The sequence below is a fragment of the Zingiber officinale genome, chromosome 9B (assembly GCF_018446385.1).
Source record: "Zingiber officinale cultivar Zhangliang chromosome 9B, Zo_v1.1, whole genome shotgun sequence".
In the NCBI taxonomy this organism is placed as follows: domain Eukaryota; kingdom Viridiplantae; phylum Streptophyta; class Magnoliopsida; order Zingiberales; family Zingiberaceae; genus Zingiber; species Zingiber officinale.
Window position 1 is genome coordinate 33,844,696 of NC_056003.1, and position 65,420 is coordinate 33,910,115.

Sequence of the window (65,420 nt, forward strand, 5' to 3'; positions counted from 1 at the left end):
CAAATGTCTACATTTATGATAAATGTAATTGTTCAATTAATTTATATTGTAGATAACATGGTGTGTGGTGTCACACACAGAAGATCATGTTATCGGTTCCTTATAAATTATAAACAGTAGCTCACGACCAAGATGGAAAGGAACAAACCATTGGAAGGTCGTAGTGTAATTAGGTATTAGTTTATCTTAACTATATAATTACACTAGTACACTTAGAGTGTATTGAGTAGGACCATTTGAGGTCGTTTCTTTTATACTGACTTTATAAAGGAACAAAGATCTCAGTTATTATGGAAGTGTGTGCTCTTAACCCTAATATAATAACAAGCACATATATTTGATATTTATTTCTTTAATTTATCAATGGGTGAGATTTAGTTCGATAAATCAATAAGCCCGATAAGTTGGGAAATGATATCACTTATAGTGTGTGTTGTTGATTATAGAAGGAAACTGTGTCCTAGTAATCTAGGTTGAGAATGTCCCCAAGAGCAGCTCATAAGGATTGTCATGTTAAACCCTGCAGGTGGACTTAGTCCGACATGACGATGAAGTTGAGTGGTACTACTCTTGGAGCTAGATATTAATTAAGTGAGTTGTCAGTAACTTACTTAATTAGTGGACATTCGACATCTTAAACACAGGGAGACTAACACACTCATAATAAGAAGGAGCCCAAAATGTAATTTGGGATTGGTGCGGTAGTTCAATAATAGTTCTCTAGTGGAATGAATTATTATTGATAAAATTAAGTTGTGTGTTCGGGGCGAACACGGGATGCTTAATTTTATCGGGAGACCAAAACCAATTCCTCCTCTCGGTCCCTATCATAGTCTCTTAATTATAGAGTACTATACCCACCTATACCCACCTTCTTACCCATCCCATAGGGGTCGGCTAAGCTAGCTTGGAGACCAAGCTAGGGCCGGCCAAAGTTTGGTTCATGGGTACTTCAAGGTGGTCGGCCCTAGCTTGGGTTAAAGCTTGGTGTGGCCAACCCATATTAAAATAAAAGGATTTTTATTTTTTAAAATTTTTCTTATGTGGATAACATGATTTAAAAGAGAGTTTAAAAATTTAAATCTTTCCTTTTATAAGATTCTACAAAAGATTAAGAGAAGAGCTAAATCTCTTTCCTTATTTGTAAATTAAAATGTTGATTTTAATTTTGGTAAAAACTTTCCTTTTAATTATGTTCATGATTTAAAAGAAAGTTTAAAAATTAAAAATTCTCTTTTATTAGTTTCTACAAAAGATTAAGAAAAGATTTAATATCTTTCCTTATTTGTAGATTGAAAGGAGATTTTAATTTTTAGAGATAACTTTCCTTTTTGGAAATTATCCACATGAAAGATTTTAATTTATAAAATTTCTTTTTATTAACCAATCATGAAGGGATTAAAATTATTAGAGAAATTTTTATAAATTTCTAGAAACAAATTAGGAAGTTTTAATTTTTGTTTTAATTAAAACTCACCTTGTTTTGGGGAAAGAGGTGGCCGGCCAAATAAATTGGAGACGAGAAAATTATTTTTAATTAAATAAATTTTCCTTATCATGACAAAAGAATTAAGGAAGTTTTTATTTAAATTTTCTTATTTGCCAAGACCAAGGATTATAAAAGATGGGGTAGAGGAGGCTTCATTGCGAACGACTCTATTCTTTTTCTTCCTCTCTTTTCTTCCTTGGTGTGGCCGGCCCCTAGAGGTTCCCCTTCTCCTTCTCTCTTCTCCTTCTTGTGGCCGAGACTTCATCATCTCTTGGAGGCATAGAAGTGGCCGGATCTAGCTTGGAGAAAAGGAGAGAAAGGAGTCTTGTTTCATGCATCCCTTGGAGCTTGGTTGGTGGAAAAAGATCTTCATCTTTTGGAAGCATTGTGCTTGGACGAAACTTGAAGAAAGGAGAAGAGGGTGCTTTGGTGGTTTCTCATCTCGGAAGATCGTTGCCCACACAACGTCCGAGGTTAGAAGAGGAATACGGTAGAAGATCAAGAGGTTTTTCTAAAAGGTATAACTAGTATTTTTCCTTTCCGCATCATACTAGTTATTTTTGGAAATAATACCAAATACAAGAGGCATGCGATTCTAGTATTTCGAATTTGTTTTCGATGTTGTGTTCTTTTGTTTTTTACTTTTCCTTGTGATTTGATTGTTCTTTTCGGTTGACCTAAAGTTATTTAAGGAAATTAAATATTAACTTTCCTTAAAAGGCTTTGTTTAGTCGGTGGTGGTTGTTCCCATATCCAAGAAGGTCATGTGCCTCGCCACGTCAGTACTGGAAGCCAATTTTGGAAATTAATATTGAATGAAATTAATAACATAGGTGATTTGGATCGAACGTGTTAAGTTCCACAGGAGATCCAAGTCTAAACCTAAAAGAACAAATAGATTAAGCTTTGGATCAAACGTGTTAAGTTCCGCAGGCGATCCAAGTTTAATTTAAAAGAACACATGGTAGCTAGGAAAAAGTTCAGACCTTTGTACAAAAGTTTTGTACAGTGGAACCATTAGGTTTTCCGAGTAGCAACCAGCAGTGGCTGAGGAGGAGGCTGATGGATCCAAACTCGACTCAGAACAAGTGTTCAAACCCGAACCCAAGCCCGACCAAATGTTCGAGCCTGAATCCGAAGTGGCAATAGTCAAGGGGGAGAATCCTAATAAGGATTCAGAGGGTAATATTGTAAATTCAAAATTTAAAGAATACATAACATGTTTCAAGTGCAGAGAAAAAGGACACTACAAAAATAAATGCCCGATGAGTCGGTCTGCACAACTAGAGGCAAAGGAGGAACAGATGCCTAGAGTCTGGAAAAGGAAGGATCACATCGAATGTTTCAAGTGCAAAAAGATGGGACACTACAAATATCAATGTCCGGAGAAAAGACCAAGGATTCAGGGGGAGCAAATATGGTAAATAAATTTAATTTATACGAAAATTTGCATGCCTTAGATCCTTCTTGCTTGAATGGTAATATGAAATTAAAAATGCATGAAAAATCAAATCTAACTAATAAAAACTTAATTAATTCAAATATAATTAAAATTGATCAAATCAACTCAAATCTTAATCAAGATCCCGATTCAGTTAATCAAAGTTTATTTATTCAAGATAATTTGAATTTAAATTAAAATAATAATTATCTAGAATTAGATAAACATAGTTTAACAAAAAATTTAAATAAAAATAAGAAACTAAACTATAAATCAAAGTTTAGAAAATTAGAAAAACAAAATAATGTTTTGCAAAATAAACTTGTTAAGTTAGAAAACATTATTAATAATTTTATCAACTCACAAAATCTAGATTTAAGTTATAAATCAAAATCAAATCTAAAACAAAACTTCCACAAACCTAATTATAATCATGTACCTTTTAATTATGAAACTAAATAATAATAATAATAATAATATTAATATTAATATTAATAATAATAATAATAAACAATAATAACAAAAATAACAATAGTGATAATAATAATAATAATAATAACAATAATATTAAAACTAATTCATAAAACAATAGCAATAAATCAATAAAACAACAATAACACAATAAATAAACAACTAAAAAAATTATTTATGACTTGTTTGAATTGTATGACTTGCCATGTAAATGCATACTTATCTATTATTTAACATGTCATGCATCTTTTCTTTATGCTACTAGTTTAGAACGGTTAGTTAAAAAAGGTTTACCAAAACCCTAACAACATAGCACCGGAATGGATTGGGATGATAGTACGTCAAGGAAACTTTGTCGAAGGCAAGGCTGAATATGGAATTCTACCTGGTGCACTAGACTTAGTGGATCTGACCGAAGCTACCCCAGTCAAACATGGGCTAGTTAGACCAAAATTTAGTATTAAGTTTTTTGGGTGGGAACAGTTTGGAAAGTCTTCAGCAAGTGGTCTAATGATATTCAAGTAGGTCATATGCCTCGCCACTGAACTGAAACTTATCCTTAGGACGCCTGCTTGATTAACCCAAAGGTAAGTTTGAATCTAACATGAGTTCAATAACCTTTTTCAATAAATTCTAATTTGATTTAAACTTAATTCAAATCTAACTAAATTAAGTTTAAACTTAATTCAAATCTAATTCAAACTAAATTAATCCAAACCTAACTTAATTATTTTAAAACTTTATTAAATTTATTTTATAAAACTTAATTAAAACTTAAATTATTTTAAAACTTAATTAGAAAACTAAATTAATTAATTAACCCTAATTATTGACTATTAACTTAAATTAAGTTAATACACTTAATTAATTCTTAATAAATTTCAACTTGAAATCTTATCTTTAATCAACAAATAAAGTACTTTAACTTTAAACAAAATTAAATTTTTACAACTAATCATAAAATCTTTACTTAATTAATTCTTAAGAAATTAATAATAATTCATAATCAATTAATTCATAACTATTAATTATAAAACTTTAATCAACAATTAAAATTAATTCTTAACCTAATTAATAATAATACTAAACTCAATTAAAACTAACTTTTAAATTATGTTTAAATCAATCAATAATCTAGCAATCAACCTATAACCATAGCTATTAAAAACAATTCTTAACCTAATCCACTTAATAACTTTACAATTCCTAAACTGAACATTACTTCACAAAATAAATGTTACCATCTATTTAACTTACAATAATCAAAGTTTAACTAAAATTTAATTTAAATTTCAATAACCTCAAAATCAATAAAGTCATCTCACACAATTATAGGATTACCATACTTGAAAATTTTAGAATGGGTGAGATGCTAAGAAAATTAAATTTTAAAATATTTTCTTAAAAATTATTTTGAAAACTTATAAATCTATTTTCTTAAGAAATAATTTTTAAATCTTGATTAATGATTGATTGGGTATATTATATAAGTCTTTAGGCCTTTAAGTCAACCATGACCCTTAGACACATGTAGGAATATCTTCTTTGTGGGTAACAAGAAAATCTAAAAAGAGTGTCTGGTTAAGGGGGAGCGACTTACTAAAGGACATAATTTTTAAATAAAAAATTATTATTTCATGGATTATTCAAAATCTTACTTTTTGAAAACATATTTTGCAAAATGTTTCAAAATACTCTTTGAAAAATGCTTGATAAAACTTCTTTACAAATCTTTTTGAAAAATATCTTAAATTCTCTTAATCAAATACTTTTTGAAAGTTTCTTTTACAAAATTATTTTTTCAAGCATTATCTTTTCAAAATCATATTCTTCAAATTCACATTTTTGAACAATCTTTTGGAAACTCAAAGTTTCAAAAATACTTTGTGAAATTCCTTGCAAATAAAATTTTACTTAAAGGATTTCTTGAAAATTACTTGAAAATAATTTTTGAACTCAACTTTGAAATACTTTTTGAAAAGGATGCTTAATCAAAACCATTTACAAAACTTCAAGTCTCGAAATATTGTTTAAATATTTTTGAGAGATTTTACTTAGTACATTCTTCAAAATTGTTTTGAAAAAGATACTGTAAATTTACTCAATTTTTTAATGGAATGAGGTTTTTTCAAAATCTCTATGACTCGTTTTTGAAAACTCTATTATACATCAAATGGGTGAGGGAATACCTTAGGCATATCTTGAAAATATTTACAAGTATTCCATCATTGTTGGTGCAAAACTTAGGGATCCTTATCAATTAAAGTCATTTATGGAGTGGCTCTTTTTGTTGTATGACAAAAGGGGGAGAAGAAGGGTTTAAGTTAGAAATCTAAATCTTTTTTACCGAACTTAAACATATTTGTCAAACATCAAAAAGGGGGAGATTGTTGGTGCAATTGACCTCCAAGGTTTTAATGTTAGACAAATATGTTTAAGTATGCTTAAGTATGTTTAAGTATGGAGTTTGATCTAGAGAAGTCCTAGTTGTAGGCTAGGCAAGGGGAGAAATCTCAGTATAGCGGAAGTCAAGTGGATAGGTCTGGAGGACTTGATCCCTGGGTAGCCGAATACTGAGTCCTAGTTGTAGGCTAGGCAAGAGTAGAAATCTCGGTATAGCGGAAGCCGGGTGGATAGGTCTGGAGGACTTAATCCCTGGGTAGCCGAGTACTGAGTCGGGAAAAATCTCGGTATAGCAGAAGCCAGGTGGATAGGTCTGGAGGACTTGATCCCTGGGTAGCCGAGTACTGAGTCTGGTGAGTGAAGCCAGGTTGAGAAAATCCTAGGGGGTGGTAACCTTAGGTAATGGGAAGTCTTGGAGGAGTGAACTCCAAGCAAGGTTGATCGGATGGTTTCCGGTCGACCGCGCGCGGTCGACCGGACCAATGGATCTCGGTAAATCTAGGTTTAGGTTTACCATTATTTTCTGTATTACTATTATTACTGTTGGCTAATATGGTATTGCAGGAAAAGTCTTAGTGGATCAGGCGATCAGACACTGAGCAGACAAAAGTCCAAACAAGTCTGGAGGACTATGTTTGGCAGGTAAGTTGAGGTAAGCAACTAGAGGAGCGACAGTGAGGTCGAGTTCCTGAAGGGAACAACCTAAGGTCGCTGATCCAACTGAAGAAATCGGGAAGGTTTCCAAATTGAGATCAAGACAGTTCTATTGCTGTCTTTTATATTACTCATTATACTGTCTTTTATTCATTATTATGTTGTGTGCTAACATCTGTGTTGCAGGAAGTTTTTGTTCTAACACTGTGTTACAGGTCAGACTGCATCGGTCGACCGAACCAGCGGTTCAGTCGACCGAACATGAGCATAACAGAAAGCAAACAGTTCAGAACAGATCAAAGTCAAAGTTCGATCAAAGCTTGATCGGTCGACCGAATAGTAAGATCGATCGACCGAACTTGATGACTCAGCAAAGCCAGCTCGTCAGTACCGATCAGCAAGCAAAGGAAATAAGTTGATCGGTCGACCGAACCTAGGGATCGGTCGACCGATCCAATCAACATTAATCGCGCATTAATTCAAGATTCTGGCAGACTTCGACGAACAAGGTAAAAGCTTGTTCGGTAGACCGATAAAATGGTTCGGTTGACCGAACCATTGAAGGCCAGTTAATGCAGAATTTACGAGCCAGCGTCAGATTCCAGCTGTGGGTGATCGGAGCTGGTTCGGTCGACCGAACAGAGGGATCGGTCGACCGAACCTCAGTCCACCTATAAATTCAGACTCAAAGACAGAGACTAAAATATAACTTTCTGATCATAAGTTACTACTCTGCAAGCGACTCATCTTCAGTGCAAAGCTACGTCATTTGGAAGAACCGACCTACGCTACATCTTCGATTCATTTGTCGGTATACTTGTTTTTTTAGTTTATACTTAATTGCTAATAAGATAGTAGGTTTGTTACTATCTTATTCTATTGTACTTGTACGATCTGCTTCTTTCCGAGGAGTTTAGAGAGAAGGGTTTTAGTGTTTTGCCCATCGGTGCGGTCAAGGACCGCGGGCCTTCGAGTAGGAGTCGAGCTAGGCTCCGAACGAAGTAAAACATTTGTGTCTCTATTTACTTTCCGCTGTGCACGACTTTGATTTAAATACGAAAAGAATAGTTTTTAAAAAGAAGCGATATTCACCCCCCCCCTCTATCGCGCTACTCGATCCTATCATCAGGGACGTTTGAAATAAGCAGCTCCCGACTCAAGGTATATACAGAAGCCTTTGAGAAGTTGAAGGTAAATTTCCAAGAAGTCATTATATAGAAGATCCCTCGAGCAGATAACCAGACAGCAGACGAACTAGTTAAGTTAGCTAGTTCATTATCCCTAGTCATGATTGTTGGAGTGTATACTGAAAGTCTAAGCTTTGTAAACATTCATTATGAATAAAGAATCACATTTGGTCTAATTATCTACATTTGTTTGTAGTTGTTCATTTAATTTATATTGTAGATAACATAGTATGTGGTGTCACATACAGAAGATAATGTTATCAGTACCTTATAAATTATAAACAGTAGCTCACGACCAGAATGGAAAGGAACAAATCATTAGAAGGTCGTAGTGTAATTAGGTATTAGTTTATCTTGACTATATAATTACACTAGTACACTCAGAGTGTATTGAGTAGGACCATTTGAGGTCGTTTCTTTTATACTGACTTTATAAAGGAACAAAGACCTCGGTTATTATGGAAATGTGTGCTCTTAATCCTAATATAATAACAAGCACATATATTTGATATTTATTTCTTTAATTTATCAATGGGTGAGATTTAGTTCGATGAATCAATAAGCCCGATAAATTGGGAAATGATATCACTTATAGTGTGTGTTGTTGATTATAGAAGGAAACTGTGTCCTAGAGATACTAGGTTGATAATGTCCCCAAGAGGAGCTCATAAGGATTGTCATGTTAAACCTGCAGGTGGACTTAGTCCGACATGGCGATAAGGTTGAGTGGTACTACTCTTGGACTTAGACATTAATTAAATGAGTTGTCGATAACTCACTTAATTAGTGGACATTCGATATCTTAAACACAGGAGACTAACACACTCATAATAAGAAGGAGCCCAAAATGTAATTTGGGATTGTGCGGTAGTTCAATGATAGTTCTCTAGTGGAATGAATTATCATTGATAAAATTAAGTTGTGTGTTCGGGGCGACACGGGATGTAATTTTATCGGGAGACCAAAACCAATTCCTCCTCTCGGTCCCTATCGTAGCCTCTTATTTATAGAGTTCTATACCCACCTATACCCACCTTCATATACATCAGCCAAGCTAGCTTGGGATCAAGCTAGGGCGGCCTAGCCTTGGTTATGGGTGGCCGGCCCTAGCTTGAACCCAAGCTAGTAGGTTGACAAGAAATTTAATTTTAATTTTTTATTATGTGGAAGATATATTTTAAAGAGAATTAAAATTAAAATATCTCTCTTGTAAAAGATCTACAAAAGATTAAAGAAAGAGATTAGATCTCTTTCCTTATTTGTAGATTGGAGAGATATTTTATTTTTTCTTTAAAATTATTCACATGTTGATAAAATTAAAATTATAGAAATTTCCTTTTATCAACCATGAAGAGATTTTAAAGAGAAATTTTATTTTTTAAAATTTCCGGAAACAAATTAGGAAGTTTTAATTGTTGATTAAAACTTGTCCTCTTTTGTTATCCAATGATGGCCGACCACTTGAAATTAATTAGGGAAATTTTATTTTATTTCTCTCAATTAAATCATGTCAAGGAAATTAAGGAAAATTTATTGTAATTAAATTTCCTAATTTGCCTAGGCCAAGGAATATAAAAGAAGGGGTGAGGGTGCCTTCATAAGACACAACATCTATTATTCCTCTCCCTCTTTTGTTCCTTGGTGTGGCCGGCCATCCTCTCCCTCTCTTCCTCTTGTGGTGGCCGAACCCTTCTCTTCCATTGGAGCTCTTGTGGTGGCCGGATACTACTCGGAGAAGAAGAAGAAGAAGGAGAGAAAGCTAGCATCTCTTGGAGCTTGGTTAGTATTTTGTTTTTCTTCCTTGGTGAAGCTTCCTCTTTGTTGGCCGAACCTAGCTAGGAGGAGAAGAAGGTGATTGGTGGTTTCTCGTCTCGGAAGATCGTTGCCCACACAACGTCCGAGGTTAGAAGAGGAATACGGTAGAAGATCAAGAGGTTTTTCTACAAGGTATAACTAGTAAATTTTATTTCCGCATCATGCTAGTTATTTATGGAAATAATACCAAATACAAGAGGCTTACGTTCTAGAATTTCGAATATGTTTTTCGAAGTTGTGTTCTTTTGTTTTTTCTTTTCCTTGTGATTTGATTGTTCTCTTTGGTTAACCTAAAGTTATTTTAGGAAATTAAATATTAGCTTTCTATTAAAGGTTTTGTCTAGTCGGTGGTGGTTGCTCTCATATCCAAGAAGGCCATGTGCCTCGCCACGTCAGTACTGGGAACCTTTTATGGAAATTAATATTTAATGGAATTAATAACTTAAGGAGACTTGGGTCGAACGTGTTAAGTTCCACAGGAGATCCAAGTCAAAACCTAAAAGAACAAATAGATTAAGTTTTGGATCAAACGTGTTAAGTTCCGCAGGCGATCCAAAATTTAATTTAAAAAGAACACATGGTAGCTAGGAAAAGGTTCAGACCTTTGTACAAAATTTTTGTACAGTGGAACCTATAGGTTTTCCGAGTAGCAACCAACAATGATAAGCTAGCCGATCGAGCAAGTCTCATTGGTGGCGCACATCGATCGGATGGAGGGAATCTCCTTGCTGAGTGACCGAAGGACACCGCTGATTGAATTCCTCCGATCAAGAGGCACACCGTCCGATCAAGAAGCAGCTCGTCTATTGAAAAAGAGGGTCTGACGATTTAAGCTGATCGGGGATCAGCTTTATAAGCGAGCTTTCTCGAGATCGTTGCTCAAGTGTGTTGGATTAGAAGACATAGAGTACATCCTCCAAGAAGTACATTAAGGCTCCTGTGGAAGTCATCCGGGCAGCCGATCACTAACCCGGAAGATCCTTCTGGCAGGATATTTTTGTCTCACGCTTCAAGAAAACGCTGCTCAGACAGTAGCCACTTTCTTGTCTTGCCAAAAATATCACAATATCCCTCACCGACCGACCGAGGAGATGAAGACATCCACGGTATCTTGCCGTTCGACCAATGGGATATGAACATCGTTGGACTATTTCCAATGACGACCGCTCAGGGAAGATTTCTACTCATCGCAATGGATTATTTTTTAAAATGGGTGGAGGTCGAGCCGCTAGCAAAGATAACCGAATAGATGGTCATCAAATTTGTCTGGTAGAACATCTTGTGCTAGTTTAACATCCCTTATTGACTCGTCTCATACAATGGGAGGCAGTTCGTCGGACGGAGGCTCAGGGAGTGGTGCAAAGGCTATGACATTCAACAAGCCTTCACCTTAGTGGCTTACCCCCAGGGCAACGACCAGGCAGAAGTCACCAAACGGGAGATCCTTAGAGGCTTACAGGCTCAACTCGACCACGCAGGAGGCAGTTAGGTCGATGAACTCCCCAGTACCCTGTAGGCTCTTCGCACAATACTAAAGGAGGTGACCGACGTCACACCATTCCAACTGGTGTACAGCGGCAAGGCGGTGGTCCCCGTCGAGGTCGGAGTAGAATCTGACCGGGTGCAACTCTACGATGAGAGGAACGCCAGCGGAGACTCATGGAGCTTGATTTGGTGGATAAAGCCCGAGATAAGGCCACCGTTCGGGTCACAACATACAAGCAGCGAATGAAGCAAAACAATAATCGGAGGGTGATCCCAAGGTCCTTCCAAGTTGGTGATATGGTGTGGAAAAGAATAAAGCCGATCGATGATGTCACCAAGCTTGAAACCCCGTGGGTGGAACCTTACAAGGTCGTGTAGAAGTTCAGCTCGAGAGCCTACTACCTGCAGGATGAGGAAGGAAGAAAGCTCAAACAACATTGGAGCACGAACCATCTCCAACCCTATAGGGTCGGGTGAGAGGTGCATGAGTAAATACATATGTACTTATGTAAATGTATGTCTTGTGAATGCAGGAAGAGAATGAATAAAAATCTCAAGTGTTTCAGACTCTTGTACCGATCGGCCAAGTTAAAAGTCAAGCGACGACTATAGACTCTTATCTACGCAAACCAACCGTCGAGCGATGACGTTACACCTTTGTCTACGCAAATCAACGGTTGAGCGACGACCTTAAACCTAAGTCTTCCTCAACCGTTGAGCGACGACGTGTCTACGCAAATCAACGGTCGAGCGGTGACCTTAAACCCTGATCTTTGTCAACGGTCGAGCGGTGACCTTAAAACAAAGTCTTCGTTAACGGTCGAGCGGCGACCTTAAACTTTGGTCTTTGTTAACGGTCGAGCGGCTACCTTAAACCCAAGTCTTCGCCAACAGCCGAACAACGACTATTAACCTTAGTCTACAGCGAATAATAGTTAATCAGTCATTCTAAAACTAAGTCTATGACAAATGAAGAGGAACGATGAATATGCAAGCCAAGAATAAGGCTGACCAGGAAACATGCTGCTCAAAGAAGCAACAGTTCCACTAAAGTAAAGTCATTCGGCAGATTTGGAGTGATAGCTCGGACACCCCAACGACAGGTTGCGTCGATGATCGGATGAACATGGAACCACACTTGGAAATTTCTCGTAAAACGTAAGTGGTTCGTAGTCCCACTCAAGTCGAGTGACAATGCATGAATAGATGCGATGACCAAGAAAGCAAGGAAATGCCGAGCAGCGACGCATGGCAATACTTGAATATAAATATTCAAATAAACAAAGATACGTTGAACGGGCGATATTTCATTGCCACTTAGAAAATTTTTACAAGAAAGGGCAGCACAAAAAGAGGCAAACTTCGCAATAGGCGGGCTCATTTGAGGTAGTCCAGCACATCATCGGGCAACGACTCAGTCAGTTGGCCCTGACTGATGACCTTGTTGGTCAGTGTGGATGGAATATAGCCGCCACCCTTCAGCTGGTCGAGCGTCCCATCAATGGCGAGGTTGAAGAGGTGGAGCGCCTGATCGGTGAGCCGGTCATTGAAAGGATCCGAGCGGAGGTAGTCTCGCTTCATAAGCTTGAACCAGCTTGACTCGGTGCCTTGATAAACCTCCAAAGCCGTGCGGGAGGCCTGCAGTTCAGCTTTCATGGAAGCCAGCACAACATCCTTAGCGTCCAACCTTTCTTGCGCTGTTGCTTGTTCAGTCGATCGGCTCTCCCGCTCAGCCTGTAGTGTTGCCTTCGCCGCCTTCAGACTCTGAGCCAAGACCCGAGCTTCTTTGTTCGTGAGCTCTAAGTCCTCGATGGCTCAAAGCTTTCTGGTGTTGGCCGAATGGATCTTCGCTTCGAAGGAGCTGGCCTACCTATTGAGTTGCGCCAGTTGCGTGGCCCGCTCGGCGTTATTTCCCTTCTCTGCCTCTAGCAGCTCGGCGCTCTTTTGCAAATCGGCCTTCAGTTGAGCGGCCTCAGCAGTCAGCTGCTCCACGCACGCCTCTGAAGCTACTGATTGGCCGCTCAGAGCGTGTAGCTACTAGACTTTGTGCTCCAAAAAAGTGAGTCTTTGGCACATGACCAGACTCTCTACCCAATACTGCAATGACTAGGGAATTGTAAGGGCTAAGCAGATAAAAACAAGCAAACACAAAGGTAAGATGCATATCCCAATGGACATCTGGGTATGGCTATTCGCGAACTCCCCCGAAGAAATGATCGTTGTTCAGGCCTGCGCATCGGCCCATATTTGTGCGAGCGGCCCTTGGATCCTTATCTGGTGGCTGCGCCACTTATTTGTCAACAAATGGATGATTGTCTTTATTTGTCTTTGGTCACTCGGGCTAGAAGGTTTCAAGGTGGCTCTGCCCACTGACTCGGACATTGGACTTGGTTGAATGTGAGACACTTGGGTCGCTGCCAATGATTGTGGCGGCATGAAGGTGATCGGCGGAGCACAGATGATCCCCAGTAGTATCCCGGACAACGACGATGTCCACTCGGATGAAAGGGAGGTGTGGAGCGCTACGACTCCTTCTTCGAGAGGAGCAGGTGTGGAGGTCTCGCCTCGCTCGGAGGAGGGTCGCGAGCTGCCTTGCGCTGAAATCTGCAAGGCGAAAGTGGCGAAACTGGAGGACGCTTCCACACAACGTCTCTTACATTGTCGCAATGGCTCGTTGGAAGTGGTAGACTCAGAAGCCACCATGATTGGTAGCATAGAAGGCCGCTTGGGAGGAAGATCCACTGTAACAACTGCTACATCACTTGCTGTCGTTTGACTTCTCCCACCCTTGCTGGCCGGCACTTATGTTCCTTTGGCTTTGCCGAATGGATCCTCATGTGAGCCGACTGGTTGCAGGCCGTGACTCTCCAACTCAACCAATGTCGCAACATTAATCTCCGCTTCTGTGAGCTTGCTTTGGTCGGCTAGACACACCCTTAACATGATGCAAGCTATAAAAAAGAAAGTAAAATCAGTTAGATTCAACGATGGAGGGAAGAAAGAGCATACTTAGACTGGACAGAAGTCGTGTGTGGATCGGGCTCTAGCCGAACATATAAAGGATGTCCTTCAGCAGTAATCGGTGAATGTGGTATTTCTGACCGGCCAAACTTGAAGCTGCCTAGAGATTTTTGTATTTCCTAAGCACGAGGGGATTCCTCACCTCTAGTTGTCAGTTGGTCAGGAAGTCTGGTCGCTCAGGAAAACAAAGGAAGAAGTAGTTGTCCCTGCAATATTTGTTGGAGGACGACATTTTATCAAAAAAGACTATGCCCAATCAGGTTTGGAACAAGAAGGTCCCCGTCTCGGAAAACTTAGGATAATAAAAATAATGGAAGAGACAAGGAGTTAAAGGAATGCATGCAAGTGGACAAGACAACGACCCGCACAGCAGTCTGAAGGAGTTCGACACTAATTGATTAAGAGAAATATGGAAATATTTATAAACTGCGAAGAAGAATGGATGAACGGGGAACCGCAGATTGGCGGTAAACTGATCTTTAAAGAAACACAAAAACCTCATGGTGGTTCATGCGGTCGGTCGAAGGCAGAAGAATAGCAATTTGGTAGTCGGATGGAAATTGGTAAGCATATTTCAAACTCTTAACGTCGTCTCCGTCGAACCTGGACTCGGTGGAAGTATACCAGAGCTTAGGAATGGGGCAGGAGCTTGCGAGGAGCTGGCCATCGAAAACATAGGAGTCGAGGAAGAAGAACGAACAGGTTCAAGTAAGAAAAAGGCAAAGAAGCTTATTGAAAAGATCGTCGGAGAAGAAGAAGAAGCGTAGCGTCGCGGAGAGGGAAGAAGATGAAAGCACGAGGAAGGAAGAAGACGGCGACACAAGTGAGGTTTATAAACCTCGTGATCAATCGACCTAAGCCGTCCGATCCAGGGTTGTGAAAAACTAGGAGAAGATCCAATGGTTGAATTTAAAACAACGGTATCACGTCGACAGCGGATATCTGTCTGTCTCGTCAAACGTGCGACCGTAGAAAGTGGGGCACGTGACGTTCAGCTAGAGGAAGACATTAATGAGGTTTAATTAAGAGGTATGGTCGCATGCTCGGCCATAATTATCAGATATTTGCATGGTCTTCAAGAAATTTGGATGACGTTAAGATGCTCAGCCGAGGGATCGCAAGGAAAGGAGAAAATTCGCTAAGTGTAGTTGTCGCTCATCTTCCTGACCGGGCATAGATAATGGATTGTTACACAGTCAAACGACCGAGGCATCATCTGCTTGGGAGGCATGATTCGAGCGGTAGCTACGAACCCAACCTGACGAAAAGAAGCCGAAAGGCGGAGACGTTTGTGCCGATAAAAAACTGGGAAGCATATGTAGGGTCCGATCGGTCGTGTAAGACACCGAAGACGCTACTTGTCTAGTCATTCGGACTTGCAACCTCCTTCGACTAGACTTGAGGGGGAGGCTTGTGATGCGACGATATAGGGAGGCCCACTTGACATGGGGTCAATTGCCAAGATGAAAGTCAAAGTCAAGATGGTCAACGTTGGGGTGTCAAAAGGTTGAACGGGGGGCAATTGCAACGACTGGTCGGGACAGTTAGTGCCCGACCGACGGGAGACATGTCTGAGCAGGTCATCTGTCGAGCTCGGGATAATATGATAAGATAATCAGACACTCAATATGGAGCAACAAGACTCCAAGGAGACCGGAGAGCTTGTTTGAATGTGGAGGTCACACTACTACACAATCACCATAGGGAAGAGCAACTGAGACAAAGTGGAGGGGTCCCGGCCGAGCGACTACCCTGCTCGGCCAAGCAGCGACACTTGGCCATCAACAGAGCGGAGTCTCGGCCGAGCGGCTACCTCGTTTGACCAAGCAACAGGACTGTGGTCGTATCAATTGATATCCTTCTAGGAGATAGTGTCACTGACACGTGGCATGATCGACAGACGGATCGTATGGCGAAAACTTCTACTGTCTTATCAGGGATATGCATGCCCTGTTAAGGTATGATGTCAGAGGTATTTTCCTGACAGGTCCCTTCATAGAACATATTGGAGAATGTGTTCATGCCTCGAGGAGCATGCATGTCGCCCACCATGACTCTATATAAAAGGGGGGACATCACCGGCGAAGGTACGTATTATTCATTCACTACAAAAGAACACTAATTTAGGGACAAAATTTTGGAACAAAAACAATTCGTCCCAAAATTGGGATAAATTTAGCAACAAAAATAAATATCAACCCAAATTACCAACGAAATTTGCAACAAAAATATTTCGTTTCAAGTTGGCAACAAACAAATATTTCATTGATAAATTCGTCCCCAAATCTAGGACGAATCAAAAATTCGTCCCAAATTTAGGGACGAATCCAAGATTCGTCCCATATTTAGGGACGAATCCTGGATTCGTCCCCAAATCTGGGACGAATCCTGGATTCGTCCCCAAATTGAAAATATTTAAAACAAAAGAAAAAAAACATGGAAGGTTTATATATGGACCTAGAGACATCAGAATTTTATGAAATAAATTTCTATGGATTCGTATTATTGTCTTGATCATAAATATACCATCATCCATAATTTTTAATTAATATTTTGAGTGATTTAAATTTTTTAATCAAATTAGGTCAAATTAGGTCAAATTAGGATAAAAAATTCAAACAATCAATATATTTTGTCAAAAATATTTATAAATATATAATTACGATCAGAACAATGATACGAACGCATAGAAACTTATTTCATAAAATTCTGATGTCTCTAAGTCCATATGTAAGTCGTACGATTTTTTTTAAAAAAAAATTTTGGGACGAATCCTGGATTCGTCCCAAAATTGAAAAATATTTTTAAAAAAAAGGAAAAAAAATACGGAAGGCTTATATATAGACCTAGAGACATCGAAATTTCATGAAATAAATTTCTATGGATTTGTATTATTGTCTTCATCGTAAATATACCATCATCCATATTTTTTAATTAATATTTTGAGTGATTCAAATTTTTAAATCAAAATAGGATAAAAAATTCAAAAAATCAATATATTTGGTCAAAAATATTTATAAATATATAATTACGATTAGGACAATGATACGAACGCATAGAAACTTATTTCATAAAATTCTGATGTCTCTAGGTCCATATGTAAGCCTTACAATTTTTTTCCTTTTTTTTAAAATTTTGGGACGAATCCTGGATTCGTCCAGAATTGAAAATATTTAAAAAAAAAAAAGAAAAAAATATGGAAGACTTATATATAGACCTAGAGACATCGGAATTTCATGAAATAAATTTCTATGGATTGGTATTATTGTCGTGATCGTAAATATACCATCATCCATAATTTTTAATTAATATTTTGAGTAATTCAAATTTTTAAATCAAATTAGGATAAAAAAAATTCAAACAATCAATATATTTGGTCAAAAATATTTATAAATATATAATTACGATTAGGACAATAATACGAATGCATAGAAATTTATTTCATGAAATTCCAATGTCTCTAGGTCCATATGTAAGCCTTACGATTTGTTTTCTTTTATTTTAAAATTTTGGGACGAATCCAGGATTCGTCCCCAAATCTAGGACGAATCCTGGATTCGTCCCAGAATTGAAAATATTTAAAAAGAAAAAGGAAAAACACGGAAGGCTTATATATAGACCTAGAGACATCGGAATTTCTTAAAATAAATTTCTATGGATTGGTATTATTGTCCTGATCATAAATATACCATCATCCATAATTTTTAATTAATATTTTGAGTGATTTAAATTTTTAAATCAAATTAGGTTAAATTAGGATAAAAAAATTCAAACAATCAATATATTGGGTTAAAAATATTTATAAATATATAATTACGATCAGGACAATGATACGAACGCATATAGACTTGTTTCATGAAATTCTGATGTCTTTAGGTCCATATGTAAGTCGTACGATTTTTTTTTTTAAAAAAAAAATTTGGGACGAATCCTGGATTCGTCCCAAAATTGAAAATATTTTTTAAAAAAAGGAAAAAAATACGGAAGTCTTATATATAGACCTAGAGACATTGGAATTTTATGAAATAAATTTCTATAGATTAGTATTATTGTCCTGATCGTAAATATATCATCATCCATAATTTTTAATTAATATTTTGAGTGATTCAAATTTTTAAATCAAATTAGGATAAAAAAATTCAAACAATCAATATATTTGATCAAAAATATTTTTAAATATATAATTACGATCAAGACAATGATACGAACGCATAGAAACTCGTTTCATAAAAATCTGATGTCTCTAGGTCCATATGTAAGCCTTTCAAATTTTTTTCTTTTTTTTTTAAATTTTGGGACGAATCCAGGATTCATCTCAGAATTGAAAATATTTAAAAGAAAAAAATAAAAAACCACGGAAGGCTTATATATAGACCTAGAGATATCGAAATTTTATAAAATAAATTTCTATGGATTCGTATTATTGTCCTGATCGTAAATATACCATCATCCATAATTTTTAATTAATATTTTCAGTGATTCAAATTTTTAAATCAAATAAGGTCAAATTAGGATAAAAAAATTCAAACAATCAATATATTTGGTCAAAAATATTTATAAATATATAATTACGATCAGGAAAATGATACAAACGCATAGAAACTTGTTTCATGAAATTATGATGTCTCTAGGTCTATATGTAAGCCTTACAATTTTTTTCCTTTTTTAAAAAAATTTTGGGACAAATCCAGGATTCGCCCCCAAATCTGGGACGAATCTTGGATTCATCCCAGAATTGAAAATATTTATAAAAAAAAAACATGGAAGGCTTATATATAGACTTAGAGACATCGGAATTTCATGAAATAAATTTCTATGGATTCGTATTATTGTCCTGATCGTAAATATATCATCATCCATAATTTTTAATTAATATTTTGAGTGATTCAAATTTTTAAATCAAATTAGGTCAAATTAGGTCAAATTAGGATAAAAAAATTCAAACAATCAATATATTTGGTTAAAAATATTTATAAATATATAATTACGATCAGGACAATGATATGAATGCATAGAAACTTGTTTCATGAAATTTCGATGTCTCTAGGTCCATATGTAAGCCTTACAATTTTTCCCTTTTTTTATAAAAATTTTGGGACGAATCCTGGATTCGTCCCAGAATTGAAAATATTTTTTAAAAAAACACGGAAGGCTTATATATCGACCTAGAGACATCGAAATTTCATGAAATAAATTTCTATAGATTCGTATTATTGTCCTGATCGTAAATATACCATCATCCATAATTTTTAATTAATATTTTGAGTGATTCAAATTTTTAAATCAAATTAGGTTAAATTAGGATAAAAAAGTCAAACAATCAATATATTTGGTCAAAAATATTTATAAGTATATAATTACGATCAGGACAATGATACGAATACATAAAAACTTGTTTCATGAAATTCCGATGTCTCTAGGTAGATGTTTTTTAAAACATATATAGTTTACAACTAACTAAAAAGTTATTATGCAACGTATGTTCGTAGATAAGTGACCGAAACCTTAAATTTGGACCTAGAGACATCGAAATTTCGTGAAACTATATTCTATGAGATCATTGTCCTGATCATAAATATACAATCATCCATAATTTTGAATTTTTATTTTGAGTGATTAAAATTTTTAAATCAAATTAGGTCAAATTAGGATAAAAAAAATCCAACAATCAATATATTTGGTCAAAAATATTTATGTGGACATAATTATGATTAGGACAATGATACAAACACATAGAAACTTGTTTCATGAAATTCTGATGTCTCTAGGTAGATGTTTTTTAAAACATATATAGTTTACGACTAACTAAAAAGTTATTATGCAACGTATGTTAGTAGATAAGTGACCGAAACCTTAAATTTGGACCTAGAGACATCGAAATTTCGTGAAACTATATTCTATGAGATCATTGTCCTGATCGTAAATATACAATCATCCATAATTTTGAATTTTTATTTTGAGTGATTAAAATTTTTAAATCAAATTAGGTCAAATTAGGATAAAAAAAATCCAACAATCAATATATTTGGTCAAAAATATTTATGTGGATATAATTATGATTAGGACAATGATACAAACGGATAGAAACTTATTTCATGAAATTCTGATGTCTCTAGGTAGATGTTTTTTAAAACATATATAGTTTACGACTAACTAAAAAGTTATTATGCAACGTATGTTAGTAGATAAGTGACCGAAACCTTAAATTTGGACCTAGAGACATCGAAATTTCATGAAATAAGATTCTATGAGTTCGTATCATTGTCCTGATCGTAAATATGCCATCATCCATAATTTTGAATATTTATTTTGAGTGATTCAAATATTTAAATCAAATTAGGTCAAATTAGGATAAAAAATTCCAACAATCAATATATTTGGTCAAAAATATTTATGTGGACATAATTATGATCAGGACAATGATACGAACGCATGGAAACTTGTTTCATAAAATTCCGATGTCTCTAGGTCCATATGTAAGCTTTCCGATTTTTTTTCTTTTTAAAATTTTTTTGGGATGAATCCATATATTCGTCCCAAATTTTGGGATGAATCCTAGATTCGTCCCCAAATCTGGGACGAATCCAGGATTTGTCCCAAATTCTGGGACGAAATTGGCAACAAAACTTGTTTGATACAAAAAAAACCCTAGATCTGATAAGTTTGGCTCTAATTTCCTTTGCTTCTTTTCGTCTCTGTCCCTTACCCTTCGTCTCTGCCCCTGCGACCTTCCCAGATCTACGCTCATTTCGGTGGCAACTTTGTATTCTGGCGGCGACGTTGATCTCCAACGGCGGAACCGTGTGGCGGTATGCATCTTCTATCTCGGCCTCTCCCATCTCCCCTTTCCCCTCTCTGGCCGCGCGGACGGTGACAGCTGCGGGTGGCTGCCGGCAAGCGCGAGTGGCCGCCGGCAAGCGCGAGTGGCCGTAGGTGGCTGCGGACAGGCCCGAGTCATCGCGCCTGAGCGTGGCCTAGCCTAGTAGCCTCTCCTGGCCGAGTCGGCGCGCCTGGACGTGGCTGCCAGCAGGCGGGAGTCGACAAATCCTGGTCTGGCTGTGGCTTGGCCGCTTTTGGCTGTGGGTGGGCGAGTCACCGCATTTGGTCGGAGGTGGCCGCTTGAAAGGCCTTGGCAGTGACTGGCCAAATCTGGCCGTGACGGGGCGTGGCCGCTGCTGCACACGTAGGGTGGCAGCGACTGCCCATTGTGGCCACTGTCGGATGCAAGGGATGCGGCTGCCCATGCTGGCCGTGGATGCCCCCGTATGGCCGTCGCTGCCCCCGCTAAGCGCGACAACATGGAAATTAATATTGTATAAATTTTTATTTAAAATTTGTAAGGTGCTCTTATAATTCATTGTGTTGTTTTTGCAGGTCTCAATTTGTCGTGATCTCAGTGTACGATCAGGACAACCGTTTTTGTTCACCTCTTTTCGATATTCATAAGTACATTAATATACATTTTCTTATCTGTATATTAAGTTAACTTTAAATAATTAGGTTATAGTTGGTTGATTAATTGTGTTCCTTCATTTTGATCTGATGGTCTTTATTGCTTAGTCTTCAATGATAAGATTTATTTGTAGTAACTTTTAATAATGTTTAACTAAATAATTGCATACAGGTAAAATGCAGAATGAAAGAAGTTGGACGTATAACAAGAATTTGCCTAATCGTCAAGGGTTAACTAATGAGTTTATCACTGGCCTGAGACAATTCTTGCATTTTGCATTTAGTCAAGTTAAGTATATGGATGGCAAGAAGATAAGGTGTCCATGTAGAAAGTGTCACAATGACAAATTTTTATCCACCGATAAAGTTTAAGAACATCTTTGTAGATTTGGTTTTACCCCGAATTATTATAATTAGACATGTCATGGTGAACCGTTCATATCTAATGAGGATTATGAACGGAATTTCTAAGCCTCTGTTAGTGGGGATCAGAGTTATTATGAACAATTAAATCCATATCAGAGGATGATAATTGATGCAAGATGTCAGAATTTTATTTCCAATACGCTTGGTGTAAGTTCTAGTTTTCCCCCAATAGGTGAACAAATGTTTGTTTCTAATACATCACCGTTGGAGGAGCCCGATGTACCAGGTCTTGATGAAATATATCACAAATTTCATGAAGTGTTGAGTGCTGCAAATGAACCATTATGAGCCGGTTGTGATACTCAAACTAAATTATCTCTCACCACCAGACTATTAAATATAAAGGCAGATCATAATGTCTCCGAAGATTGTTTTAATGATACTATTCAAGCTTTTGATGATACATTGCCACGTGATCACATTTTGCCTCCTGATTTTTACAGTATGAAAAAAATGGTGAAAGATTTAGGTCTTCCGATTGAAAGAATTGATGTTTGCAGAGATGGTTGTATGTTATATTGGGGAGATGATGCATATGTAGATGTTTGTAAATTCTGTAATCAAGATAGGTATAAGACAACCAGAAGGAGTCAACAACGACGTAAATCATACAGCTAGTTGTTTTATTTACCTTTAACTCCTAGATTATAAAGACTGTATGCATCAAAGGCAACAACGGAAGACATGACTTGGTATGCAACTCATAAAACATAAGAGGGGCTCATGTGTCATCCATCAGACGCAGATGCGTGGAAAAATTAGGATGTTAATTAGGATGTGTTGATTGTATATGAATGTGTTATTTTAATTTGTTGTATATGTATATATGGATTGAATTGTAGAAATCAGTTATAACTGGAATGTAATTTTGTTATTTGGAACGAATTTGGCAACAAATAATTTTTGTTGTCATTCTATCGTCACTTCGCAACAAAATATTTTTCGTTGCAAATTTCGTCTCAGGATTCGTCCCAGAATCCCCACATATTTAGGTTATAAAGTGTGAAAGTTAGCAACGGATTTGGTAACGAAAATGTAATTCATTGCCAAATTTTGTTGTCAAAATCGTTGTCAAATTTGCAACAAATATCTTATTCGTTGCAAAATTAGGAACAAACTTAGCAACAAAAATCAATTCGTCACTGAATTCGTCCCCAAATTCGTTGCAAAGTTTCCAACAAAAAAATTTTTCGTCCCAAAATTGTATGCAATATTGCAACAAGTAGGGGTTTTTGTTGCAAATTTGGCGACGGATTTGGCAATAAAAATATAATTCGTTGCTAAATTTTGTTGCCAAATTCGTTGCCGATTTTGCAACAAAATTACAATTAGTTGGAAAATTATATGCAAAATTAGGGACAAAATTCGACAAAAAATTTCGACCCCAAATTCGTTGCTAAGTTTGCAACAAAAAAATATTCGTTGCAAAATTGTATAAAGTTTTGCAATGAAAAAATTTTTTTGTTACAAATTTGGTGACAAATTTGGGGACGAAAATTTTTTTCGTCCCTATTTTCGTCCCCAATTTCATTGTCAATTTTGCAACAAAGATAAGTTCGTTCCAAAAGTTAGCATCAACCTGTTTGGGATGAAAATTTTTTCGTCCCCAAAACTTTTGCAATGAATTTTTTTTATAAATTCGTCCTAAAATTCATCCCAAAATACAGTAATTATTGTAGTGATTATTTGTGCTAAAGTTACTGTTGCTTCGCTTTTTTCAACTATTCCAGATTGATTTGAATATCGGAGGATCAATGTCGAAGACCCCTTCTCTATCTCGACACTGACATTATTTATTTTATAGAATAGAGTAAGATATATAATCGATCAATGAAACTATCATATCTTCAACTTTTCACCTTTTCACTTTTGTACGAGATCAACACTAATATTTAGGGGATGTTTGGTTCTCTCCTAGGAATCGGAATGGGAATGGGTATCATAGTATTATGGAATGGGAATGGGTATTAGCTTGGGTATCATTCTTAAAAATGATGTTTGGTTAGTTAAATATTTTCAATCGGAATGAACCTAAATTTCCTTTTTTACCCTTATAGGAAAATAAGAGAAAAAATTAGATGGGAGAGAAAGTTGAATGTGAGAGAAACATATGATGAGAGAAAAAGTGTGATGAGAGAGAAAGTGTGTTGGGAAAAAATGAAGAGAGAAAAAGTATGATCAGAGAAAATGAGGAGAGAGTGCATGATAAGAGAGATTGAGAAGAGAAAAAGTATGATGAGAGAGAAAGTGTGATGAGAGAGAAAGAGTGATGGGGGAAAATGAAGAGAGAGAAAGTATTATGAGAGAAAATGAAAACGTGAGGAGAGAGAAAGTATGATGAGAGAGAAAAAGTGATGGAAAAAATGAAGAGAGAGAAAGTATGATGAGAGAAAATGATAGACTGAGGAGAGAGAAAATATGCTGAGAGAGAAAGAGTGATGGAAAAAATGAAGAGAGAAAATGTATTATGAGAAAATGAAAAAGTGAGGAGAGAGAAAGTATGATGAGAGAGAAAGTGGGTTGAGAGAGAAAGAACTATGGGAAAAAATGAAGAGAGAGAAAGTGTGATGAGAGAAAATGCGAGACTGGGAGAGAGAAAATATGATGAGAGAGAAAGTATGCTTAGAGAAAAAGTGTGATTAGAGAAAATAAAGAGAGAGTGTGTGATGAGAGAGAATAAAGAGAGAGAAAGTGTGATGAGAGAAAATGAGGAGAGAGAGTATGCTGAGAGAGATTGAGGAGAGAGAAAGTATGATGAGAGAGAAAGTATAATGAAAAAATAAATAGAAAATGTGTAATGGGAGAGAAAGTGTGATAGAAGAGAATGAAGAGAGAGAAAATAAGGAGAGAGAGAGTATATGATGGGAGAGAATATAGAGAGAGAAAGTATCTTGAGAGAGAAAATGTGATGATAAAATAAGGAGAGAGAAAATATGATGAGAGAGTGTGTGTGAAATTAAAAAAAATTGAACAAATATACTAAGGGTATTTTTGTCTAAAACTTAATTCACAATCTTGTTCCATCAAAACCCAAGGGAGGGGGTGAGTTTCATCCATACCCAAATTTTTGGGTTTCATTCCAAAATCTTGATTCCATTCCCATTAACCAAACACAAGGTTTGAGAATGAATCCATTCCCTCATTCCTAAACCCATAAATCAAACGCCACCTTAATGTTTGATACTCGTGCAGATCCGACTACGCTTTACCACACCATTAGAAAAAAACGAGAAGTTTTTGATGTCATCATTCTTAGTTACGAGATGGATTTCTACCACTGTAACACCGCAGTGAGATTTCTAGGTCGCAACATTATTTGATGGACCAGATAACTTAGACTCTTTTCTCCCTTTCTTTAGAATTAATGTCCTTTGTAAACAGTATATTAAACTATTTCAGTCGAGCCCCTGCACCTTTAGACTCGCCTTCGCAAGTAAACACTGGCTATCTATTTGTTGGAGCTGCGTAAAGTCACCGGAAAGCGACAACTTGAAAAGCATCAGATCAATACTCCCCGGATTCCCCATTTCGCATCACGGATTCTACCCGATTCATTCCACCGTCAAATGTTGGCCACTATTGTCCCTCATTGGTTACCGTCCATGGGGCCTACGACCTGTAATATTTCCTCACCAATTGACTTGTTGGTATATTTGTCGGTCACTAAACCTAACTATTCTTAAATTTCTCACATTTTTGTCCACGGAATACGAGGAACCGATAAAGTAAAAGGAAAGTTTATCCTCCCATTAGGACATTTTTTTATCAATCATTTAAAAATATATTTATAGATTTTATTAATGCCAAACTATATTTTAAAATGGTTGAAAATACATAATATTAAAAAACACACTAGCAATACTATTTTAAAATATTTTTGAATAAAATTATTCTAAAATGATGATCAAGATTAGTCTAAGATAATATATCAAAATTATTTTAAGTTGGTGATCATATATTATTTCAAGCGGTGTGTGAGCAATTTTCACCCAAGTTATACTAAAATAATATAGTTTTAATTGAAACTACTTTAAGATAAAACATAAAAAGTAATTTAAGTCTTTAGGGAAAAAGTAATTGAAATTTCATATTACCTAGGAATAGGAATAGGAATCGGAATGGGAATCAATGTATTGTGGAATGAGAATGGGTATGAGTATGAATATTATTCTTAAAAGCAATGTTTTGTTAATTGTATTTTTTCTATCGGAATAAATCAAGATTTCCTTTTTTGCCCTTAAAGAAAAATAAGAGAAAAAATTAGATGTGAGAGAAAGATATGAAAGAGAATGATGAGAGAGAAAGATGAATGTGAGATAAAAATATGATGAAAGAGAATGATGAGATAGAAAGTGTGATGAGAAAGAATGAAGAGAGAGAAAGTGTGATGAGAGGAAATGAGAAAAGAAAGTGTGATAGGAGAGAGCATGATGGGAGAGAAAATATGATGTGATAGAAAGTATGATGGGAGATGATGAAGAGAGAGAAAATATAATGAGAAACAATGAAGAGAGAGTGTGTGATGAGAGAGATTGAGGAGAGAGAAAGTATGATGAGAGAGAAAACATGATGAGAAAAAAAGAGAACAGTGAGTGTGATGGGAGAGATTGAGGAGAGAGAAAGTATGATCAGAGAAAAATATAATGAGAGAGAAAGTGTGTTGAGGAAAAAAAGGAGGGAGTGTGACAAGAGAGATTGAGGAGAGAGAAAGTGTGATGAGAAAAAAAAAGAGAAAAGGGAGTGTAATGGGAGAGATTGAGGAGAGAGAAAGTATGATGAGAGAGAAAGTATGATGGAAAAAAAGAAGGAAGAGAGTGCGATGGAAAAGCTTGAAGAGAGAGAAAGTATGATGAGAGAAAAAGTGTAATGAGAAAAAAAGGAAAAGAGAGTGTGATAGGAGAGATTAATGAGAGAGAAAGTGTGTGATAAAATGATGAGAGAGAAAATATGATGAGAGAGAACAAGGAGAGAGAAGTGATATAAAAGAAAAAATAAATAAATATATTTTGATATTTGATATTAAGGGAGAAAATTTTAGTTTTAGGCCAAGGGTATTTTTGGAATAAGGGAATATTTTGATTGATGAAAATAGGGTAATGACTCATTGAAGGGGAGGTACATGAGAATGAGTTATTACCCAATTTCAAGGATTCATTCCCTTATTTGTATTCCTATTCCTATAATCCAAATATTAACAATGACAATCAATGATTCTCATTCCCATTCCCCACTCCTATTCCCCTAAACTAAATGCCCCCTAAAAAGACATCCTTAATTAGCATAATTGTAAAAAAAAAAAAAAACATTTAAAAACGTTTTAAAATGGGTCCCATAATCCTTATTTCAATATTATTTATAAGTATTATATATATATAAATTAAAATTATTTAATTTTTATGGTGAAATTCACTATAAAAATTGTTAATAGCTTAAGCTGTTCAAATTAGGGAGGATAATAGATAGGATTTGAATCAAATTTCATATCATTTATTTTCATATTTATTAGGTATCGAATATCTATAATAATAATATTTTTTCCATTCAATTATTATATATATATATAATATAATCGAATATTCAAGTCATATATATATATATATATATATATATATATATAATTTAATCGAATATTCAAGTCAGATATTAAATATTGATAATTACTCTATACTTTTTTTTATTTAGATCGAATATTAGATTGGAAGAAAATTACCATCTCTAATTCTAATAATATAAATAATATAAGACTTATTATCATTTTTATTGATGAATTTGATCGTATTGAAATAATTTTAATTACTTTGGTGAAAAATATTTATATCACTTATGTAAAGGAAAATTTAATTATTATTTTTAATTATAAAAATATAATGAAGGGTTTTTTATTTTTTAAAATTTGATTTAGATAATTAAATATGAGTGAGATATTGTTTTGATAATTTATTAAAAAAAGGGTTACTTTTTTAGTTGTTATTCCTGTGTAAAATCACCTTTTAATTGTCCCAGTGTCCCTACTAATTTATCACGAAAGGGATAAATCATAAATAAATAATTACTGACCATTAGTTGCCATTCAGGTTACACTTGTTGTGCTGATTCATCTAATAAATTAAGAAACGCTCGCATCGTACACCCACCAGACAAATAAAAATCATATGGATTTTCATTTCTGTGCCTTTATTTAGTTTTGCTTCTGAATACAGTTAAATTAATTAACAAATCAGTATTTCCAAGTCGTGCTACGGTTTCTTCCTCGATTGTCGTTTCTTTTCTTTTTTTTTTTTTTTATTTGCCGTCTCCGATCTCGAGACCCAAATCTATCGCCATGGAATAGGTCGGAGCGGTTTCGTAGGCGTTGCCGTCGCAACTCAGCTACCTTTTTTTTCCCTTCAAAGTCCTCGTTTTGAAGCTTCTTATGAGGCACAGAGCTTGTTCCTCGCCTTGCGGGGCATCCTCCTTCACCCCCGGCAAAATGAAGTAATTCGTCCTTACATCTCTCGCCCTTTTTACATGTTTCAGTTTGTTTTTCTAATCTGCTTTGGATTATTACTACTCTCCTCAAGAATGTTGACGTCCTTTTGATTGGATTTGCGAAAATAGTGATTGTTCTTGAATCTTGAAGCTGATTTAAAGCCCCAAAGTTTAAATGGGAGCAACTGCGTAATGCTTCTTTCATTTTTTTAAAATGTTTCTTTGTTGGTTGAGATGGATTGGAATTAAGTTGCTGATATATGATCCAGCTAAAGTTGGAGTTTTTGACGCCAGGGAAGATTCTATGGAATTAATGAGTTGATTTTTGACTAATTATTTCATAAGAACATGAAACTATCCAGCTTGCTGTTGCATAGCATTCTTGCGGAGTGTGCTTTATGCTGTCGAGTGTATTTAAGTTAGCTGGATTGCAAATATGGTGTCAGTGGATTTATATGCATGTTCAATTACTTTGTTGGTTGATTCAGATGCATATACGTTTAAGGAATGTACCAAAAAGGATAGGGCATCACTACGGAAGTGGAGAAGGTTTTAATTCAAAAGTTAGGCTATAATTTCATCCTTCAATACCAGAAAAAGCACATAGCAGTGCCCTTTAATCTATTTTGATGTAGCTGTAAATGGATGAGTTTGTTGGCATACTGAAAATTAGGAAAGTTTGAATGCACAAAAGACAATCTATCCTTCTTAGATGATGCTTGACGTGTGAGAAAGTCATTCCAATATAATAAAGCACATTCTCATAATCTGAGGAATTTAAATGAAACCAGATGAAGTTTTGTTTCCATCTCAAAAATATTCTTAGATGGTCATTGAAATTACTCTATTTACCTTAAGGTGTTTGTAATTCTCTCATCATCATCCTATGGAAGCTAAAGAAAAGGTTCTGCTGGTTAGGTAGGGTAAATATATTTTTGGCTTCTAGCTTTTATTTAGTCGAATTGGGAACAATTTTAGATCCATAAGTACAAGTATAACTAGAGGCGAATGACCACAAACGGTCTCGGTAGTTAGATTTAAGATTCAGTTTCAGGGAGCCTTCATTCCATTGGAATGTGAAGGCACGACTAGAAGGGGGTGAATAGATAATGACAAATCATCGCAATCACAAACTCAAGACAATTGTTATATTCAAATGCATTTATAGATGATGTGTGAAATATGCAGCAGGAATTTAAATGAAAAACACAACAACTAGTACTAGCATAATTTTTTAACTTGGTTTGGACACCCTTCCTACTACATGGCTCGTGTCATGTTTGGTGTGAGCCATCCTCACAGAATATTCACTAGAAAATCAATTGAGCAAAAGTGCTCTTATACATTTTGTTGGATGAGGGAGGAACCTCGTTCGTTAAAAATATTTTCTTTATGATTAACATAAAATCGAATCAGAGTAAGAATTGCAGCGGAAATAAAAAGAAAGTAACACTAAAGACTCGGTTATTTTTACTTGGTTCGGAGCTCAGACGACTCTTACTCCAAGACCTGCGATCTTTGACCACTTTCATTAGGAAATACTAATATTAGTTCTTCTGAAGAAGCAAGATTGTGCAAGTATGATATGATGATAGTAACAATTCTACTATCTTCAAAGAATAAGTGCAAGACAATATTAAAGTTACCAACAACAATTAAGTAGAGATGTAGCATAGTTGGAGAATTCCTTGGAGCAGAGTTGTCGGAGCAGACTTGTCGAAGCTTGCACAGACAGTGACAACAAGAGAAATGTAGATCGGATGAGAGAGTTGTGTCTGGCTCGGTGTTCGAGGGCTTCTTTTATAGGCAGAGTTCGGTCGACTGATCCTTTAGGTATACTAATGTCATGTCCCGAGGAGTCCCTGCTCGACAAATGGACAACATCTCCACCCTTATAACAACATATAGAACCTGGATACAATGTCACAAGATAGTACAAGTATAGTATTTACAACCCACACGACTAGAATTAAACACAACGACGTAGTATAATATGTAGCCCACACGGTTAGAATAAAAACATATGGAAGACATAAAGTAAAATATATAAACTAAAACAACTAATTGCAAGCCGGCCCGACTTGACACAACAACAACAAAGCAAATACAAGATTCAAAGAGCTAAACTCCAAAATCGAGTCAAATTATTACAACAAGTCCACAAATTCATAATGCAAATAAAGCAGGAAGCAAAACTAGAAAATCATCCTCGGATGTGACGTGGGACTGTCAATCAGGATACTTCAAGTGACCTTGTACCATCTACTTGTTACCTGGCGAAAATAAAAGTACAAATAGGGTGGTGAGTTTAAATGACTCAGCGGTATAAGACAGATAGTGCATGCACATAATATATCTAGAGATTCAAAGGTATATAGTCTTATGGGGAAATAATAGCAAGAATAATAGTGACATCATAGTAAATATCCATACCTGAATTCATATATTAAGTAATAGAAAGTTAGGTGTAAGTGGGGATCTGCAACAATACTGCTCATAACTACAAGAGCAATATGTATGACATATACATACTGCCAATAAGTAAACCAGTGTCGATGCACATGCAACAGACATATTTCAATCATATGTAACATATTACAGACATACAGATACAATAAATCAACAGTATATGCAAACACAATATCATATGCATATGCATGACATGGTCACTCCTGCCCACCCCTCAGCTACTATGACCCTGTGTGGTCAAGAGGTCGGGACAATGACAATTGTACAACACTCTAGCTACTACTACTCTTGAATGACCGAGTGGACAATTTGCATAGTAGTTGACTAGCTACATAACAACGGGCCCCTGCTGCTCGCAATTCCAACTACCAATATCCATGAGTGGCCGAGTAGGCATGACCGGACAAACGACATATACTTCAGCTACCACTATCCCTAAGTGGTTGAGTGTGCGTCTCTGGCCAACGACTCTCTCAACTACAAGGGAGACATAGTTGTCGACATGCATACAATGATATGATGAGCAAGATGCGAATAGCCATCACCACAGATATATATAGCAATCAACTATGCTACAGTAAAATCAGTATGCTCAAAGAGTACATGTATATACAGCAATCAATGCGAGTAAACAAAGTATCTAGTATTTACTAAATATCATGGATAACAACGAGAGACTGTATAGATATCAAAACGATCATATCTAAGGTCAAGCATGTAAGTATCAAACTCAGGTAAAATATGAGTAGAGTCAAGGTAAATTCAGCAACTATCCAAATATAGCTCATGCACTAAGGTCAAAGAATTAAAGAAGTAAGGCAAGAAGTACCCGCCTTTATTTGTAGTTCGTTCCAACTGTCTTCAAGTTCATGAGATCACATCCAGCTCGAATCCTACCAATACAGAATACGACGCAAAACTAAGGATTTAAAATCAATATATCATCCTATTAATCCACTTACATTGATCAACATCTCACTAACCCCAATTCACTTAATCCATCAATTATTCATATTAATCCACAATTCTAATCACGAGACTGAAACAATCTAACATAGGAAATGCACAAGCATCAAATAAGGACCTTGATAGAGCAACCTCTGAGTGATCCCATTGAGATCCATGTTCGTCTTCTTTAGCTTAGGGTACATATCAACGTCTAAACGGTCACCAACGATCTCCCTTAATATCATACAATACTATCACTGTTGTTCATGCATTTCACTCTATCAATTGAAGCAAATAGGATTTAATCCAACGTTAATTAATCCTTTACCCGAACTCACCGATAGCGGCTTAACAGTGGCCTGAAATTGCCAGAAGAGCTGCAATCCAGATATGATGAAAGTTGTCCAAATCCGATGAAGGGCGGTGAAATTACTAGATGGAGTGGTTGTTCTCGACCGAAAATAGGAAATAGGGAGGCGATTGCCTTAAGGACAGTGGCGGCCTCAGGATAGCAACGAACGCTAGCTGGGTTCGGCATAAACGGTAAGAGCGACGACAATGGTTGTCCGAGCTTGGCATAGCCAAAGGGCATCGGCGCATATGAAATCGGCGGCTCTCACACGATCGACTACGACATTGATTTGGCCTTAAGTGAAGGGTCGGGGTCGGCGGTCAGCGATCTAGAGCAAAGATTAGGGCATAGGCGGTGAATCGGGAGGAGATAGTGATTAGGGCACGGGGAGGTGTAGCTTGCGGGTAGTCGACACGTTGGTTGACCTCTGTTCGGGACCATCGTCCAGGGAGGAGAGGTAAAGGGCGATGTCTTGCTTGTGGCTAGAGAGAGGTTGGCGACAATGGGTCGTGCGACATCGGGCGGTGGCGCGAGGAGTTGGGGAGGATGAAGGATTGGGAGAAATGAGGGGAAGGACTTAGGTTTTGATTTTATATCTAAGTTAATCAAATATAACCTTTGGTTAAATTAAGTCAATCAACTCCTACTTAAATGGGTATTCCAAACAAGGTTTCCCTAAGTCTAATAGATCAATCCCTTTAAAACGTATCATACAGACTCTATTTAAATCTAAAAAAATTTCTAAAAAATCACAGAAAATGTTATAAGGTTATTTCTCCAATTACACTTATTATTTAATTGTCGTATCTTACAACTGATACTTCTATCGGTTGACTGAACCTTGCGCCTTCTTTCTTTACGTTGATCCGAAATCTTGTGATTTTCATTGTTCAATTGACTAATAAAGCCTGTCGGTCGACTGAACACTTGAATTACCATTCCAGCGAAGATTCGATCTGATCGCCTGTAACTTCCATATTGGGTTCACTCGACTGATTCTCATTATCGGTCGACCGATCCGCTTGTTTACCAAGTTCGCTAATTATGCCATTTTGGCTTGATCGGTCGACCAATCCTATGGTTCGGTTGATCGAACCTTGGTCAACCTGGAACTCAGTTTTATCTGTAAAACAGATTTAGCACAAATACAATAATAATAGTGCTTTTGCAAAATATAGTTATCCGGATATATTAATGTATAAACAAGACAGTAAGGACTGTGCTGATCTCAACGTACAAACCTCCATCCGTTTCTTCAGTTGGATCAACATCTAAAGTTTGTCCCTTATGGGACACAACCTCACTGCACTCCCTCCAGGAGCTTACCTCACTCATCTGTCAAACATCTAGTCCTCCAAATCTGTTTAGACTTTCTCTGCTCAGTATCTGAATGCCTGATCCACTAAGACTTTTTCTGTAATTCTAAATTAGCACAATAACAAATAGTAGTGTAAAATAATATTGGTAAAACTATATTTAGGTTTACCAAAATTCACTGGTCCTATCGATCGTGGTCACACATGCTTGGAGTTTACTCCTCCAAGACTTCTCACTACCTTGGGTTACCTCCCCCTAGGTACCTAGGGTTACCTCCTCTAAGGTTCCATTGCCTGGCTCTAAAGTTCACTCCTCCAAGACTTTTCATTATCTAGGGTTACCTTCCCCTAGGATTTTACTCTTTACCTAGGGTTTTCCTCTTTACCTAGGGTTACCTCTCCTAGGTACCTAGGGTTATCTCTCCTTAGAATTTTCCTCTTACAGGCATCAGGTCAAGGTGACTTGCTTGGACTTGCTAGTCACTTGGTAGACTACTCACCACTTGCTAGTCATTTGATCAACCCTGACCTGATTAGACTTCTCAATTGACTATGTCAACCTTGACCAAGCTCCATTAAACAAATTGTCAAATAACATCAAAATGAGGTCGATTGCACCAACACATTTTTCTATATCTTGAATCTCAAATATGCTTGCATACAAGAATACCCTTAGTTTAACACTAGGGCATATTTTCTTTTGAATACAACAACAACATCAACCAAGCCTTATCCCATTAGGTGGGGTCAACATTATTTTCTTTTGAATATATATATATCTAAAACATGCATAAAAAAAAAATAAAATTTTTAATCTCACCCTAAAAACATAGATGAACCCTTAGGTGAGGAGAGGGTTATCTCCATGAGAACATGATGTACTACTGAAGTGTTGGGCGTGGGAGAAGTGGAAGGTGTGGGCAGTTACAAAAAATGCCCACATACCTCACTTGTATCTTGATAACCCGCATACCTCACTTGTTTCTAGGGAGAGGTTGCATCCAAGTGGAAGAAACGAGAAGTCGAAATATGATCCTGCTTATCGTCAAATGAGGAACATCCAAGTAGGTTATTAGGATTTGGTTTGTGACCATTGAAGAGCTCTTCATTTTGTAATTGCTCTTCCGACAGTGAGCTCGAATCTTCTGGCGACGAGCACGAATAACAGGATTCATCCTTGCAGATCACTGTAAGTTTTATGGTTTTTGTATTTTAGTATTTCATGCTTTTCAATTCCTTCATTGGTATCAGACCATTAGATTGGAATGCATGATTCCTATGCATTTGAAAATTCTTTTCTGCACTGTTAAAATCACAATATGTCACTGGGCAAAACCACGACTGAGTTATGATCTGCGACCTTCGCTAGGCCCTGAACGAAGCAGCCAACACCCACGGAAATTTCCTCCGAAATCGGTAATAGGGTAAGCCACCGAGTTGCTTGCCGGTGACAGCACTGCTACCGAGCAGCATGCTATGTCAGGCAGGGAAATCGTGGCCGGAGCCAGGCTTGTGTCACAGAGGTATGTCGACAACGACATACTAGATCCAGAGAAGGTTTCCCGTTTGGCCGGCGATGTTCCAGTGGCTGGGGTGAGCTGAAAATCGTGTTTCGAAGTTTTTTTGCGTTAACGGCCAATGGCGTCGTCGTCAGGCCAAGAGAGTCCATCGCCGGAAAGGATCGGCGATCGCCCTAGTAGGCAGGTGATTGGCCATCGTGGCAGGCGACCGTTGTTGTAGTTGTGTGGAAGCGGCGTGCGACTTGTGGCGTGGGCGTAGTGAAGAAGGTCGAACAAAATTACTATTTGAGAAAAAATTTGATATATAAAAAATTCGGTTTGGTTACGTTTTTTTTTTTTGTTTAAATGTATGTTTAAAAAACACATTTTTTTTATGCATGGCATAACACCATTATGAAAAAAAAACCTTTAATTATTTTTTTAATGTACATGGATATTAATTGTAATTGGGCTTATTAGATCACTAACTAGTTCATTGAACTAGACTAGGTTGGTTTAACAAGACCAATTTGGTTCACTTACACCCTGTTCTTGGTCAAACCATTAGTTGTTTTAACTAAACCAGTTTGGTCCAAATCAGAATTGGTCTAATTCAAAGATTAATTAATTGGGCTTGGATCAGATATGATCAAATGACCAAATTTGTTCTATTGGGTCAAATTTGATAAAATGGATTAGACTTATTCTAATGGGTCAGACTTAATCCAATAGGTATTGGTTTGATCAAACGGAGCTGAGTTTGATCAATAAGTCTTAGATTGGCTTAAATGAGTTTAGATTCAATAATAACAAAACATAGGTACAGAAGATCCTTGTCTAATTAGATTAGTTTTAACGAGGACAATGGACCAAGCTTAGGATTTGGATTCCCAATCGACCGGTCTAATGGGTTCAGTCGACTTAGACTCCTGAAAATCTAGAAGATTTATTTATTCTTGATTAATAATGTTGGTTCTATACCTGTATAAATTGAATTAAGCCAATTTTGTACTGGTTAGTCAGTTTTGTACTGACTTATTTAATTTTAATTTACATATGACACGGATGATTACCACCTTAACTCATCATGAAGTGCGACGGAATGAGCTACGAGAGCAAATTCAGGAGATCGAGTATAACCTTGTTTATGGAGTCGATGGACACATTCGATGGCTCGATAGATTATTCTAGAAACTCGAGCGGGAAGCGTTTCCCGTCCTGGACAATTACTGAATCTGGGCTTTGATACGTTCATTGTCGGTGTATCCCAAGGTGGTAGTAGACTATGTATGGGGGCACCATAAAGAATGCTTCACATATTCAGAGTTATGTGAGGAACTGCTTCACCATATGGATGAAGAGGATCCTGAAAAGTCCGAAGAGGATCTTGAAGAGTTTGAGGAAGTTCCTGAAGAGGATCCGATTGTAGATCCAATGGAGAATCCTGAAGCTGTCCTACTCGAGATTGCCCCAAATAAGTCCAGTTTGAAAGAGATAATGTTGGTTGCTATACTAGTGTCTGTCCTAGTGGAGTGGTGTTAACCTATCTAGTTTGTTAGAATTTTGTTATTGTTACTGTTGTTGCGTATAAACAGTATTAGTCCGTTTAGGTTACGTGAGTTTGTTATATGTTAACAATATGCAACATATTTATGTTAATGATATGTTCATTCATATGTATATTTATGCTTATTACTCTACATAATGCATGATAAATGATTAATGCAGATACTCTTTGATTAGTTCATTATGATTATAATTATAAATGATTAGTTCATTTAATTAAAGAAAAAGGTGAATAATGATGAAGTTCACTAGATGGGGTGTATGCAATATAATCCATCAATGTCGGTCAGATTGGAAAATACAAATAATGAGTGGAAATATAATTATCACTTGATTTTGTAAACTAATTCAAATTTATATTGAGTTGATAAAATATTACGTACATGTAATATACAATGAATATCTAAATAATTTGTTTATTTATGGTAGATTATGGCAACCCAGAACAGTATAGCTGAACTCAATATGGGAGAAAAATTTAATGGAGAAAACTATAAAATCTAGCACCTCAGGATATAGTATGTACTTGAAGAACAAGAAGTTCTTGAAGTTATAAATCAGGTTATGGTAGAACCTATAGATGATTCCACTGCACATAACAGACAAGATCTTGATGCCTATAAGGCATGGAAGAAAAAAGAGTCCACTGCAAAGGGCATATTGTTTAGTTCAATGGTTGATGACCTAACTTTTGAGTATGAGTCGTATCTTTCGGCTCATGCAGTCTGGGTAGTCCTTAAGGAGAAATATAGTGGAGTAAGTCTGAGCAAGCTTCTATAGCTGACGATCAAGTTTAACAGTTACAAGAAGTGTCTGAATGTTTCGATGGTTCAACATCTTAAGGAGACGTCGAACATGATTTAGAAGTTTAAAATTGCTGGTCATGAGTTGACCAATGTATAACAAGTTCAAACAGTTATTCGTTCCGTTTCAAATTCTTGTAGACCATGAAGCAAACCCTAACTCACAGTAAAAGTATCAAGACTTTCACTGATGTCTCACACCATGTAGAATTGGAGGTGGAGAAAGAGAATCCCCAAGGATTTTTGGACTGGCCTATGTGGCTATCGGTTTTGTTGGATCATCTGGATCTAAGGAAAAAAAATGATTCAAGAAGGGGAAGGGAAAGAAGCAAGAAGCTGATACTGTGGGGCAGGTCTAATCAAGAAGAAAGGAAAGAAGATCGGAGTGAAACCTAAAAGCAAGTTGACTTGCTTTAATTGTGGTAAGAAAGGTCACTTCGTTCGGGAGTGCACTGAGCCGAAAAAGGTAAATCTAAGTACGTCTTCTTTTCTTAAGCATTTTGTTGCTAGTTTAGTATTGTTAGCTGATTCTTATCTTTTGTGGATTATAGATTCGAGAGTAACCAACCATGTAACTCGGAAGCGAGTTACATTTGTAGAGTACCGTCGGGTACCAGCTGACAACAAATGGATCTATGTGGTAAATAATGCAAGGTTGAAGTCAAAGGAGTCAACACTTGCAAACTCAACTTCCATGGTGGTAGTGTTTTGTTTCTACATGATATCCTGTATGCTCATGAAATTTGACTGAATCTTGTTTCTGTTACATGTCTTCTTGATTTAGGGTATTGTATTAATTTTTACAGCCGATATGTTGAACTTAAGATTGATTTGGTATTAATTGAATATGATTTTTAAACAAATAGTTTTATCGTTCTTGATGTAGAACCAGATGTTAATTGTGCTATTAAGGGTTGTTTTTCGAACATTGCTCTAACTAGTGATGCAGGTATAATTAATGAGGTTTGTGTTACGCTACCGCACGAGCATGATTACGTTGTCAGTAATATAAAAGATCGTCGAACCCACAGGGCTGATTATAAGCACCAGTGATCTCTCACATAGAATTAGCTAAATAATTGGCGGTTAAAAGTTACGCGCTAAGTAAAGGGAAATAGATTGAGAAGAGGAAAGAGAGAGAGGAGGAAACTTGGCTTGGGGAAATGTTCTAGGGGTTCGGTTTCATTGTGATGTTTATTAATATATCATGGTCCACCAATTGCTATCCTCAATTAATATGTACTTGTAGGAAGTTAGATTTATTATCGGCTCTCCCATGCAGTGGTCAAGCCGGCATGCTATTTGGATCGATATCCCTTGCTATTAAACAGAAGTCATTCCTATGATGTTCGGTAACGAGTCACCCCTGTCAAGGGCCCCTCGGTCATAAATCAAAGGAACACACTCATACACAATTAACTATAGAGATAAAGATAACAATTATGTGCAATTCCCTACTTTCTTGTGGGGATTTGTTTTTCCTTTCAAGGTGCTTCCCTAAACATCCTGAAACGGTTTACCCTTGTCACTAGAACCCCTCGGTCATACAATCTAGGGCATCCCCTCTACGGGATCAGCAATTCCACACAAACATCCAATCAAACATGAGAATTAAGTTCAAGCACAACAAATTCACATAAGATCAAATAGATACAAGGCCTGATAATGTCATCTAGATAGGAAATTGGCATATCCATGAGTTCTTACATCAATCCACACCTCAATTACTCCCTTAATCATAAAATAATAGATCTATTCCATGGTAAGAAGAAAATGATCCAAAGACATAAGGATTGAAAGCATCCAAACCCAACAAGAAGAAGAAGGGAGAAGAATGCTTATCCGGTTGCATCGAGTGATCTCCATATTTAATCCTTTGCTTACGGAATCGATGTGATGTTGGAAACAGCCTCGGATCGTCGAACGGAGAGCGTGGAGAACGTAGATCGTCACCAAGATGGATCTCCCAAAGGGAGAACCTTCTTCCTCTTGAAAAGGGAAAGAGATCCCATTATATAGTGTTGGGCACGAATCTGGTATGACTTGTGCCACGGTCGTGTGGTATCCACACGGCCACCTTCTTCTTAGCTTCGGGTTAGGTGGCACGACCGTGTGAATTCACATAGCTGTGTCTTGCTTGGTCTCTGGACAGGTGGCACGGTCGTGTGAAGTCACATGGTCGTGTTCTGCTCCTCCTCTAGTAGGCCACACAGTCGTGTGAAGACACACGACCATGGCCTTTTCCTTCTCTACTTCTTTGACACGGCCGTGTGGATTCACACGGCCATAGTCTTCTGTCCTCCTTTGCTCTTCAGATCGTCTACGAGCACTGTTTTCGCCCCAAAAGTGACAATAGAAAACACACAAAGTGTAGATCTCCGACAAAAAAGAGTAATTATGTTGAAAGTATGATAAGAGGTATAGAAATGCACAAATAAAGTACATGAATGTACGTCAAAACATGCATAAAAGTGTATATGATCTATGCATATCAGTTTGGCATGATAGATTAGGACACATAGGATAAGAACGTATAAATCAATTCGCTAAAGAGGGTCTATTAGGCACTCGGGCTAAGATTCACTTGTCTATATGTGAGCATTGTCTTGCTGGAAAAGCAACTAAGAAACCTTTTGGTAAGTCTAATAGAGCCGAGTCACCATTGCAATTAATTCATTCGTGTAGTCTAATGAATGTGAAGGCTAGACATGGAGCTTCCTATTTCATTACATTTATTGTTGATTTCTTTCGTTTTGGTCATGTGTATTTGATTTCTCATAAATTTGAAGTATTGGATTGCTTCATTCGTTATATGAACTAAGTTGAGAATCAAACGAAACGTAAAGTTAAGACTTTACGCATATAGTGTGGGGGGGGGGGGGGGGGCATATTTGTTTGATATGTTCAAGGCAATATGTAATAATAGAGGGATTATTAGACATCTGACAATCCTTGGAGCTCCATAACAAAATAGGATAGCTAAAAGAAGAAATAGGATTCTTTTTGAAATGGTTAAGTCTATTATGATGCAGGCCAATTTGTCGATCTCCTATTGGGGAGATGCATTATTAGCTGCAACCTATATACTTAACAAAGTATCTTCAAAATCAGTTCCATCTACCTCATATGAACAATGGAAAGACAGAAAATCAGATTTGAGTAATCAGACCTTGGGGGTTAGCTGTCTATGTTCATGATAGTTTTCACAAGTATGGAAAACTAGGACCTAAGGGTAAGAAATGTATCTTTATTAGATATTCTGAGACCTCTAAAGGTTATGTTTTCATAGGTGAGTAAAAAGATGAAACCATCTCCGAAATAGATTCGAGAGATGCGACTTTTCTCGAAACAGAGTTCTCAACAAGAGGTAATGTTGATAAAAGTGTTCCTCTATTTGAGGAGGATGAGATATTATCAACAAGAGAGGTGTCAAAAAGGATGTCTGAGTCTAGTCAACCGAGTGGAAGTTATTTGTCAAGTCATGAGTTGACTTCTTAACAGCCCAACTAACAAAAAAGTGTTCGTAAAATTAAACCTAAAAAGAGATTTGATATTGAGAATGAGACATTGATGACACTCCTATGATGATGAACCTTAATCTATTGAGGAAGCATTGGGATGTAGAGTTAGAGAAAAGTGGAAAGCTGCAATGGTTGAAGAGATGGAGTCTATGAATCAAAATCATGTTTGGGACTTAGTCGATCTTTCTTTGGGTCGAAAGACTATTGGGAATAAGTGGATTCTCAAGATAAAGAGGAAAGCTAATGGATCGATTAACAGATACAAAGCTCGTTTGGTTGCAAAAGGATATTACTCAAATGGAGGGTATTGACTTTGAAGAGACATTTTCTCTCGTAGTGAAATTTGTGTCAATACGAGTTATTTTAGTCTTTGTGGCACATTATGACTTGGAATTATATCATATGGATGTAAAAACTGTTTTCTTTAACAATATGCTTGACGAGGAAATCTATATGATTCAGCCAAAAGGTTTCATTACTGAAGGCCAAGAGAAGAAAGTATGTAGACATAAAAAATCTATATATAGGCAAAAACAAGCATCAATACAATGAAACATAAGCTTTAGCGGAGTCATTTTATCTTATGGTTTCGAGATGATCAATAAGGATCATTGCGTTTTCCTGAAAAGGGAAAAAGGAAAGTATGTCATTTTATCATTATATGTTGATGATATGCTGATAGCTGGAAATGACATAGGATATGTGAATGAAGTTAAGAAGTGACTATCATCATAATTTGATACAACGGATATGAGAGAAGCTAAGTACATCTTAGGGGTGAAAATCATTAGAGATCATTCTAAAAAACTTTTGAATCTGTTACAAGAGTCTTATATAAATAAGATGTTATATCATTTCAGCATGTCTAATTGCAACGTAGAATATACACATATTGTGAAAGGTACTGTTTTGAGCAAGAGTATGAGTCCCAAAACTCATGAGAAAATAGCTGAGATGAACAAAAAATCATATGTCAGTGCTATTGGTAATTTGATGTGTACACGTCCCGATATCAGCTATGTTGTTGGCTTAACCAAGATACTGGAAGGAGGTGAAAAGGATATTCGGATATCTGAAGGCGATAACAGATTATTGTCTTTGTTTTCAAGGATCAAATAACAGTCTGAAAGGCTATTCAGATGTAGATGGGGTTGGGGATGATAGAAAGTTCACATCAAGCTATGCGTTCTTGTTGAATGGTAGCGTCATCTCATAGAGCAGTAAGAAACAGGCTTGTGTAGCTTTGTCAACTATGGAAGCTAAATATGTGGCATGTTTAGTGGCTGTGCAAGAAGCAGTCTGGTTAAGAAGGTTCCTGAAGCATATGAAGATTGCTGAGGACAGATTTGTGAAGCATTTGAAAATTGCTGAGGACTAGAAGTCCATTTACAATGTCCTGTGACAGTTAAGCTGCAATAACTTTCACAGCAAAGGTAAATATATAGAAATTAAGTATAATTTTGTAAAGGATATTGTGGCTAAAAGGAAGGCAATTCTTGAGTATGCCCCTACACATGTAGATCATTTTACTAAGCCAATGACTAGAGAGTCATTTAGAGAACATGTAAAGTCTTTGGGACTTTGTAGAATGTAACAATATTGACAATCAGATATTGTGATTTGATTGTGTGATTTGCCATAATTTATTTATTGTATATGTTGTTTTTATTACATTCATATAAGATCTCATGAACATATTGGCAGGTTGAGATTGGTCCACTCACATGGACAATTATCTTTGTTTGTAAGTACAAATAAAGGTAAAACTGTCACTTATGGGACATCTTACTTAGAACGGAGACATATTCATAAATTAAGGTCGTCTTGATAATTGTGTCAAGATAAGATTAGTTATGTATTAATAATGATCGAAGTAAATGAACCCACCATTTACTAAACGTGTTGGAAGTCAGATTTGAATTCATGAGTTGAATTTAGGATTAAACATTAGGTATGTCTAGATCAAAATCCGTACGATGTTAAATTTGAGGAAAACATACTCTCTTTTTTATAAAGAGGATAATTTCGTAGCATGTGATTCATACCACATGTGCTATTGCGACAATAAGGGTAGTAGGAGAATGGATCTCTGCTTCTCCACTATGTAAGACCCTTGAGATTATAAGTTAATCTCAGTTTTGCCCTAAGTGACTATTTAGTTGTTTACTTAAAGTTTTATTAGTGACTGCTACTTTAGTATGTTTCCAGCTATGGATGATTCGGTCTATGGAGCATAACTAGGAAAACGACTGCTTAGAATGAATATATTCTAGCTAAAAAGGAAGATTAAATAGTTTTACATCTTTTGATGTTATTCACTAGTCGACCCATTTTTGTTATGTATAGAAATGATTGTGAATATTGAATATGGAGCATGCTCTTGACATAATAGTCATTATGAGGGATTAAAGATGTTATTGATGTAAATAAAGATTATTTAATCTGGATAAATAGTAAGATATGAATATCTCCAAGATAATGGTTGTGCCACTGGGAGATTGGATGTTTCTTAGATAACGGATATGTACCACCAGGAGAGAGACTATTCACTCGGAGAGCAGCTATGTAAGATGCAACAATCTTTTTAACGACTATCGCTCAGTGTGCTGCCGCACGAACCATTTTCTCTAAGTATGAATTGGATGTTCTGATATAGCCTTTGTGAGTAAACTCTTATATAGTTTGACTTATTTAGTCTTTGTGACTAACTAGTCTTAGTGGTTTGACTTGGACGAGTGGGAGATGTTGGATGTGGTAGAAGTTTACAAAAACTGCCTATATACGTCACTTGTATATAGCCCACATACCTCACTTGTTTCTAGGGAGAGATTGTGTCCAAGTGAAAGAAATGAGAAGTAGAAATCTGATCCTGCTTATCGTCAAAAGAGGAACATTCAAGTAGACTATTGGGATTTGGTTTGTGACCATTGAAGAGCTCTTCATTTTGTAATTGCTCTTCCGACGGCGAACACGAAAGTTTTACGGTTTTCGTATTTTAGTATTTCATGCATTTCAATTCCTTCATGAAGCCTTGATCACACAAAAAAAAACCCTTGAAAGAGTTCTTGTTAAATTAAATTGAAAGGATAACCATAGAGGATGATGATCACTATCTCCAGACCACTTTCGAAAAGCTATATGAAGAAGATCTCCAATGAATACTTATGGACCATATTTGTCAAGATTTAGAATTTCTGTTGAGCGGAGAACCAGTGATTACAAGAGAAAGGCCGTTATGTGGCACAGGCACAGGGAAACAATGCTCATGCTGGGGCTGAGATATCAAGGAGGAAAGCTTGCTGAAAAAAATATAGTTTGAAGTGGCGTACAGGGGCAGGAAAAGTGGCATGGAGAAAGGGAGAGGTTGCACTGCTATTATTACCCAATTCACAATGCTCCTCACACTAGAAAAACCAGAACTGATGAAATGAACTGTGTGATCCAAGTGAAGAATAACGTAGTATTGTTCAATGAAAAGAATACTACTTACATTATATATAGGACCATAAACCATAACTTGGTTAAAAAACATCTCATTTAGGACTAAACTATATATTTTAACAGTTTCCACTTCCCAACAAAGAATCTAAGTTTTATTCTCTTACTAGTTTCCACTTTCCAACAAGAATCTATGTTGTTTTTTTCTTCTAATCACTATATTAATGACAATGATATTATCTGCTATTAAATTTCTTGAAATATCTTTGAAGGTTGAATTGTAATAAAATTTGCACTACTTGAGACTCTTTAAACCCCCATTAATTGAACCCTGGCTGAAAGCTAAGGATTTTCTGAAGCCATATATTTTGGTTCATCTATTCTACTTAGCAATTGAAGGGGAGCCTTGACGCAATGGTAAAGTTGTTGTCATGTGACCAAAAGGTCACGGGTTCGAATCCTGGAAACAGTCTATTGTAAAAAGTAGGGTAAGGCTGCGTACAATGAGATCCTTCCCCGGGACCCCGCATGGCGGGAGCTTCGTGCATCGAGTTGCCCTTTATGCTACTTAGCAATTAAAACTCTCTTGTATAATTTTTTTTAGAAATTTTGCTTATGGATAATATTTCTCCTTTTATTCTACACTCCTAATCAAGGTTTAAAATCTTCACCCGTGCTGAGGTTTCGGTCCCAGACCGGAACGATACGGTTTCGGTATCGTATCGTGCCGTGCCGATATGGTTTTGGTTTTTTTTTTATTTATATATAGTAATTATTAGATAAATATATTTATTGTGTATAATTTAAAAATAAGTTATATATTGATTTTATATAAGTTCACCATTATTAAACAATTTCATATTGTTAGAAAAAATAATTAAATATAGTTTTTTTTTAAAAAAATTATCTATCAATAACTAAAATTAAAATTGATACATCATAATATTATAATATGTTATATTATTAATACTAAAAGGAGTGACGTGAATCAAATTCAAGGGTTTTGTCATATTTTGCTTAAATAACCTTTATAGTTCTCCAATCTCCAGATTAAATAATTATAATTATATAAATTAATACTTTTATATATAATCAGATAAATTAACTATTTATTTATTTAATAATTTAAATAATATAAGTTTGAAATAGTAAAAAAACTTAGAATATCAATTAAACATTAAAATATTAAAAAAATACAAAATAATTAAACAATATATAAGAATATAAATTTGATTTATTAGAATTTTTATAATTTTTTTAGAATTTTAAAATAAAATTTAAAACAGTACGAATAATTTCAGAATATTATTTAATAAAATTTATTAATTTTTTAAAAAATTTAAATATATTTTTTATATTTTATTAAGATAATTTAATTAGGGTTTATGAAAGTCTCTTTAAAATATCACAGTTAGGTGGGAATTGTTTGATTTAATTAGGGTTAATTTTCTACAGTAGCACCACGCCCGTGACACGTGCGCCCGCGACTACGACGCACCAGCTACCACGACGCGCTCGCGACCTGCGGATGCCTCCGACTGAGCTGGAAGAGTCCGGCGACATCTCCGGCGGCACCGGAGGTGTCCCGCGACCCTTTCGGCGCCACTGGAAGCGTCCAACGACGCTCTCGGTGCTGCCAGAAATGTCACGTCGCGACGCCTCCGGTGCCTGCGACGATGAAATCGTCGTTGGCCTGGTGCCGGTTTCGGTGTGCATGCGGAATGGTAAGTTTCGCTCGTTCCGCCCGGCACAAAACGAAATTTTGAGCCGTGCTCCTAACAGATAATTACTCAGTTTTAGTTTACTAAACACCATATGATTGGGATTCATTTGGGCTTTATTTACCTTAGACATTTATGTGTCATTCATCAAATACCATACTATACTATTTTAGTGTGTTATATATACACAGTTCTGATACGTTGCACACCCCGAGTCTCGACTGTGCGCACCTGTGGACGACTGAGTGGGATTCCAAGCGCTCGGATCACTTCCGGCCCCGAGTGCTCGAAATTTACTCGGGGTAGCTGTTCAGTCATCTAATTGAGAGTCTTGTTGTTTATATATGACTGCTCTTTTATGAGCATTATCCCACACATGATCAAGGACTATTTTTCAAAATTTTCCATTTTCTTTCCATCAGTAAGTTTTCTTTTATGGTTATAAAGTTGTAACATTTCCTTCTGGAGGATCATTTTTGCTCTAGACAACAATAAGTCAGCTACCATGCGATTGTCTTCTTTTATGAGCTGCATATGTACTAGAATAATTTTCATGTCAGAAAACAAATACAGATTGGAAGTTTAATTGTTACCCAAAGCTTAACATTATTGTTTATTAAAACAGGTCAAGGAGGATATTTGGATTCTCTGTGTCTCTCATTCTCATCAACCTTGCTTCTATTATGGAGCGTGCCGATGAGAGTCTATTACCAGCAGTTTATAAAGAAGTTAGTCAGGCCTTCAATGCTGGTCCTATTGAGCTCGGATACCTTACTTTCATACTAAAGTTTGTTCAGTCAATAGCATGTCCTGTGGCAGGCGTGCTAGTCCTTTATCACGACCGCCCTGTTGTTTTGGCAATGGGTACTGCCTTCTGGGCTTTGTCCACAGCTGCAGTTGGTTTGAGCCAGCGTTTTGAGCAGGCTGCATTTTGGAGGGCAATAAATGGGTTTGGGTTGGCCATTGTCATACCTGCACTGCAATCATTCATCGCAGATAGTTATATGGACGGTGTGCGTGGTACTGGATTTGGCTTGTTAAGCCTTGTAGGTGCAGTAGGGGGTATCGGAGGTGGTGTTCTGGCTACAATTATGGCTGGACACGAGTATTGGGGAATACCAGGATGGCGTTTTGCTTTCATCATGATGGCATCAGTGAGCTTGCTGATTGGAGCTCTGGTATATCTGTTTGTTGTTGAACCTAGGAAAGATCCTTTGGCTGCTCATGGTGCTGATGATGACACTGAAAGGTAAGATACAATTTTGACCTATTCAGTTTCATCAGTCTGCTTTTCTAATTCTTCTTGATTCTTTCTGCATTTTCTCAGTTCCCAGTTGGCCATTGTTGCTTGATAAAATCCAAGTAATCCTTCATTTAACTTGGAACTCGTAAGGTGTTCTGCAAAGTTTCACTAATTAATTTTTGATTCTTGTTAAGATCTAGCATGGAATGATAACTTTTGAATTCAACAATATGAACTGCCTACCGTGAACTAAGCTAATTCATTTTGATCCTTTCAGTCCTAGTTTTTTATAATAAAAAACCTGACAAGTAATTTAGAAAAATGTTATTGCAAGGTGAAACCTCAGGAGGCCATTTTTATGCAAATTGACTCAGACTCTGGATCATTGAGGCACTGTCAGATTTGAGAACACACGGTTTTGCTATTACTAAAAAATCCATAGCTTGACGGGAAATCTTTTTGAGTTCTATATAAGGCTTTAAAGCTTTTTCGTACTCATCATCAAAAACCCAATTATCATTGACAATGGATCTACTTTTCGTCATAGGGTTAATTTCTATTGCAATCTTACCTTCATACTCATATCTCCGGATTCAGTTTCTGATTCCCGAAGGACATTCGGTTTAGTTCTTTTGCTTGACATCCAAATTTACAGTTATAATATTTGACTAAATATGCATCAAGACTTAGGAACGGATATAGATGGATAGATCATGCCGACAACATTTCCAACTTTTGCTTATGCTTCTATTTATGCATATTGTGTTTCAACCAAAAAATTTAAGAAATCTTCTTTGTTCTAATGCCTAATTCCTGAGACGTGCAGATGGTGCTTATTGTAGCATCGATTCTTGATTTCTGTATCGACTGAGTGATTATCTTCGATGCCGCATAAGAAAATGTCAGCTTTCTCTGCTAGTTTGCAAATTAACTTACTAAAAAATGCATATTTTCCAGGGCCATCCTGGTTCCGAAAGGTACCGTAACTGTATCTTCGATCTGGAGTAATTCCTGGTTAGCAATGAAATCTGTGATGAGAGTGCATACATTTCAGATCATTGTCCTTCAAGGCATTGTTGGTTCATTACCATGGACAGCCATGGTTTTCTTCACAATGTGGTTTGAATTGATAGGTACAATCGAGCAGAATACAGCGCACTAGAATCCTTCAGAATTCTAACAAATTATCTGATCTTCACTTATGAATTCTCTGTTCACATGATACTTTTTTTTTATCTTATCTTGAAGGATTCGACAATAACAGCTCAGCTGCGTTAAACAGCTTTTTCGCCGTCGGATGTGCTTTGGGTTCCTTCCTAGGGGGATACATAGCTGACAGCATCTCCAAGTACTACCCTGACTCGGGCCGAGTTATGTGCGCTCAATTCAGTGCCTTCATGGGCATTCCTTTTTCTTGGATTCTTCTTACTCGAATCGAGCAGTCTGTAGAAAACTGGAATGCTTTTGCCGTCACACTGTTCTTCATGGGCTTATGCATTAGCTGGTGTGCCTCTTGCGCCAACAACCCCATGTTTGCAGAGGTTGTCCCACCCAAGCACCGCACAATGATTTATGCATTTGATCGAGCATTCGAGGGATCGTTCGCCTCATTTGCAGCACCAGCAGTAGGTTACCTTACCGAGAAGATTTATGGTTATGATCCAAAATCATTCGAGACATCAGGCGGCTCCGCTCAAGGTGCATTAGCACTATCAAAGGGTCTTCTGGTGATGACTATCATTCCTTTCGGCTTGTGTAGCTTATTTTACAGCCCCCTCTATGTGATATTTAAGCTCGATCGGGATCGCGCTAAGGTGGCCTGTTCAAAGGAGCTAGAAATGATCTCGTAGAAAGACAGTAGCAACTTCGCGAGCTTAGTGTAGATGATGATTTAGTCGAATGCACTGGAAATCTTCGTTTGTAATAAGTTCGAAGTTTTGACCCCCTTTCATTTGTATTTATCTCATCTTAACCATTCTAGTTCACTTAAATGGTAAATTAGTAAAATGCATGAGTAAATTATAAGGACTAAATTGAAATTAGTAAATTACAAGGGTCAAAAAGAGACAAATGAAATTAAATAAGTATCTTCTTAAATATCAAACAAACCACTTAGCTCGAACTGGACACTATCCAAATCATGACTTAAAATATTCATAATTATGGGAATTTTTCAAGAGCTCTTATGATCTCTTAACTATAAAAAAAAAAAAAAAAATCTCGACAACTTATTTGATTCCATTTTTTTAATAAAATATTATAAAAACATTTTAATAAAAAATAAATTGAAAGAGCGGCTCCGTAAACACAGAGCTTCTCCTTGCCCAAATCAAAAGAGCTCCCTCCCCTTGGCCACGTATGTGCCCTTAGCCCGATTTAGGCATCTAAGTGAATTGTAATATATCAAATTACGAAGCTAAAATTTAAAAATAGAGAAAATTGTGGGGGTGTAAAAGTAAAACTTTTTTGGGACACTTTTATTTAATTTGTTTTGGCGCGCTTACGATTTTGGCGCGACGAAAACCCTAATCCTTTCCCATTCCTCCCGATCGAACGGGAACGCTAAATCTCAGACGCCCGTCGCTGCCTCCGCCCATCCCAACCTCATCCCTTGCTGAAGAAGAACAAAGATGTTCTACTCTCACTCGTTGCTGGCGAAGAAGAGTCCTCTTGGAATGGTGTGGATTGCTGCCCACCTACAGAAGATGAAGAAGACTCAGGTTGACGGGGTCGACATCCGGTCTTCTGCAGGTTCATCTCCATGTCATTCCATCCTCTAAGATTTTTATCGTCATCGGATCCCGTACGGCTCTGCTTCTCGATTGTTTAGGTTAGATTTGGTTGTTTAGTCTCGATGGGTTTCTTCGAATCTACATCTTTTGGATGTCTATTATGGAGTTTCCTTTCGCGGTCGCTGCCCATTCTACGCCTGTCGAGTTGAAGAAATGAATCCTTAAATAACAAGTATCTTTTGCGGTCATTATTATTTTTTTGTTCTTATATACAATGGAAAAATTATATGTTTATGTGTGTTTTGGTTGGATTTCACTGAAGCTGAGTTCTTTATTTACAATATCGTCAAAAAAAATGTCTGTATGGATAAATGACCCTGCTGCTGTCTCGAGAGCAGGTTTAAGGTGTATGATTCACATTCTATGTTTTCTTTTAATTTGACGGAATGTTTACATTGGATCAGAAATGTATGTTTGAGTTGGTTATAACGTGGTATTTGATGAAGGATTCATTGGTTTTACTTTCTTTTTACTGATTCTTTTTCTTTGTTTTTTTTTAAAAAAAAAAACATTGTTGTAAAATTTTGCTTCAGGAAAAGATTGTCATTTTCCTTCAATAGGATGGCCTGGTCTTATACTTCAGTTTTGTGATGCTTTTTAACTTGTTGTGTGCTTTGGTAGAGGAGATTATGTATCCTCGAGCTCCAATTGCTCTGAGACTGTCAGGGCATCTTCTGGTTGGCCTTGTCAGAATATACTCGTGGAAGGTGAATTATCTGTTCCAGGACTGTAACAAAATGTTGACTAATATAAGGGTGACCGTTGCTTCGATACAAGTCAATTTACCGGCAAATGCAGATAAAGCTCCATTTGAGTCTATAACATTACCTGAGACATTTGACCTTGATGCATTGGAGTTGGATGATTCAATCAATCCTACTGAGTATGTAATTTTTCACCTTAGATTGTATAGGGAATTCAAGTGGTTGTTAGCTCTTTATAATTGTTTACCTTGTTCCCATATTTTGATACAGTGGCCTAGACAATCACCAAAAAGATTATGAGCAAATAACTTTGGCAGGTCAGTAAATTTTTTTGATTTAAAAAAAAGTGATGTGTGAGATAGGAGTTTGCTAACAATGGCTTTATTGTACTAGGTGAAGCTTCAGTAGGGCAAGATCAATATGTAGCTTTCTTCATCGATAAGGTCTCAAATATCTTATGTTTTACATGTATCAATATTTTTATAATTCCAGTAATCTAAATATTTAAGCTTTTATATGGATTCCATGACTTAGGATAACAGCATAAACTCATCAATACAGCCAGAAATTAGAAATGATGCTGAGCCCATGGAAGAAGAGTAAGGCCTTATGTCAAGTTTCTTACTGAAACACTTTAGTGCACTTCTTCTAATAGTACACTTTGATGCAGTGTATTGCCGCCATTTGATGGTGGCCTGGATGCTATTGTCAGCCCAGCTCTAAATTCTGCATCTTTTGATGGCCTTGTTTCAAATAATCACGGCAATGATTCTTTTCAAACTTTTGATGTGAACAATAATATTCAAGAATTTCAAGAAATTGAGGTTATGCGTCAAAATAACTTGGAGCTTGAGAACCAGTTAGAGTTGGATAATACTAGTAATGGTGTTGAATTACATGATCATTCTACATCAGTAGCAAAGAGAAAGCATAGTCTTGATCCAATACTTGAAGATATTTTGGTTTCTGGAGAGGAACCTTTGCCTTCAACATCTCATGCCAAATCACCAATGTCTACATTTGATTCCAACATTGCTAACAGGGAGATATCTTCTGGTTAGATTTTTTTATTCTCTGATATATATTTTCCAATTATTTCAGGGTTGATCAACTTAAAAATGAGTCATTTTCATCAGTGTATGATAGTATTATCTGTGATTCATCTTATTCTTTCTGTTCGTTGGTTGTTTGGTAGGTCAAGCCTTGCCTTACTTGGAGCTGGAGCTTCAACCTTCACCTCCTGTCAGAGAACTCAAACGAAAGAGAAGAATGAAAATACATTCATATGATGAGAAAATTGTATTGGCAAATGCGTAAGTATCACTAAATTTTTTTACAGAAGAACTTTTGTGGTTTGATCGTTGTATCAACTAACTAATCTAACTTAATCACTGTCACTTGATAAACAAATTTTCCATTAGGGCAATGCTGCAAGAAAGTTAACTTTGTGGATTTTTTAATTCTACTAAAAATTATAAATTTAGATGTTTTCTTTTCTCTTTAATATGAGGATCATGTTGCATGAAATTGTGCTACAAAGATTAATTATCTTAAATTTTTCTTCCAGATTCCACTTTTTGAAGATATTTATGTTACTTGTGACAATTTGGTTTTATACATCATACAATCTGTTTTTTTAGGGACATGAAAAAACAACTTGAAGACACTACTAAATTTGTTTGCAAGAGGAGGAAGCTTCCATGTTCAGCGCTATATCTTTATAAGTACCATGGTAACCGCCTCAATGATAAAGTATTACATGAACCATTGTTATCCGGTTAGTTTTTTGGTTGTTGTCATTTTTACAATTTTGAGTTATAATATGATCCTTAGTTGAAGTCAAACATATATGCAGGGATGTGTAGTTATCTCCAGGAGGTTTTTTCTAGATCCTTTCCTCTTCACAGCAACAATTCTAGCCATATGGAAGTTTCATCAGAGCTTGCAAATGAATTATCTCATGTTACCTCAAAGGATCTGCAAAAAGAGCCTGAGCAACAAAATAATTTGGATGGGGAGATTGAGCGACATTGTGACAGAAATATGGAACCAGAACAACAGGACAAGATGAATGCAATACCTGAGAATTCTCGATTTGATATGCATACTGATATTGAACCAGAACAACAGGTTGAGTTGAATCTAATACCTGAGAATCCTCGATTTGATATGCATACTGGAGCAACTATAAATGAAACAATACAATCACCCTATGGAGGAGTAGATATGACTCCCTTTAGCACCACAATAGAAGGTTCAACTCGTGACTTTGATAAGACTTTTGATACAGAGATATTGCCCACAGTTGAAAGTTTTGCTAGGACTGAAGCAACTAGTTATGCAACTGGTGCTAGTTTATTCTCTTTGGAGGAGGAACCACTTCAAAATAGCATGCCCACAATTCCAAGTGTGTTGCTATCTGGGGAGGAAGTAAGTTCCGTAGTAGAAGGATATCAGTGACACTACTTTCCATGTTTTACTTTTCTTAAGATTGTTGCTAATAAGCACCTCTATATACCTTGTCTTGAATCTTTGATCTTGATTTGTTTAGGATTTTGATTTTCTTGATGCAAGTACCCAATCATCAGGTAAGATTAGTATGTTTTTTCCCTTTGCGTTCTTTGTTACACAGAAGTTCAAATCTTAAAATAGTTTTCCTCATGCAGGTTATAAAGAAAATGAAGCTGGAACTTTATCGGCGCGGACTAGGTAAGAGAAATTTGATTTATACTATGTTTATTTTCTTTATTAAAACAAATGGAAAAGCAATGCTTATGTTATTAAAGTTTCTTCATGGTGTAGGGCTGTGGCACAATTTCTTAAAAATCAATCACCGTCTCAGAGTCAAGATAAAGAACATGGAGTTTTAAGTTTAAATGATATCTTAGAAGGAAAAACAAGAAGACGATGCGCACAAATGTTCTTTGAAAGTTTGGTAATTATATATTCTGAGAGCATTTTTTCTTTTTGATTAACATGATTCAAGAACATTGTTAATTCTTCCATTAGAGTATAAGATATAGCCTTTTAGTGATGAAGTTACCCGGGTTAAAGGAGGCCATGATGACTAACTATTTTCAAGTTAATGTTACCTTCTAAAACATTCTCTTTCAAATATCATATTGGCAAAAACAATCTAGTATCATCTCCTGATTGACAAGGTTAGTTTTTTATGGAGAGCGCATAGGATGTAATTCCTTAAGAAGAGATCTTTGGATTAGTATACCCCTTACCAGTTTTTCTTTCAAGCTATAAGTATTCTATATCTTTGTTTTTAATGTGGTTTATGTTGGGATTGCAAGGTTGCAAACAAAATCCTACATTAAATTCTTTCGGTTCCAACAGTTTCTACTTGTTTTACTTATAAGAAGTGCTTAGCCATTTTAAGTGTTTAATCTTTGTTTCAGTAATTAATTCTTTAACTCAATTTATTAGGCGCAAGTATAAATTTCTACCTTAAGTGCATTTGATAGTTGCATATTGGTTCATTGGAAAATAAAACTAATCATTGTTGTTCAAACACAGATCCATTCTCACATACTTCAGTGGATTCATTGACCACATGACTTGATATGTTTTCATCTATTTATGTCTATTGCGTTCTATCAATGAGTGAGATGGACATCCAACAAGTTAAAAGTGTATATTAGTGATATTGTTTAGTGTGGGTTCCATATACTCTGATTCATCACAGTTCTGATTGCAATAACTAGCAGTGGTTTCATATACTGACCATACTTTATTATAGTATTCAAATTCATGACCAGAAAAAAAAAATGAACATCCTTAGATCAGTTCAGATATGATCAATGTGTTCCATATCCTTATTCTTTCATCTTTGTGCTTATTCTGAAATCTCTGTTGGTAGGTTTTAAAGACTTATGGGTTCGTAGATGTACAACAAGAAGAGGCATATGGCGATATTGTCATTTCTCCAACACCTGCACTTTTTGCTACCAAGTTTTGAGGCAATATCTTCGATGCCAACTTATCTGTATATAGAGGTTAAAACTCTACCCAGCTTGATACTAAACTATTACTTTCAACATTTGTGCTATCCATTTTTTGGTCTTGTTCTCTGCTTCTGGTCGTTCAGTGTACTGTATGTCGATGGTATTCTTGGAAGGGATGAAGGGGATACCTCTAAGAAGGATATCTATTGTGTTATAAAGGAACTACTTGTTACATGATGTGTTCTCAAATTATGGAAGGGCATGCTTGTTGATATTCTGATACTTGTATATGTAATTCAATGCCCTAATGCTCTAAGTTCGTTGTATTCATAGTTATAACCAGATGATCAAAGTAAGTTTATGGTGTATCTTTTTGTTGTTGAAACTTGTTTTAAATCATGTTCAGTTTCAATTTCTAAAATATGATGAGCTCTGGTATGCCATTGGTCATTAAAGACTGATCAAACTATAACTCATCCAATTTGCATGGCTTCCTAACTTAACTTGCTCAACTCCATAAATAAAATCTAAAATATTTTAGTTCATTAAAGGCCCTCTGAGTCATCCAACAAACAGTTTTTGTGAAATTTAAATTCTGTTTGACGTCACATTAGTTTGGGTTGGGCACACATTATTCATGCAGCACATAGTCCTATCTCATTGAATATATTCTTAATTAAATTAGGGGTCGTGATGGATGACAAAGAGTTGTGTCTCTTCCAAACTTGAGAACCTACAATTTTGATAAACCTTTTTTTCTATTGAATTTGATTATGTCACTCATACATATTCTATGAAATTTTAAGTTACTAATTCACTTAAAAATAAAATCTACCTCTCTATTCATGCACTATGCATGATTTAGTGGTTATTATAAATCAATTTTGATTAAATTTTAACCCCAACAATAACAATCAAGGTGAGATTGATTATATGGATTTTTCTATGACTTTGAATTTTATCTCTTATTATATCATCATTTATATTTAAATAAATTTTATTTTATTTTATTTTATTATTACTAATTCAGTCTTTTTTATTTGATATGAATATTTGTTATAGTTTCACATCATCTAATTAGAATATTTATTAGTCATCTAAGTATAAATTATACTATCTTAAACATATTTTCTAAAAAATTTTCTCAACATATAATTAGAAGAAGAGAACACTGACTTACAACCAATAAGGGAGGATTTATACGATGATATAGTTTGGACTCCTAAAATATGACGCTTTTGGATCAATGTATTTTGAGCAAAAGTTGATATTGCTCCCCCCAAGTAGTTCACTATCGTCAGTCTCACAGTAAAATATAGACAAATAAATCACGAGAGGTATTTATCGTATGGTGGCAAAAGGCAAATACGCTCGCCCCCAGCGTCCCCGCCAATCCGTCCCAGGGCCAACACGGAGGAGGTAAATCACGGGCGACTATTAACCTTTGCAATGATGACTAGCACATAAGGAAGACATTTATCTCGACTTTGTCAAAATTCAAACTCTCGGCGGGTGTTCATTTTTTTCATTAAAAAAAATGTACTCAATAAAAACAAACCAAAGACGTCCTCATCCAATCTCTTGGCTTCCTCTGTTTTCCTCTTCAACCACCCGCCGGTGCAATTTAACTGCCACAACTCTAACGTCCTCCCTCGATCTTTCGGAACTCATCGGCGTCCATGGATCACGGTGGCGGCGGAATGGGCGACGGCGGAATGGGCAGCGGCGGGATGACCATGAACAGCACCACGACGCATTACACGGCCATGACCTTCTTCTGGGGGAAGAACTCCGAGATCCTGTTCGCCGGCTGGCCCGGCACGCACGGCGGCATGTACGCCCTCGCGCTCATCACCGTCTTCCTCCTCGGCCTCCTCGTCGAGTGGCTCGGCACCCTCCGCCTCTTCCACCCTCCGCCGGCCGGAAAAGTCGGCGGCGGCGGCGTCACGGCGGGGCTCGGCCACACCATCCTCCACGCCCTCCGAGTCGGCACCGCCTACCTCCTCATGCTCGCCGTCATGTCCTTCAACGGCGGCGTCTTCATCGTCGCCGTCGCTGGCCGCGCCCTCGGGTTCCTGCTTTTCACCCGCTCGGCGCTTCTGAAGGAAGCAACGGATTGTTGTCCATGAAGACGGCGGGAGTCCAACGGTTTTAACTACTTCCGGTTGATATGATGCGACGCTTAATTACAAGTAAATAAGGTCTTATTGATCAATTAATGCGTGTCACTTGTTTAATCCAAAATTTTAATTATTTAAAGCTTGGCGTGTTTAATGAAAACTTTACGATCACAATGTTGTCGTGAGATTGTAAGTGTTTTTATCCTGAAATTAAGATTGCAATCTCTTTGCTCTTTTTGATTGTTTCGCCTTTTTTATCTTTCAAATAAAAGAAAGTTTTTTAAGAATTATTTCATGAATTTATAAGAAAATAATTAGTTGTCTTGAATAAATCAAGAGCGTATCATGTGAATCTAACGAAGCTGATCGTAATAGTATATCTAAACTTCATAATATATTCTAATCATATTGGAGTTTAAACCGAGTCTAATCATAATTAACAGATTTAATGGTACATTAACAGCTCTAATTAAAGTTTAAACCGAGGTGCCGCCACCACTCTAATCATATTCATAATGTTCAGAAGTGCTCTCCTTGGTTATCACTCATCAGATTGAAAACCCAGAAAGTCAACTACAATCTAAAAAAGTCAACTCTAATTTTGTATTACCCATTGATGAACATCATCAACTTCAGATCTCTTAGTTAAATCTCAAAATGACTATAAAATTATGATTTATTCTCTTAATTATCAACCGATCTTCCAGGGGAATAGATAAAGTCAACTCGCCCAAAAGCTCTAAAATCATCTTCAATAATGACGAGCATCAACATGTATGTCCTAGTTGTCTTCCTCCTTCTAGCCAGCCTGGTCTGAGTAGTTCAATAATAATAAATCCAGTTAATTTTATTGATTAGTCTTAGAGGTAATCGATCCGATTTCAAAGAATTTTTTCATCGGTCATCAGTAAATCGGAAGCATGCACGACGGATAGCACAGAAGTTTAGTATCCTTTAGTTGTACGTTCCATTTAGAGAAAAAATTTCTACAAATACGATATAGTTGGGGATCGAACTGTGAGTGTCTGTATGATAATTTAGATGTTCTACCACGACACCATAATCCTGAAACAATTGAGTAGTTCAATCATAGCCACATGGTCGGTCTTATTGCTGGAAATAATTGTCACCCTAGTAGAGTTTGTCATGTAGGTTCTCAAGTTGCGATAACAATGGATATCCAATAATTATCTACAAATGCTTAATCTATTTAAGTGAAATTTCCCTAAGATAAATTAAATTTTTAATTAAATTTTGAAAAGGAAGCAAATGGTTCTCTCTCTATATATATATTCCTATTATATTAAAATTGAAATATTTTTAGTTTCAAATACAATTTGATGACAACTTGAACTTTGATTCAATGTTGGATTTCTTTGCATAGAATTAGCCAAATTAGACCACTCTAACTAGAAGTAGCCAAAGTCGACGTGAGTGATTTAGACAGTGTAACTAGACACAATTCTCTTTGATTTGATCAAGAGGTACACAAGTTTGAATCATAAACCTATTGATCAATTTATATTGCATGAAAAAAAATCTATATAGATAAGTACATTCTTTGAAATAAAAGGAATAGATCAATCCATGTCTTCTCCCTTCACTTGAGTTTTGTTCATAGTTGTAGACTTACCTCCATGTTTATAATGCATAAAAAAAATTATATTGAGTGCACTTTGAAATAAATATGGATCAACTATTTCATCATATTTCTCCTCTCATCGATGATAAACAAAATCAAGTTCAATATGTTTTTAATGCAGTATACCTTTCTATCATGTGCTTGCCGGTCGCCACCAATTTTTCTCAAAATCGAGTATGTAGTTGGTACAACAACAATCATCTCTCTCTCTATACTGTATCAGCAACACTTTTAGGGTTTCATACATGGGCTAGATTTGATAAGGAGGAGGATGAGAGAAGGCAAGGGCAATGACTCGTGGAATAATGAGGCTTGTAGTGGTCATATATCACATGGACAAAAGAAATTTCCTACTGTGACGACTTCACATGCCATCCTCTTCCTTCGCACGTTATACGGCGAGTATAGTTGAATCCTCAAAGTTAGGTTCGATGTTAAGAAAGTCAGTTAATGTGATGGTCAAAATTAGAAAGAGGTTAACTTTCGGGTCATAACGATGTCATGCTGAAATAAGTTTAATTTCACGGTCGAGTACTTTGACCGATTGGACCAAAAGATCGATCAGATACGCTAGGCACATTGCTCGACTAGATCGAACTCTATACTCAAGTATAGCGGCTGAATGCAAGATAAACTCCTGACATAAAGTTCGATCGGACATATTGTCCGAGCGGATTCCGAATCCCGAGCGTAAACCCGATCGCTCAAAGGTCGATTGAAACTTAGGAGCTCAACTCTCCACTTCTCCAAATCCAAGGCTCTTAACTTACATACTGTCACACCCCAGAAGAGTCCATGCCAGACAAAAATCCGACAACATCTCCCCTGTACGGGTGACAATCTGAAGCATTACTACATACAAAATATACCTCAGTCACACCCGGCTGGAATATATATATACAAAATATAAACAACAGAACACAAGTTTAATATACTCAGTCTACCCGACTGGACAAAAATGAAATACAACCACGCAGTTTAATAAGCATACACGGCTGAACATAAACACTCAGCAGCGGAAGACATAAAACGATACGAACGTAAAACCAACAACGACACTAACAAAAATACCTGTCATCACAGACTTGACCCAAAATTCACATCGACTTATTGAAAAACAGAATACACAAAATCAATATACCACCCCAAACGATAACAAAACCAAAACGAAAACTATCCTCGAGTGTGACGTAGGACCTAGGACTGGCAGCCTGCATCTCTCCAAGCATCCATGACTCATCTACCTGTTACCTGGCAAAAGAAAACCATTTTTGTGGGGGTGGTGAGTATTGGAACTCAGCGGGTAAGGAAAGAGATAGTGCATGAACATAACATATAAGTAGAGAGTGCCAACAGTATACAGTCTCATAAGAGAAATAGCTGATACTACAATAGTACCAAAATAAATGCTCATACCTGAAACCATATCCTAGGCTAAGTATAGTAGGTCAGAACTGGTACTAATCTGCTACAGTACTGCTCATAACTATAGAGGTAATAAGCAAGGTATATACAAATTTTTAATGACTAAACATTTACAATGGGAATATATCTCAATACAAGTAAGCATATCAGTATATATGAACAACAACAGTAAGCAATAACAGTATATATAAACAGCAGCAGCCAAAATAAATATAATAACAGCAGCGTATGCACGGATGGTCACTCCCGCCCACCTCTCTGCACCATGACCCCTGTATGGTCGAGAGGCCGGGTCAATGACAAACTGTACACCACTCCAGCTACCACTCACACAAGTGGCCGAGGGGACAGTTGCATAGTAGCTAACTAGCTACATCTGCGACGGGGTCCCTGCTGCTCGTACTCCAGCTACCACTCACACGAGTGGCCGAGTGCGGCACGACAGGACAAGCGGCATCAACTCCAGCTACCACTCTCTCGAGTGCCCGAGGATGCGGCATGCATGCAATGACATGATGCGAACAATGCAACAGTCATCATATATATATATATATATATATATATATATATATATATATATATATATATATATATATATATATATATATAGACAGAAACAGGTATGCTACATGAAGTCAGCATGTTCAATATCGTACATAAATAAGCAACAGTCAAAGCATACAAACATGGTATCTAGTATCTGCTACTGATCATGGACAACAACAAGAGACTGTATAGATATGGAACGAATTTCTCAAAGATTGCGTGGAAGTACCAAGCACAGGAAAATAAGAGTGGAGTCAAGGTAAACAGTCCTTATCCAAAATAATTCATGCACTAAAGTCAAAGTATTAAAAGAAAACAAAGCAAGAAATACCCGCCTTTATACGTAGATCATGTCCTTTGGTGTCTTCAAATCAAAGAGCGCGTCTCTAGCTCCGATCTACATGTAAGGTGTATCAAGAATCAACTCATGAACCAACCTATCTATTAATTCCCTGTTAATATATTAATCCCTCCATTAATTGAATTATAATTTAATCAAGTGACCTCAATTAATCAATTAATTACCTAATTATTTATTAATCATCTAATCCATCTATTAATCTCAATTAATCAACCTTTAACCATTAATTTAATTTACTTAAATCTATAATCAAGGTTATTAATCGATTTAGTGATTAGTTAATCCAAATCTAATTAACATAATTAATCATCAATTAACGAAATGATCTAGGTTAGTCAAAAATCAAAATTTTCGTTTAATTAACCGTTACCCAAAAGTTCAAAACACGGCTTTGGCTCCTTCTCCTTCTTGGACAGTTTCTTCCCCGACAACGTGGCAGCTGCCGGCAGTCGGCTGGGATTCTGATCTGGTCGTGCCGAGAAGACGATGACGACTGGAGATGGTAACGATGGCACTGGAGGTGACGCTCTACGGCGGTGGCCTCGGATCGGCCTGCCGCACAAGGAAGAGGCATGGCATCAACTCAGATCGCACGGTGACATATCCCATCGAAGAGGGAAGGAGGGAGCCGGCCAGCCGCCAGGCGCCGAAGATGAGGTTTCGGCCTGCCTGCGCGTGACGGTTGTAGTGCATCGCCAGCGGCGGCGTCGGTCATCCCCGCGGCGGAATAACGCCGTCGTACGCCTGGTGAAGGAGAGACGCGAGGGTCCTCGTCGGTTGAACTCCTCTAGGATGAAACTATCCCCCGTCGGAGTCGGCCTCGACCATCATCCGGCGAAGCTCCTCATCGGAGGTGGGTGGCAGAAGCTCGCGAGTGCCGCGGCGAGCTCCTCAGGCAAGATTTTGTCGTCGTGCTCGAGGTCACCGGAAGCAAAGGAGGAGGAGGAGGAAGAGGTGGAGGGCAGCCTCGGTCGTCCGCGAGCAGTGGCGTCGCCGATCGGGAGTGCAGCGGCGCCGCATCGCGATCACGAGGAAGAAAACGCAACTTCACATTACGAACTTAGGTTTTGATTTAATTATAACTTATGTTTATAAATCAATCAACTCCCATTTTAATTGAGTATTTCTAAATAGACTTTCTATCTTACCCATTTATCCCATAAAATCTAAAATGACTCCTTTAAAATTCATAAAAATTTCAATAAATTTTCTAAAATTCACACAAACTTATTTCCGGATAAATTATCTGACCAATATATTTATTTTCCTTATAATAATTCAATATTATTAAATTCCAAGTATTTACATCCTTATTTATATTTTTGGTATATTACACATACGCTCTACCCCAGAGCTGGTCAGACCTCTAGCACTCAGCTTCCCACGCATGGACATTACCCTTAGCTTATATCTGCCCGGCCTAGCACCGATCAGACATCTAGGGCCTAATTTTTCATATAAGTATGACTCCTAGTCTACAGTCATCCGACCCAGAGTCGGTTGGACTCTCCTTTAGGAGATATCATTGTTAGAGAATCGTAACAACTTATCAGGGAATATGTCATTATTCTGACATATGTATGCAATGAAGTCTTCCTTCGTCTATAAGAAGGTTGTCGTATATACTCCACCACTCGACATACTCTGATACCGGATATTCTCTACCACCTCATTAATGCATAGGTTATGAGTGGCGGTATAAAAAGGGGTCTTCTTCGTTGGCTAAGTACGTGCATGAATGCATACACATCCGTAAACACACGTATCTACTATTGTTCTACTACTCATCGTCTTCTCTACTTTGTTCGGCTATTGTTCTGACTTGAACATCAGAGTGTCTACGTCATGGACCCCTTCCTTGGTTCTTGTTCTAACATTTCTGTTGGCTTTGTCTGGTGGTACACAAAGGTTCGCTCGGTGTCACTTTATTTCGGCTCATAGTCTTTACACGGTCAACATCCAAGCCACCTCGACACCCCTTAGCCAGCGCGTCATTTCTCCCACTTTCAAACATGATCAAATTTAGCGTTGTCTATAGTAACTTCGCCTGAATTTGAAACGCGGAGATGGAAGAGGCTGGAAGACTCACTACTATTACCTTGTCACAAGAAGACTTAGAGTTGCTAATAGCTGCCCGAGCACAGAAGTTAGTGCAGCAACAACAGACAATAGCGGGGTGTCTGATAAGAGTGCAATTGTCACTTGCGCAGGATCAAATTAATTCATTTATACTCAACAAAACCCCTTAACCTACACTAAGGTAGTATAGTAGAGGAGTGGGTCGTCTCTCACGTGGAACCAGCGATAGGACGTTTGCTCTCAGACGAAATCGAATAATGGGGTTTTGTTTTAGAATTTCTACACCTAATGCAAATAAGGAAATCCTAACTAACCAGCAAATATACACTCACAATGCAGTGTCACTCTACACTGTGAGGATCCTTTCTACAGAAGAAACATGCATAAAGAAAGTAACAGTTAAGCAAAAGCAATTGACTAAACAAACTTAAGAACAATTAAACAAAACCTAATTATGCATAAAAGCTAAACCTGTAACACATTGTCACCTTATGATATAAGATCAACAATCATACATAAATCAAGCTAACATGCATTAATGAACTAAACAAAGTGCATACTATCACTCTAAGAAGCACCGAAAAAACATAACAACCTAATTAAGCAAGAAAGTAAACTAAATTAACCTCAAACAATTAACATAAAGGTAAACTAACAACTAAGCAATTCAAACATGAATCAAAACAAAAACTACACTATCCAAACTGCATACGAAGAAAGACAAAACAAATTAAACATGGAAACAAACTAAGTTAAACAACCAAATCCACTCCTCCGCAATCATACACCAATTCAACCATCCTTTGCCGTCGAACCAAGGGCCCAGATCTGGAACGCCATCACCGGTGAATAGCAACACCACACAACTGACCTCTGATCACTGCTCGCAATAATGACACAAAATTGATAGACAGAATTGGATGGTCACTGCTTCCGGAACACCGTCCACAAGTGAAAGCTCCACAGCAGCACAGTGATGGATTTAGAAAGGCTTCTGCTTACCAGAGGAGAATGCTCCAGCACAAGAGAACCCTAGATCCATGCTGTTGTTGGCTCAAAGAATCAAATGAAGAGGTATTCGTCGCTTGCCAGCGTAGAATGCTCCACTGGAGAAGACGATCCCTAGTAGAAGTCGTCGTTGCGCACAGGAGTCGCCAGAGTTATTGCTGTCGTCGGATCGGAGAAGATCGCACGAAGAGGGAAAGGGGGTGTCGACCGTGTGAAGAAAAGGTAAGGATTCTTAATGGGTTTCGGGTTTGGGTCCATTAGAGCTTTGATCCGGATCCAACAACCAATAGGATTGAAATTGGGTTGATGAATTGGGCTTTTAAAAGTGGACTTTTAATTGAGTTTGAATTGGAGCTCTACTTCTTTGGATGAGGATGATCTCTATGGACGATCCAGATCGCTTTAAATCAGGATAGAAGGCTGGATCAGTTGATCTGACTGAAGGGTCAGGATCTCACTGGATCTTGATCAACGGACCAGACTAATTTTGCTTGATCTCCTCTGTTTGACCTCCAAATCAAGCCAGATTCGATTTGATCCGACTTTAATTAGCGACTCTTTGAATTTCCTACAAAACCAAAATAAAAACATGCGATTAAATTCCATAATTGTAGAAAAATTATATTTAAGTCCAAAATAAGTTCCTACTCACAACACATAGTATAAACAATAAATTAAGTATGTGAGAAGGTAAAAATGCTAAGTATAAGAGCCAAAATAATGCACAAAAATACTCGTTATCAACTCCCCCACACTTATTCTTGCTCGTCTCGAGCAAATCAACAAAAGAAAAAAAATAACTAAAGATGCATTCCCCTAGCAATTCTCAATCATGCTTAGAAAATAGTGAAAAGAAAATTACCTAGGATTGTCAAATCTCAAAGACTCACGCATTCATAGATTTAGTTCATACATTGATTAACAAGCATGATAACTTCAATCTATAATCGATAAATTGATGATGATAACAAAATAACCTCATAAGGTAAGTAATGGTGGCTCTCTTCTTATATAAATGTAATAGTGGAGCTCACTCAAGTTACTCATGATTTATGCAATACCATATGCTTGCTTTGCTTCTAATCTCCACCACTATAAACATAAGAATGCACAATAAAATAATGAAGGCATTATTTGAAATATAAGGAAAACTTGAATCAAGACAAATGATAGTGTAAGAAAGAAATAAGGAAGATAAAGCAAGTTAATGGTGGAAGACATGGATATATTGGAATGTTACATAGATGAGTACAAGTAAGCAATGCCTAAAAAGTATTTCATCCAACTTCCATGCTAGCTCTAAAAACTCAAAAAACTTGAACAATCTCTACTATAGATTTTCAATAAACATCTACTCATAATACACAATAATATCTCAATGTCGCTACAATAAATATTGTCACTCACAAAAAATTCTATCGCCTTTCACCAATACAATAAAAATGTGAACAACTCCTACTCTAGCATTTCACACTAAAAATTTACACATGATATGCGATAATATCTCAATATCGCTAAAGTAAAAATTGTCACTCACAAAAATTCTACCACAAATGAATAAAAATGACACAACATGTCAAAACTTTTTTTTTTCTTTTTTTG

At 36.7% G+C, this 65,420-nt stretch overlaps 3 protein-coding genes across 5 annotated transcripts; all 3 read left to right on the forward strand.

The window, feature by feature from the left end:
* Positions 1–28,053: 28,053 nt before the first annotated feature.
* LOC122023846 (putative glycerol-3-phosphate transporter 2) lies at positions 28,054–49,173 on the forward strand. Of its 3 annotated transcripts, none has more exons than XM_042582231.1 (5): positions 28,054–28,318; positions 37,817–37,965; positions 46,571–47,194; positions 48,146–48,321; positions 48,437–49,173. In XM_042582231.1, the coding sequence occupies exons 3-5, from the start codon at positions 46,629–46,631 to the stop codon at positions 49,036–49,038; spliced, it is 1,344 nt and encodes a 447-aa protein (XP_042438165.1). In that variant the 5' UTR covers positions 28,054–28,318; positions 37,817–37,965; positions 46,571–46,628; the 3' UTR covers positions 49,039–49,173. The 3 variants fall into 3 exon arrangements, with proteins under 3 accessions (XP_042438165.1, XP_042438164.1, XP_042438166.1); XM_042582232.1 differs by lacking the exon at positions 28,054–28,318 and adding an exon at positions 37,477–37,731; XM_042582230.1 differs by lacking the exon at positions 37,817–37,965 and having other exon boundaries at positions 28,055–28,318.
* Positions 49,174–49,704: 531 nt separating this feature from the next.
* Positions 49,705–54,871, forward strand: LOC122022579 (sister chromatid cohesion 1 protein 3-like). The gene is made up of 13 exons (XM_042580611.1): positions 49,705–49,939; positions 50,602–50,863; positions 50,955–51,001; positions 51,078–51,127; positions 51,219–51,283; positions 51,355–51,740; positions 51,880–51,997; positions 52,325–52,461; positions 52,540–53,114; positions 53,236–53,272; positions 53,351–53,393; positions 53,487–53,619; positions 54,553–54,871. The coding sequence occupies exons 1-13, from the start codon at positions 49,819–49,821 to the stop codon at positions 54,649–54,651; spliced, it is 2,073 nt and encodes a 690-aa protein (XP_042436545.1). The 5' UTR covers positions 49,705–49,818; the 3' UTR covers positions 54,652–54,871.
* Positions 54,872–56,316: 1,445 nt separating this feature from the next.
* LOC122022923 (copper transporter 1-like) lies at positions 56,317–56,867 on the forward strand. The gene has a single exon (XM_042581028.1). The coding sequence runs from the start codon at positions 56,317–56,319 to the stop codon at positions 56,764–56,766; it is 450 nt and encodes a 149-aa protein (XP_042436962.1). The 3' UTR covers positions 56,767–56,867.
* Positions 56,868–65,420: the final 8,553 nt, after the last annotated feature.

Coding starts and splice junctions, on each gene's coding strand:
- LOC122023846 (XM_042582230.1), top strand. CDS start 28,257: ATGAGGCACAGAGCTTGTTCCTCGCCTTGCGGGGCATCCTCCTTCACC. Junction 47,195..48,145: donor GCTGATGATGACACTGAAAG/GTAAGATACAAT, acceptor CATATTTTCCAG/GGCCATCCTGGTTCCGAAAG. Junction 48,322..48,436: donor AATGTGGTTTGAATTGATAG/GTACAATCGAGC, acceptor CTTATCTTGAAG/GATTCGACAATAACAGCTCA.
- LOC122022579 (XM_042580611.1), top strand. CDS start 49,819: ATGTTCTACTCTCACTCGTTGCTGGCGAAGAAGAGTCCTCTTGGAATG. Junction 53,115..53,235: donor TGTTGCTATCTGGGGAGGAA/GTAAGTTCCGTA, acceptor TGATTTGTTTAG/GATTTTGATTTTCTTGATGC. Junction 53,620..54,552: donor AAATGTTCTTTGAAAGTTTG/GTAATTATATAT, acceptor CTCTGTTGGTAG/GTTTTAAAGACTTATGGGTT.
- LOC122022923 (XM_042581028.1), top strand. CDS start 56,317: ATGGATCACGGTGGCGGCGGAATGGGCGACGGCGGAATGGGCAGCGGC.